This window comes from Sorex fumeus, unplaced genomic scaffold (assembly GCF_029834395.1).
Source record: "Sorex fumeus unplaced genomic scaffold, SorFum_2.1 ptg000197l, whole genome shotgun sequence".
Classification (NCBI taxonomy): domain Eukaryota; kingdom Metazoa; phylum Chordata; class Mammalia; order Eulipotyphla; family Soricidae; genus Sorex; species Sorex fumeus.
Window position 1 is genome coordinate 533277 of NW_026606254.1, and position 72089 is coordinate 605365.

At 41.7% G+C, this 72089-nt stretch overlaps 1 protein-coding gene, 1 non-coding gene and 1 pseudogene across 2 annotated transcripts; 2 read left to right on the plus strand and 1 right to left on the minus strand.

The window, feature by feature from the left end:
- The window catches only part of LOC130017459 (COX assembly mitochondrial protein 2 homolog), a 218-nt pseudogene extending 199 nt beyond the window's left edge, over positions 1-19 (minus strand).
- Positions 20-7988: 7969 nt separating this feature from the next.
- On the plus strand, positions 7989-9206 carry LOC130017468 (transmembrane protein 184C-like). The gene has a single exon (XM_056108171.1). The coding sequence runs from the start codon at positions 7989-7991 to the stop codon at positions 9204-9206; it is 1218 nt and encodes a 405-aa protein (XP_055964146.1).
- Positions 9207-29550: 20344 nt separating this feature from the next.
- Positions 29551-29677, plus strand: LOC130017482 (small nucleolar RNA SNORA9). The gene has a single exon (XR_008791419.1). It is a non-coding gene; the product is annotated as a small nucleolar RNA SNORA9 (small nucleolar RNA).
- The last annotated feature ends 42412 nt before the right edge of the window (positions 29678-72089 follow it).

The following is a 72089-nucleotide window of genomic DNA, read 5'->3' on the forward strand; positions in this document are numbered from 1 at the left end:
GAGATAAGTCGGGATGCATCCTTAGGAGGAGGTGACGGACCCCAGCAGAACAACCCGGACGGCGGCCCAGTTGGGTGCCTGCTGCAGAGCTGGTGCTGCGCGCTCGGTGCTGACCCGCCTAGCCTGGCCGAGACGCGGCTCAGGGCGCATGCGCGGGCGCGCCCAAGTACGGCGGCCACGAGGGCCCGCGGCGGCCCCTCTGGAACTTAGTTTTGAGAAAATTAAATGTGGGGAACACTAGCCAATTAAAAATTATTATGATAATTCAGGTGATATGCTTATAATAGTGTAAATACCATTTATGGTTTTAATGGATAGTTAGAACAGTTCCCTGGAAGCCACTGCCCAGTCCCCACCTCAAATGATACTTCTAGTCTGTCGCTTCATTCCCCCCACCCTACATCCCTTGCTTGGTGAGTGCAGTATAAAACATGTAAACGAGTATATGTATATGTATATGTATATGTATATGTATATGTATATGTATATGTATATTCCACAATTGTTAAGCAGATTGAGTAGATGATAGAACTTTGTAGACCAGCATTACTCAACAAGAGATCAAATAACTCCTAGGGGCCCTCCAGGATGTTACAAGGGGAACACAGGTTTAAATCTATAAATGGGTGATTTTTGCCTCTAGTCTTGTGACAAGGTTAGAATACCAACGGGGTGCCACAAGAAGAAACAAGGCCCGAAGGGAGTTGTAGTCAGTGAAAAGGTGAGAAACAACGATTTGGGCCACTAGTTTTGTTCACTGGTTCTGGAGATTACTAAGATGGTTCAAGTGTCAGCTCTGGATATTAAAGTATTTTTCTCTTCCATCAAATTTTACTCATATTGAGATAATATATTTGTGGTTATATATATATATATACATATGCATACATATGTTGCATTTTGGTGATCAGTTCTTTGTGATTATTAATGGTTTTCTCTCTCCTTGGTGATTCTTCTTATTCTGAAGTTCATCCTAGTAGCATTCTAGCTAATTTAGATTTCATTTTTGGGGGGTCACACATGGCGATGCACAGGGGTTATTCCTGTCTCTGCACTCAGGAATCTTGGAAAATGTTCCCTGTGCATTGGAGAAGAATGTGTATTCTGCTTTTGGGGGATTAAAAGCCCTGTGAATATCTACTAGCCCTCTCTCTTCCATTTCTTCCTTCAGCACCAGTAGTTCCTTTTTAGTTTTAGTCTCATTGATCTATCAAGAGGTGATAAAGCAGTGCTGAATTTTCTGACTACTATTGTGTTGCTAACAATGTCCTCCTTGAAGTTTTAAGCATTTTGCTGACCCCTCTTGGGCATGTATAAACTTAGGAGTGTAATTTCTTCCTGATGTACATATTTCTTGATTATTGTGAAATTAAATAAATAAATAAATAAATAAAATAAAACCCAGCTCCCGGAAGTGTGCGGCCACATTTGTGGCCTTGCAACCTCTTATTCTCAAGCTCTTGCTCTCAGAGAACCCAGCAGGCTACTGAGAGTATCATTCTCGCATATATTACTGACTGGAAACACCTGTAAAGGTGATTAGAGGCTGTCCCAAAAGCATCCATTGCTCTCGGAGAGCCTGGCAAGCTACTGAGAGTATCCCGTATGGCAGAGCCTGGCAAGCCACCTGTGGCATAGTCAATATGCCAAAAACAATAACAATGATGGTTCTCATTCCTCTGACCCTGAAAGAGCCCCCAATATGTCATCGGGCTACACTAGCATGTGACAGGGATGAATGGAGATGTTACTGGGACCGCTCGAGCAAATTGATGAACAATGGGGTGATAGCGACTGTGAAATGGCCTTTATTGTCACTTCTTATCTTTTTCATCCTAAAATTTATGTTGTCAGATGCTAGTATGGCTACCCTGGCTTTTTTGAAGAAATTGGTTGCTTGAAAGTTCGTTTTCCTTCCTTGACCTTGAGTCTATTTTTACTATGACTGTTTGTGTTTTTCTTATAGACAGCAGAATGATAGATTTAGATTTTTAATCCATTTTTCAACTCTGTGACTCTTTATTGGTGCACTTAAACCATTGACGATAAGAGAGAATATTTTCATTGGGTTTTGTGCCAACATTCTGTAGAAGATTGTTTTATTTTGGGGTTTTATTTTGTGTTACACTAGCCCCTTCAGTTTTTCATTTAAGGTTTAAATCTACAAAATTCCTGAGCTGTTATTAATTCATGAAGTAGTATATCATTCAAATCTGAATGAGAGTCTAGCTGGATACAGTATTCTGAGGAAATCATTTCATTGAGTTTTTTTTTAAACTATATTCCAATATCTTTGGACCCAGAGCGTTTCGTCTGATAAGTCTGCTGAAAATCTAAAAAGTTCTCCTTTGTATGTGATTTCTTCTTTGATCTTGCTGCTTTCAGTATTGTGTCTCTATCTTTGCTATTTGTCGATCTCATTATGTATCTTTGATTCGTTTTATTAGGGTCTTTTTTAGCTGGTACCCTTCGGGCTTCTTGGATCTGGAAGCCTGCATTCTCCAGCTCTGGGAACTTCTCAGTAGTGATGTATTTAACAGTTACTACCAATATTGGTAGTAATTGGGCTTGCCTCCCTGTTCTGGTACTCAGATGATTTTATGTTATGCCTCATGAACTCATTCCGTATATCTCTTACTCACCATTGAGCTATTTTGAAGTCTTTTACCATATTCTGTTGTTGCCTTTATGTTTTCCGGAGCACATCTTCAAGCTCACCGATTCTGTCTTTAGCCGTTGTCATTCTACTGTTGAGGGCATCCCCTGAGTTTTTTATTTCATCTACCAAATTTTTTATTAGTGACAATTCTGTTTGTAGCTTTTTAAAAAATTTATGCTCTCATTTCTTTCTGTATTGTATTGACTGCCCCTTCCACCATTTCTTTCATATCCTCTCTATTTTTTTGGATGTCCATTCCACTGTTTCTTTGAGCTCAATAACATCCTCTTAGCTTCACCTCAGAATTCTTTATCAGAGAGATTCTTAATGTGGGTATTCCCTGTTGAGGCTTCAGCTTGATCAATAGTGTTCTCTTCTTCCCCCTTCAAGTATAGTATCTTCCTCTTTCAAGTATAGTACGTTGGTGCTCCTGTGCGAATTCTGTGGGACCTCTAACACTGATCCAGGCAATATTTTCTTTTAAATTAGGTTTGTACAGATTCTTGTGTTCACAGTTATTTTGTTGAATTTTGCTTGGAATAGAACGGCAGACTACTGGCTTAATGCCGCTGGGGTAGCCAGGCTTTAGTCATAAGAGTTCTGTAAAGGAGGCTGAGATATGGGTCCAGTGCAGCATGAAAGGGAAATTAATTGTCATATGCATGATCTGCAGCAACCCAAGAGGCCATGACCCCTGCCACGGGTATACCTGGGGGGAAGGGTTCCTGCGTTGGTGCAGATCCTGGTTTACAATTCAAGTCTCACTTCTAGAACACTTGTAAAACCGCAGGTGTCCGCTGTCAGGTAGTTGCTCATTTGGGCCATGACGTGCTTTTTAAAACTATTTTTGACAAGAAACTCATGTGGAAATTTGAGTCAGATTAGGAGAGTTGAATGGGTTCTGAGATACTGTTTTCATTAGCACAATGCTGCTGCACATTCCTTCAGAGCAACCTGGTTATTAGGATGGAGCTTTGTTGCTGGAATTCTGCTTGGAGCTGTACTTCTCACTGTTTCCCTACTCACTGCTGTACCTGAGAAATTTTTAGTGTTCTGCCTTCCATCTTCCTCTCCCCTTGCCTCTTCAAGGTGGAGACTGCTCTGTAAATAAGCACACGCTCCTCCCTCTTCTCACCAGGAACCTGCAACTCTTCATTCTGTCTTCAAGATTCCAACTCATTAGAGTACCTGTCTAGGCTGAATCAACATCGCATTTCTGTTTCTTGCTGGTTTATTCACTTGGTAGCATATGTTTAGGATTTACCATGTGTCAAAATTTCCTGAAAAACACAGTTTTTTGGGTCTTTTTAATTTGTATTAGTGAAACACCATGAGGTGCAGTTGTAGACTTACACATTTTTGTGCTTGGGTTTCAGTTATACAATGATCAAATACCCATCCTTCCACCAGTGCCCATTCTTCACCACCACTTATTCCAGTATCCCTCCCACTCACCTACCCCCCATCCCATCCTGCCTCTGTGGCAGGGCATTCCCTTTTGTTCTCCCTCTCCTTTTGGGTGCTGTGGTTTGGAAAAGAGGCATTGAGTGGCAATCATGTTCAGTCTATAGTCTACTCTTAGCACGCATCTTCCATCCTGGGAGGATCCTCCCAACACCCTTTATTTGGTGCTCCCTTCTCTATCTGAGCTGACTTTTACCCACAACATGTGTGACTGGCCTCCAAGCCATGGAGTAAACCTCCTGGTCCTTATCTCAGCAATTCTTGGGTGTTAGTCTCTTATTTTGTTACTTTATGTTCCCCAGATGAATGCAGTTTTTCTATGTCTGTCCCTCTCTTTCTGACTTATTTCACTTAACATGATACTTAACATGTAGTACCACTTGTATGTAAATTTCATGACTTCATCTTTTCTAATAGCTACACAGTACTCCATTGTGTAGATGTACCAAAGTTTCTTTAACCAGTCATCTGTTTTCGGGCACTGAGGTTTTTTCCAGATTCTAGCTATTGTAAACAGCGCTGCAATGAACAAACAAGTGCAGATGTCACTTTGATATACGTTTTTGCCTCTCTGGGATGTATTCCCAGGAGTGGTATTGCTGGGTCCAATGGGAGTTCAATTTCTAATTTTTGGAGAATCGTCCATACTGTTTTTGAAAAGAGTTGAACCAGTTGACATTCCCACCAGAAGTGAAGGAGGGTCCCTTTCTCTCCACATCTGCGCCAACACCGGTTGCTTTTGTTCTTTTGGATGTGGGCCAGTCTCTGTGGTGTGAAATGATATCTCATTGTTATTTTGATCTGCATCTTCCTGATGATTAATGGTGTAGAGCATTTTCTCATGTGCCTTTTAGCCATTCAAATTTTTTCTTTGAGAAAGTTTCTATTCATTTCCTTGCCCCATTTTTGATGGGGTCGGATGTTTTCTTCTTGTGGAAGTGTTAAAGGGGACAGTGCGTAATGATGTGCCCAGAGGAGGGAGGTGTCTGCAAGTCTCTGGCCATGCCATGACCTGGGGTTACTGTGTCACCTGCTCCGGGCTGCTGTCCTTCCTGCTTTCTCAAGGTCCAGCTCTGTCTCCAGGCTTTTTGTTCCCATTTGACTTGCTTGTGCTTTATTGACTTCTCCATCCAGGAGCCCTTGGGACTAATATTTTCCCCTCTCTCTTTGTTTATGAGCACTGAGACTAGTCATGTGTATGGATTTGGCTTTTTACATAATGAGGTGTTGGTGGTAGGAGTGGGGAGCGGGGGTTGGGTCACACCTGGTGGTGCTTAGGGCTAATTGCTGGCTCTGTGCTCAGGGATCACTCCAGGCAGTGCTCAGGGGGACCATATATGGAGCTGGAGATAAAACTGTGTTCAGCTACACAGTTTTACTCTTGTTATATCTCTCTGAACTTACAAAATTGGGTTTAAGATAAACTGCTCCTTTGTAATTGTAATAGCAAATGAACTTTCCCTGTGTCTGTTTCTGTAAAAATGAAAACTAAGTATTTATTAAGAGGTAAGTAAAGTGGTTATTGCTGGAGCATAGTTTTGAGAAAATTAAAAGTGGGGAACACTAGTGAAATTTTAAAAAAATATGACATTTTAGGTGATGTGCTTATAATAGTTTTAATACCAGCTATGGGTTTGACAAACAGTTAGAACAGTTCCCTGGCCAACAATTGCCATGTTCCCACCTGCAGAACCATGTTATACTTTTAGTCCATCCCTTCACTATGCCACCACAACCCTTGCTAGGTAATTGCAGTATTATGCATAGAAGCATACATATTTAATAACTTTTTGTATCTTGAAATGCTGTAAACTTGTGCCTGTTTCTTATTTTCACAAAGAGTTTGAAATCAGGTTGAATATGGAAGCTATTTTTTGAAAGTAATTTATTCATATGATGCTTACTTGTATAGCCTTTATGTCTATTACATAGAGTAGGTAGGGATTGAAGGAGATTTTGTTACTGGGTTTAGGTTTGTAACATTCTTTAACTGTTATGGAATTGGAGAGTTACAGTTAAACCAGAGCCCTTAGGTAAGATTTTCAGTTGTAACTGTAGTCTGACAGTGTATGAGATGAGTTTCTAGTTCTCATCTGACAGGGTAGGAGATAAGTTTCTGTTGTTCTCGGTGAGTCTGTCTTGAGATTTCTCAGTTGTGTTAATATTTCAACATTATATATTCTGTGTCAGCTGAATCATGTCTTTATTTCTTATTTCCTTCATCTACTTTTGATATGGTAGTTCTTCATGGCCTACTTTCTTACTTTTGCTGGGTTCTCCTCAGAAATTCTCCAGAGTCACTCCTGTAGTACTCAGGGCCTCTGGATAGTGCTGGGCACCCTGTGGTTGTTAAGGATTAAGCCCAGGCCGTGCCCATACAAGTCATGCCTTCCATCTTGTGTAGCTCACGCCCAGCCCTTTCTCTAGCTTTTAAGGGTAGAAACTTTGGGGATCTATTTGAAGACTTGCCCTTTGGGCTCAGAGAGTCCACAAGTCCCTGGTGGTACTTATTGACTACTCCTGCCTCAGTCTGTGCGTGTTGCTGCTGGCATTTCTGGGGGCCATATGTGATGCTGGGGGTCAAACTAGGGTTGGACATGTGCAAGGCCAGTCTCTTAACCCCTGTGATATATCTCTACACCTCACTAGAAGTGCATTTATAAGTTTTTTTTTCCTGGAGAGACTGCATTAATCACACTAATTTGTTTCACATGATTATGCAACTAAAAATGCTGATTTGAATTTTGTATTCCACATGCCTATGCTTCTTTGGAAGTTTACTGTTTAACTTACAAGGGTATTGATGCTTTTCCAACATCTGTCTTTTCCTAATTTCTATTTTAAGCCAGGTTTTTCAGAGGATAAATTTTTGAAATCTTTTCAATCTTGTTACATTTTATCAGCATTCATTATGAGCTTTGGAGAACAAAATCAGTGTTTTTTTTTTTTTTGTCCCATCTGAAAGTGCTCTGGGTGTACTGCAATCCATATGATCAGGCCTCATTCCTGGTGGAGGTCAGAGCAGCCATACTGTGTATCGGGGATCTAAGCCAGGTCAGCTATCTACAAGGCAAGAACACTTTTGCTGTTCTATCAATCCAGCCCTTGAAATCAGTATTTATATTGGATTGTTGCTGGGTTTTATGTTCCAAACTAGGCTTCTGCAGCGATCACACATTCAGGACATACCACGATCATTAAGAATGCCAGGATGATCAGCATTAGGGGAAGGATTAACTCCCTCCACTTATTTAATTGCTTAATGTGCTTAATGAGACAGGAACACTGTATGTAGTAGATGATTCCACAAAAACCTAAGGCCGGGAAAGCAGATCTGCCCGGGAATGAGGCAACCAGGGCGCTCTGCTCTGATGAACTGGACTCGGGGTTTGCGGCTACAGGCAGATTTCCTTAGAGCCCTGCAGAAGCAGCTCCAGAGTCTACAAACAGTCCGGGGAGTTCCCAGGGAGTGAAGGACCCTCTTGGGCCTCACCCCTGTACATCATCAGCAAGATTGGACCAGGAGAGCCAGGGTGGAAGGTTGGCCCCGAGAGAAGGGGCCGGGACCATCTCAATGTAGGCCACTGCTCTCCTTTAGAGGCCAAACAGAGTGCAGGGGTTCAGGGGGAAGGGGTCGCGCCAGGGGTCCCAGGACTTTGTAAGGGGCCAGATGCAGGCAAGCAGCGAGGATGCTGCCCGCAGCGCCCCCGGCGGCCGTCAGTGGTACAGCGGGGGCGGCGCCCAGCGGTACCCCTGATGTCACATTGCTGCTTTGTTACATGGAATGCGCATCCACCTATAACCTTGGACCTCAGCGCAGGCGCCTCAGAGACTTTCTGCGCTCTTTGCCTTCAGCCTTTGAGAAATGCTCGACACGTGCGTGCCTAAACTTAAGAACTGGAGGCGTTGGATCCGACCCTTAGTGCTGACCCTCTATCTGCTGGCCGTGGTCGTGACCATCCCCCTGGGTGTGTGGCACCTGCAGAAGCTGGAAGTCAGTATCCACACCAAGGCGTGGTTTATCGCCGGGATCTTCGTGCTGTTCACCATCCCCGTGACCTTCTGGGAGATTTTGCAGCACTTGGTGCACTACACGAGGCCCGAGCTTCAGAAACCCATCATGAGGATCCTCTGGATGGTGCCCGTGTACAGCATAGACAGCTGGGTGGCTCTTAAGTATCCGTCCATCGCCATCTACGTGGACACCATGCGGGAGTGTTACGAAGCGTATGTCCTCTACAACTTTATGAACTTTCTATTCAACTACTTGAAGAGCCAGTACCCCAACCTGGAAGCTATGATGCAAGGCAAAGAGAAGACGCAGCCCCCCATACCCTTCTGCTGCTGCCCACCCTGCCCCGTGGGAGAGGTGTTGCTGTACCGGTGCAAGCTGGGAGTGCTGCAGTACATCGTCATCAGACTGATCACCACCTACGCCGCCGTGATCTGTGAGATATTCAAGGTGTACAGTGAAGGAACCTTCAGCTTGCACAGAGCCTGGATGTATTTGGTCATCATCAACAACGTGTCCCAGTTCTTTGCCATGTATAGCCTCCTGATATTTCATAAAGCCCTGAAAGAGGAGCTGAGGCCCATCCAGGCAATAGGAAAGTTCCTTTGTGTGAAGCTTGTCGTTTTTGTCACATTCTGGCAAGCAGTGTTGATTGCTTTGCTGGTGAAATTTGGTGTAATTTCCCAGAACTCCACCTGGGAGTGGCAGACAGAAGAGACAGTGGCCACGGGGCTGCAGGACTTTATCATCTGCATAGAAATGTTCATTGCCGCCATAGTCCACCACTACACCTTCTCTTATGCCCCTTATATGGGAGACGAAGAACGAGGAACATGTTGCTCTTTGTTCCTAGAAATATGGGATATCTCTGACATCAAAAGTGACATTTCTAAGCAGGCGAAGAACATTAGCAAAACGTTAAGGGGGAAACCAAAAAGTAAAAATGTTCCAATGGACGAAGATGAGCAATTCAACCTGTTGTCTTCATCACCAGACACTTCAGTCACTTCTTCCACATCACTGCCACACATTGGTAGTCACCAAGAGCTTGAAGAAGTCCTGGTAGAATAGAATGTGCCTAGTACAGTTACATATACGTAAGTCATGTAAAATGACACAGAAGAACACATGGAAGAAGCTGAGACTTCAGAATCCATAAGCCATAATCCATAATCCAGTGCTGTACTCCTCAATACTTTTTATTTCTCTGTGTTCCTCTTTCTTCCCTTCTTCATTTCCTCCTACTGTATTCCCCTCTCCCTTTCTCGTTTTTATTTTATTCTTTTTCCTCCCTCCCATCCTAGAGCAATGCAGAGGACCATCGCTTGGACAGCCAATCTATGGAGAAGACATCAGACATAAGGACGGTCGGTCCAGGTACAAGTTCCAGTTCTGCACAGACTCATTAGGCTCACCTTGACCTGCCTCCAGTGAGGCTCCCACACTCCCACAGGCAGACAGGGAGTGTCCCAGTGTCTGCCCACAGGAACTGAGGGGGGGTGTTTTCTTTCATTCTTTTCCTCCTTCCTTCCTTCCCTCCCTCCCTGCCTCCCTCCCTCCCTCCCCTACTTCCCTCCTTCCCTCCCTCCTTCCCTCCCTCCTTCCCTCCCTCCCTCCCTCCCTCCCTCCTTCCCTCCTTCCCTCCCTTCCTCCCTCCCTCCCCTCCTCCTATCCTTCCATTGTTCCTCCCTTCTTCCCTCCTTCCCTCCCTCCCTCCTTCCCTCCTTCCCTCCCTTCCTCCCTCCCTTGGTCCCCTCCTCCTATCCTTCCTTTGTTCCTTCCTTCTTCCCTCCCTCCCTCCCTCCCCTCCTTCACTCCTTCCCTCCGTCCTTCCCTCCCTTCCTCCCTCCCTCCGTCCTTCCCTCCTTCCCTCCCTTCCTCCCTCCCTGCCTCCCTACGTCCCCTCCTACTATCCTTCCTTTGTTCCTTCCTTCCCTCCCTCCTTCCCTCCCTCCTTCCCTCCCTCCTTCCCTCCATCCTTCCCTCCCTCCTTCCCTCCATCCTTGGCTCCCTCCTTCCCTCCCGTCCTCCCTCCCTCCTTCCCTCCCTTCCTCTCTCCCTCCCTCCTTTCCTCCCTCCTTCCCTCCTTCCCTCCCTCCCTCCCTTCCTTCCTTCCTTCCTCCCTCCCTCCCTCCCTGCCTCTTCCCTTCCCTCCCTTCCTTCCTTCCTTCCCTCCCTCCACTTCCTCCTTCCCTTTTCCTTCCTTCCTTCTCCTTCATACCATCTTTCTTTTCTATTTCTTTCTCTTTTGTTTTCTTCCTTTATTTTTTCTAATTCCTCTCTCCCTTTCTCTCCTTCCCTCTTTTCCTACGTCCTTCATCCTTCTCTTTTACTTCCTTCCTCTCTTTTTCCTTTCTCCCTTTCCTTTTTGCTCTCTCTACACCTTCCTACCTCTGTTCTTAACTCTTTCCTTCTTTCTCTTCCATTTCTTTCTTTCCTTACTTCCTTCATTCCTTCCTTCCATCCTCGTTTCTTTTTCTTCCTTTTATTTTTCTTCCTTTCTTTCTACACTCATTTATTCCCTCCTCCCTCACTTCCTCCCCATTTCTTTTTCTTTCTTTTGTTTCTTTTATTCTATTTTATTTCTTCCTTTATTTCTCTACCTTCCTTTTTCTTCCATTCTTCATTCCCTCCTACCATACTCCCCTCTCCATTTACCCCCTTTTTTTAATACGTTCGTTCTTTTTTCTTCCTTCCATCCGATTTCTTTCTTTCCCTCCCTTCCTTCAGTCCTGGAATCCTCCAGTTTTCTTCTTCTTTCCTTCCTTCTGGATTTCCTTCCTTCCTTCCTTCCTTCCTTCCTTCCTTCCTTTTTCTCCTCTTCCTTCCATTCTTTCCTTTCTTACTTTTGATACTTGCTTCTTTTGGTTTTTCTTTCCCTTATTTCTAACTTTCTTTCTTTGATTTCTTTCTTCATTCTTGCTTATTCCCTTCTCCTTCAATTCTGTCTTCTTTTAGCCTTTCCTCCCACCATTCTTTTCCTTCTTCTTTTTCACCAATTTTATCCTTTATTTATCTTCTTTTCTCAGGGCTTACTCCACAGTCCCCGCTTAGGGAACACTCCTATTGGTGATTAGGGGACCACATAAATTGCCAGGGATCCAATCTGGGTTGGCTGTGTAGAAAACAAATGCCCTACTGTAATAATAGTACAGGCCCTCCCGTTGATCATCAATTTGCTCGAGCGGGTCCAGTAACGTCTCCATTGGAGACTTTGTTGTTACTGTGTCTGGCATATTGAATACTCTCGGTAGCTTGCCGGGCTCTCCGACAGGGGCGGAGGAATCGAACTCGGGTCGGCCATGTTGGCTGCATGCAAGGCAAACGCCCTACCCACTGTGCTATCGCTCCAGCGTAATAATAGTAATAATAGTACAGCAGGTGGGAAATTTTCCCTGAACAAGACCGCCCTGGCTTAGATCTGCAGTATCCTGTATGGTGCCCCGAGAACTGCCAAGAGTAATTAGAGTGCCAGCAGTAACCCATGAGCATTGCCAGTGTGACCCAAAGAGCTAAAGAATGGCAAATGCCATACCTGCTGCACTCTCATTAGCAAGAAAGCGGTGGTGGGTTTGGGAGAATTGTATGAAATATTTGCACCTAAAACTCAGAAGATTGAAAGTTAGTTTCTTGTACAGAAAAATAAATGGTTCCAGGTCCTTCCCTAGATGTCCAGGCCTCACCTTTACTTGTGAATGATAACCATGTCCTGTCCCTGACACTTTCTGGACCCGTGGACGACTTCCCGGTCCTGTCCCAAGCTGTCTACTTGCCCCCCCCCCACGAACAATGCCTGGGTCCTGTCCCTGCGTTGCTCTCTATCTCATCTAAGCTTTCCTCTGTCTCCAGCACAGCTGCCCAGGCAGATTAGATCCTATGTTCTGTACCATCAAATGGGCTTCACAGCTCTATCCCAGCAGTTCCTGTCATGCAGTCCTTGCTTTCCTACTCTCTGGCCATGTTCATGTGTGTGTGGGTGAGAGTCCTGTGCTCAGTGCCTTGTCACTACAGGGCATCTTGAGCCCTGCCTGGGTCTGAGCCCCATGTCTAGGAAAGACCTGATCCATGGAGAGAGGAGAGAGTCCAGAGAATGTGTGCTCAGAGACAGAGGGAGGGGGGCTTCCTTTTATCTACTGCCGAGTCCCACCCCAAGCCATCCTATTCTACGTTCTGATTGCCTGGTCCATAGGCAGAGATTGAAAGTGACCTAGCACTCTACACCTCAGCTTCTGCTGAAGAATTCCCCTAAATTATTAATTTATCCCCTAAAGCATTAACTCCTAATGTCAGGAGTGATTACCCTAAATTTATTTTAGGGATTGGGCCAAAGGCCCATCTTCTGAAATGACTTCTTGTTGACATGTGGGTGCTGGTCTTTCTTTGGACCCCTAGGATACAACTCCTGTTCCCTAACTGGAGCTCTGGTGAAGCTGTGGTTAGTTTCTATGATGGTGGTCGAATGATCATTGGGGTTTCAAGACTCTAGTGTGACAGACATGGTTAGACATGTGGCAACTAAATCCCATTTCACTAAAACCAAAGAACATTAGAGCAAATATTCTCATATGAAGACATAGAAAGTATAAAGTACTCCCTTGCCCCTATAGAAAGACATAGAACCATTTCCAAGAGAAGAAAACAATTATTAACCTTGAAAATATATATCTATTTTGTAGATGCTGTGCTTCAAACTTCTTGTCCCTGTGGTTTGCAGTGTTGGATTCTAGAGCAACTATTTCTGGGACCTAGGACTTGGTGGGTAGTCCTGTAACCAGTGCTTGTTATTATCATGGACGGGGTCTCTGCAGAAGTTTCTCCTATTTGGACATTCACTTTTCCAGTGCCCGTCCTGATGGCAGAAGTGGCATATCCCTTTTGAGTTTCTGTTGAAGTCCTCAAATGCAAAACCACTCTTGGGCTCTATTTCTTCCTGTGCCCTCTTGTTCTCTGTTGCAATAGATTGCCAAAGCCCCTTTCAATAGTTCTCCAAGGACAACCTCCAGACCCACACCTATCTTCTGAAACTTTCTCCGTATATCTGGGGCAGCCTGCATAAACATTTTTTTCCATAAGATTAGTTCACCTTGCATAGGATCAGGATTTAGGTAGTGTATTTTCTAATTGCTTCCCTGACACTCTAAAGATATTGTGGGTGTTTTCTCTGGTTCCTGCTCAATAATGATCAACAAAGCATAATTAAGGGGTCAGTCTCTGCTTCTTGATATTTTCCCTACTCTGTAACTCACAGTGTCTAGGCACCAAGCAGCAGTTGGCTGGTTGTAATTCCATCCTGAGTCTACAGGAGAGACTGCCACTGCGCTGTGGAATATATTTTATTTATCAAAGGATTCTGAATTCTCCAGAAATGATTATATGACTCAGCTAAGTACATAATCAAGTTATGTACTTTTGTACAGTACTCTTTTGTTTGTTTTTAAGTTTTGATTTAAGATGAGTATTATAACTTTCCATGCCATTTCACACATTTGCAGAAAGCCCTGGAACTTCATTATGTACTTCTCAGGGTCATTCGAGAATCTCCCTAGATCTGGCTTTATCTGGCCTATAACTTTCAAGGAGAAAGGCACATGGATCCTGGATATTTCCTGCATCCCTGGGGAGCCTCCTGAAGTGGGCACAAAGCCATAAATCCTAAGTCTCCTGCTTTCCCGATAGTCAACAGGTCCATTTGTGGGTATGGATAAGGGAGAAACAACTCTGGGGCTATGAGCACTGCAGGAAGAGGGCTCTTAGGGGTTGTCCATTGTTCTAGTCTCATGGTATTTGGCAAGAAAAGAGGGTACCAATTTACAATTCCAACAAAGTCCAGGTTTTTCTCATAAAGCATAAAGCAGGTGAACATAAGGTGAACAATGTGCTTACCCATATTTTTACAAAACTAATAGAGTTCCCAGACAGCACTATGGTTTATACTTCCTTGTGCTGGCCATACTTGACCTCCCAAATTGTGTTGTGGCCAGACTTGGTACAGAAGTGGCTGAGTCCTTCTTTATGGAGAAACTTCAAATCAAACTTTCCTCAGTTGTTCATTGGACAGCCCGATGGTGTGTCATCTGGAACCATTTGGTGGTTTCTCCATCTGAAAACATACAAGTAGAAGAAATATTTCGGTGGCTGCTGTGTCACCATTCAGTGAATTACACAAGCCTGAGGATATAGCCTTCCTGAGTTCCTCAAGTCAGTTTAGGAGACATTTTCTTGTACCACCTTAAGTCTCTTTGCTCATTTTTCAGTGCTCTCTGGTTTCATATTGGCTAGGCCTGGAACTCACAGCTTGCATTAGAAGCTTTTTCCTTATATCAAAGGTTAGCTGTCTGATAACTGTACAGGAGCAAATTATCCAAATGACAATACCTTCCTTCCCTCACCAGACTCAGCATCCTTAATGTCTGATGGTGAGCACCCATGAATGAGGCGTGTCTGTGCCTACTGGCAGCATAGACTGCCCTGGACATACAGAGAAAGTTTCAAATAGTAGGCTTGGTTTCAAGGGTTAGCCTTGGAGAACTACTGAAAGTGAGAAAGAAAGTCGATTGAAATAGGGAACAGAGGACACAGGAATCGAGCCCGAACTGCTGTTGCATTTGAGAACTTCAAAACCAGCTCCAAAGGGAGATGTTATTACTGCCATCAGGAAGGGCATTGGAAAAGTAAATGTGCAATTAGAGAAAACTTCTGCAGAAACCCATTTCCATGATAATAGTCACTGATTAGAAGACTACCCACTAAAACCCAGGTCACAGAAATAATTATTTTAGATTCCAACACAAACTACAAGGACAAGAACTATGAAGCCCAAAATCTAGAAGATGCAAAATATCTCCTCAAGGCTAACAGTTAAATGTGTTCTTCACTTGTAAATGGTTCTATATGTTTCTATGGGTGTTAAGGGATGTTTTTATATTTTCTGTTTCTTCATATGGGAATATTCTCTCCAAAGTTCCCCGGACTTAGTGAAATAGATTTTAGTTGTCACAGGTCTGAGCGTGTCTGTCTCTCAAGTCTTGGAGCCCCACTAATTATCTGACCAGCCATCAGGGACACTGACTCCTACCCCACTGTTCCAGTTAGGGAACAAGTGTGGCATCTAGGAGTCCCAAGCAAAACGAGCGTCCACATGCCAACAGGAAGGAGTTTTAGAAGATAGGCCTTTGCCACAATCCCTAAAAGAATTTAAGGTAACCACTACTCAGGGCGGGGGGAGGGAGACACAGCAGGAGCTGAGGGGTAGAGTCCCAGGAACAGGGAGCCAGTCTCAGCCCATGGAACAGGGAGTCAATCTGAACACAGAATTGGAATGCTGAGGGGAGGATTTGGCAGCAGATTAAAGGAAGTCCCGAGTTGGGGTGCTCTCTCTATCTGTCTGTCTCTATCTCTCTTTCTCTCTCTTTCTCTGTCTGTATCTCTGTCTCTGTCTCTGTCTCTCTCTCTGTCTCTGACTCTCTCTCTCTGACTCTCTGTCTCTCTCTCTGAGAACATGCATTCTGGATACTGTCCTCCCAATAGATTAGGTAGTATGGTGTACCCTGACACGAGGCACAGTATCACTCATGCCCAGATTCTGGCAGTTAGAGGCAAGGCTCTAACTCAGGATAGCTCAGGTACAGACAGGGCTCAGACATCCAGATAGTTACAAGGTACTGAGCACAGGACTCTCACCAGCAGACACATGGCCCTGGCCAGAGAGTAGAAAAACCAGGACTAAAAGACAAACTGCTGGGGCACAGCTGACAGGTCCAGTGATGGTGCGAAACCTAGGCATCTTGTCCCCATGGGTGGCGGTGGCCCCATGTGAGGATAGAGAACAGCTCCTGCTGCTCAACTATCAATTGGTTCCTTTGCCAAATGCAGCATCTCTTAGGCCCATCTCAGTTTTGAGGGGATACCTCAGTGCTCAGTGGTTACTCCTGGATCTGCCCTCATTACTTACTTCTGGCGATGATCAGGGAACCTTACTGGATGCTGAGGATTAAACCCGGGTTGGCTGTGGGAAAGTAAATGCCCTACCTCCTATACTATCGCTCAGTCCTTTCCTCCACCCACTTCTTGATAAGGTCTTTGGATATTTTTCTTTGATCTTTTTAAGTAGTTTAAATATCCTGGAGATCAACCCTTTATGATGTGTTGAATGCAAGTTTTTTCACATTTCGTTGGCTGTCTTTTAGTTTCAGCCTTTCATTTTTCCATGCAGAAACATTTTAATATAGTCCCATTTGTTTATTTTTCATTCTGTTTCCTTTGCCAATCATATTATTGAAGACATCTTTGAGGTTGAAATCTCAGACTATTCTGCCTATATCTTCCTAAATGTACTTTAGTTTCCAGTCAGATCTCAAGATCTTTTATTCACTTTGATTTGACTTTTGGATGTGGATCCAGCTTTAATGTTTTACCTGTGGTTATCCAATTTTCTCAGCAACATTTCTTGAAGAGGCTATCTTTACTCCTTTTCATGTTCTCACCTCCTTTTATCAAAGTTATGTCTATAAATATTTTTTTACCTTGAGTATTCAATTCTTAACATTGATCATAAAACCAAACGTTATTCCAGTATCTTGCAGTACCTTTATTCCAGTAACTTGAATAAAGCCTAATTTTAGGCCAGTACCTTGCAGTTTTGATCCGTATAGTTTTATAAATGTAGTTTCAAATTATAGGTAATGAGATACCTACAAATCTCTTCTTTTTCAGTATGGATTTGACTTTTTGTGGTTTCTTGTGATTCCGTACAAACTATATTGCTGACTTTTCTAGGTCTTTGCAGAATGTCATCTGAATTTGGATGGGCATTATGTTGAATATATGAGCTAAGGTAGATTAATAATTTTAATAAATTTAGTCTTTCTGTCTGTAATTGTGCATGGAATTGTTTTTTATTTCCTAAGGTCTTCTCTGTCTTTATTAAGTGGTTGAAAGTTTTCATGATGTAGATCTACATCTTTTGTTAGGTTTAATCAGAGATTCTTGATATTTTGGAAACTGATATATTTATTTTGGACACTAATATAAATGGGATAGACTCCTTGGTGGCTTACTCCTCTCATTCACTGATTTGTATATAAGAATGACTCCAATGTTTGTGCATTGGGTTTTTTACAGCGAGTTTTACTGTATTGATTTATTAATTTTAGTAGCATTTCGTTGACTCTTTAGGGTCTTCGAAATATACTATCATGTCATGGTCAAATAGTAATGATTGGACTTCTTTCACAATTTGGGTCCCTTGATTCATTTTTCTTGCCTTGTTGCTGTAGCCAGGACTTTTAATACAATATTGAATAAAAGTGGAGGATGAAAGGATAGTGGACATCCTTGTACCTTATCTGAGAAGAAATATTTTGCATATTTTATTATTAAGAATGATACTGGCTGTTGGGCTGGATGGATAACACAGTGATTAAGGTGCTTGCCTTGCATGTGGCTGACCCGGGTTTAATCCCTAGCATCCAATATGGTCCCTGAATCAGTCAGGAGAGTGACTCCTGAGTTTGGTAAGAAAACTGAAGGGTGTTACCAAAAATCATGAAAATAAAATAAAAACAATTAAAAAAAACAAAGATCTTGGCCTTGGGCTTGTTACAGATGGTCATTACTGCCTTGAAGAGGGTTTCTTCCACCCCTATTTTAATAAAGTTCTTTTTTTCAACATGAATGGATTCTGAAACTTGTCAGAAGTTATCTCTGCATTCACCAATATGATCTATGATTTTTTTCTTCCATTTTAGTAAAAACCTTCTTTGAAAGTCAGATAGAACTTTCCAGTAACCCCATTGGACCTGGAATGTTGTTCTTGATGAGACTACTTAGTCATGATCGGTCTATTAATAAACACTACATCCTTCTCATTCAGATTTTTTAAATGATATAATTCTAAGAGGGCTGGAGCGATAGCCCAGCGGGTAGGGTGTTTGCCTTGCACGCAGTCAACCAGGCCGACCTGGGTTCAATTCTTCCGCCCCTCTTGGAGAACCTGGCAAACTACCAAGAGTATCTCACCTGCATGGCAAAGCCTGGCAAGCTACCCATGATGCATTCGATATGCCAAACACAGTAACAATAAGTCTCACAATGGAGACGTTACTGGGCCCGCTCGAGCAAATCAATTTACAATAGGAGGACAGACAGTGCTGATTCTAAGAATCTGTTCATTTCTTCCAGATTCTTCAACTTAATATCATAAAGTTTTTCATAGTGACCTCTTACATACTGAAATTCCAAGGGATCTGTAATGATCTACACTTTTGGTCTCTGATTTATTTTATTTGAACATTTTTTTCTTTTCTCTTGATTGTGAGTCTAGTGAAAGGTTTGTCTCTCTTGCTTATCATTTGAGGAAGCAGCTGCTAGTTTTATTGATTCTTTGAATTTCTTTTGTGCTTTCTATATTATTGATTTCCTCTCTTGACTTCAATTTTATCCTTTCAGTCTTTGTATTTTATTTGTGGGCTGGAGCGATAGTACAGCGGGCAGGCTGTTTGCCTTGCACGTGGCTGACCTGGAATCACTTCCTCCGTCCCTCTTTGAGAGCCAGACAAGCTACCGAGAGTATCCCGCCCACACGGCAGAGCCTGGAAAGCTCCCTGTGGCGTATTCGGTATGCCAAACACAGTAACAACATGTCTCACAATGGAGATGTTACTGGTGCCCGCTGGAGCAAATAGATGAACGATGGTAGGACAGTGCTACAGTGCTATTTTATTTGTCGTTCCTTCTCCAGATTTTGAGACATGTATTTAGGTTGTTGATTTGGAGTTTTGGGTGTGTAGGGACACCTGGTCCTCTTCCCCAAACTACAAATTGGCTTCAGGCCAATTTGTTTTCATTTTCCCAACCCCTTAGTTTCCTTGTCAGTTGCTTCCTTAAGCCTTTTCCAAAGAAGAGCCATTTTATCCAGTTATAATTCATGTGGGTCCAGACACACTCCGGTGTAGAAGTCAGGCTAGTATAGAGCTTGTCTCAGGGCCATCCAAGGAGGTATTAGGATTTAAGACCAATGTAAGGCAACTCAAGCTTAAAATAAGTGAATGTGATGAGTGCCCATGTTCTTTAATCAGAGTCCACCTGCATTGCTAGTATTTTAGAATTAATCCACTCACACATTAATTTATAGAAAAAGCATAGCTTTATAAGTATTCCTTGTCCAACACAACAAGAAATTGACATGAGCAAAACACACAAAAGGCATTAAGGAAAGATACAAGCAAATATCTCACTAACATCCTGATGTGTAATACTCAGGTAATTAACTGAAAGAACACAATGTTTCTAAATTCATTTCAAACAAACATTTGGTATGATCATGCACGAAATTATTTAATTTTATGCTCATCTTCAACATTTTGTTACACGCATGACAACTCTATTTTTCCTTTTCTTTGACTTTCTCTTTTTCTCTTCTTTACTTCAGTGAAAGGTTGGGAGTGAGGAAGCTGAGGTCTTGTGCCTGGCTCTGTGCTCAGGGATCCTGGCAGGACTCAGGGGACCATATAGGGATCAAACTGGCCTGTCACATGCAAGGCAAACACTCTACTTGCTGTAATATCGCTTGGGCCTCCTCTATTTCTTTTAAACTTTAAAATTGTGTAAAAACATTCTATTTGATGTAAAATTTAGCTTAACCACATTTTCCCCATCTGCAGTACACAGTTTAGATAATGTTAGACACTGTTCATATTTATATCTTTAAAACAGTGCTTGAAAATTAACACAATTTTATGAAAGGGGACAATATTTAAAATCAGTTATGTCTACCTTAGTTTGAAGTCAAATATTTCTTCTAGCTTTCTATTTTTCCTCCTTTTTTAAAAGGCCATTTTCCCACGAGACAATAACTTCTACTACAGTATTTAAAATCCTAAGTTCCCTTTACCCTAAGACATATTTTGTTTTCCTAAAATTCCCTATTCATAAAGCACTCAGAACTGTTCTTAAAAATATCATACTATCCAACCATCGCCATCCTGAGATGGTGATGTCTTCATAATCCCAGCTCTCAGTTTTGCAAAGAGGGACGGGGAGCTAACTGTCATCAGGTTGTGCTCCTTTTTCTTTCTTCATTTTACTTCATCAGGGGAACCTTTCTATGAAGAGCCCAAGTTGTGGTCTCACGTAGTAACAGAAAAGCATGGACACGTGGGTTCTCATCCTATCACAGTTCTGAGTTAAAATACTGGAGACATTCGCAAACTTGGTTTAAGAGCCACCGTTTCACAGCACCGTTTCACATGCATAGACCAGACAATATTGGTACACTGAAAATTACAAAACTTTCAAGTGTAACAAAAACCAAACACAAACACATTATTCTATAAATAGCCAAAATCTTTAGAATACTTAAGAGTTAACTATTACATACTACACTTTTGCTCCAGCAAAACTTTGCTACGTGGCTGGAGCAATAGCACAGCGGGTAGGGCCTTTGCCTTGCACGCGGCCGACCCGTGTTCGATTCCCAGCATCCCATATGGTCCCCTGAGCACCGCCGGGAGTAACACCTGAGTGCAGAGCGAGGAGTAAGCCCTGTGCATCGCCAGGTGTGACCCAAAAAGCAAAAAAAACCCAAAAAACACAAAAAAAGCTTTGCTCCTGTTGTAAATTAACCTAGGTTTATTTTGCATCCTTAAAACCACAATTTCTAGGAAAACATATTAAAGAGTTTTAAAAACTCACATATATTATCATATATCAAGAATTATTTAATTTAATCACATATTAAGCACTATAAAAATTTCATATTTATACTTAAGACTTAGGTCATGACTGTGTTTCAGACCAGGTGTCAAAACTACCATATAAGATGATTTGTGTTAATGAAATGCATTTTCATGTTCTAGGCAAAATAATTAGCAGTATAGCCTAAAAATTCTTATTAGGGCTCTCTGGCTTTGCAGAATCCAATAAAAAATTCAGAAACAAACAAAAAATTCTTCTTATAACTGTGTCCCGTTTTTTAAAACTTAATCCTTTATTTTAGAAATCACCCAAAGTCACAGGGTAACCTAGCAGTTTGAAGTTTAAAACGCCCCCATTTCTCTTCCCTTTCATCTGTAATCCATAGTGAAGAAACAATAAATTCCTGAGCTGGAGACTTCCTCCAGTCTCTTCAGGAGCATCGAGGAATGGAGCTATTGCTAAGGTTACCAAATCAGCCTAACAATTTAAACTTACCAAAAATCTCAGAGATCAAATATTGCTAGGTATGTTAAATTATTGGCTTTTTTGAAGTTTTTAATTGAATCACTATGAGATACAGAGTTACAAAGCTTTCATGACCAGGTTTTCAGGCATACAATGTTCCAAAACCCATCCCTCCACCAGTGTCCATTTCCCACCACAAATGACCCGGGGGAAACTCCTGTCACTGCCCCTCCCCTAGCCTGCCTTTATGGCAGGCGCTTTCCTTCTCTCTCTCTTAATTTTGTAGTCAAATACTTAATTTAAATTATGTAGCACATAATAATTATTTGAACTAGAGTGAGAGCATAGCCGGTAGGGTGTTTGCCTGTACATGGCCAACCTGAGTTTGATTCTTCCACCCCTCTCGGAGAGCCCGGCAAACTACCAAGAGTATTCTGCCCGCACGGCAAAGCCTAGCAAGCTACCCATGATGTATTCGATATGCAAAAAAAAAAAACAACCCAGTAACAACAAGTCTCACAATGGAGATGTTACTGGTGCCCGCTCAAGAAAATTGATGAACACGATGAACAACGGGAGGACAGAGTTATAGTGACAGTGCTATAATAATTATTTAATAATATAACATAAATTATTGTATTATATAACTAACTACAAGTTATATACTTAACTTTATAGTCATATAATTAAAATAGTAAAGATTTTTTTAAAACGACAATGTCTTCCAAATGGATCTTAATTTATATAAAAGCAAATATCATGCAATGTTTTATTATTCCATTCTTTTCATGGAATGATTATTCCTGAGCACTTCCCTTGCTTCCTATCCAAAATTTTCCTTAGAGTCTAGTTCTGGGAAGCCTTGTTCCACCAAAGTTCTCACAAAACAATAGCTACTTATTAATTTCAACATCATAATTGTAAAACTTTCAAGACAAATTTAAATCAATTACTTTAACATACATACTAACAATTTAATTTAAAATGGTGATTACAATTAATTATCTTGATTTATTTGATTTGTTCTTTAATGAAACTGCAAGGAAAGACAGCTTCCAGGCTGCTCCCATATTAAAGTGGCCTCTTCCAGTTAGTATCAGGGCTAACTCTTCACAAGTAAACCGTAACTTCTCCAGGGTATGGCTGGCTTGCTCTCCTTTCAACTTCACTAAGTAGCTGGGTGGAGTCCTCAGTCTAGTCATCCTAGAATCATTAAAAATATATCAAAAACCAGATAGTTCTAAATATTGGTACATGACACTTCACAACTGAACTCCAGCTTGTCCTAAGGGCCTTTAATTTTTATTTTAACCTGGCTTTAACGTTCCAGTATTTCAAATATACACAGATACAGTGACTAAAAAGATAGTCTCTCTCTCTCGCTTGCTCGCTCTCTCTCTCTCTCGCTCTCTTGCTCTCTCTCACACTCACGCACACACACACAGATTTGAGGGGCACTTCAAATATTTTTTATTGCATTGAATCACCATGAGATACACAGTTACAAAGTTTCTCATGATTGGGTTTCAGTCATACAATGTTCCAACACCCATTTCTTCAGCAGTATGCCAGTATGCATGTTCTCCATATGTCTTCCTTCCCCCCATCTGCCTGCCTCTATGGCAGACCACTCTCTCTCTCTCTCTCTCTCTCTCTTTCTTTCTTTCTTTCTTGAACACCCCCCCCTCAGTTCCTGTGGGCAGACACTGGGACACTCCCTCTCTGCCTGTGGGAGTGTGGGAGCCTCACTGGAGGCAGGTCAAGGTGAGCCTAATGAGTCTGTGCAGAACTGGAACTTGTACCTGGACCGACCGTCCTTATGTCTGATGTCTTCTCCATAGATTGGCTGTCCAACCCATGGTCCTCTGCATTGCTCTAGGATGGGAAGAAGGAAAAAGGAAAGAATAAAAGAAAAAGAGGAGAAAGGGAGAGGGGAGCACGGTAGGAGGAAATGAAGGAGGGAAGAAAGGAAGATAGAGAAATAAAGGAAGAAAGAAAAAGCATAAAGAAGTGCAGCACTGGATTATGGATTCCGAAGTTTCGGCTTTTATGTGATGTTCTTTGTCATTTTAAAGGTCTTCAGGTACCTCTAACTGTACTGAGCACATTCTGTGCCATCAGTGTGTCTCCAAGCTCGTGGTAATTACCAGTGTGTGGTTGTGAAGTGGAAAAAGTGACGTTTCGAGGAACAAAGAGTTGCACACTCGTAATTCTTGATCTCCCATATAAGGTGTAGTGGTGGACTATGGCAGCAATGAACATTTCTATGCAGAATGTTTCTGTCTCTGCTGTCTGAAATCACATGAAATTTTACCAACAAAGCAATCACAACTGTTTTCCAGAAGATAATGAGCTTCACATGAAAGAACATCCCCATTTGCTAGATGGGCTCAGATCCTCCTTTGGTGTTTAATAAAATATCAGGAGGCTATACATGGCAAAGAACGGGGGCACGTTGATGATGACCAAATGCACGCAAGCTCTCTGCAAGCTGAATGTTCCTTCACATAGATGTTGCACGTCTCACAGATCTCAGAGGTGGTTGTGGTGGCCAGTCTGATCGTGACATACTGTAGCACAACCCCCTTGCACCAGGGCAGCAGAATTTCTCCCATGGAGCACGGAAGGAAGCAGAAGAAGGGAAGTGAGGACTTGTGCTTCTCTTTGCCTTTCCCCATGACTTTAGGTTGAAAACAGCTCTTCAGGAAGTTGACTAGGAAGCTCGTGAATTTGTAGAGGACATAGGCCTCCTATCACTACCATAAGGTGTCCACATATTTGGTGATACTTCAGAGACACCCAGCTGTGTGACATGTGGGTGTGACATGGGCAACATCCTGATGATGGGCCTCTGGAACTTAGGCTTCGTGTAGGGCACCAAGTGCTGCAAGTTCCCCCAAGGGACATGAGGATGGTGACCATACAAGGATCCCCAAAATGAACCACACTTTGGTGTGGAAACTGACTTCCAGAGTCTGTAGCTGCCACACACAGGGACATGGCCACGACTATGGGCCATGAGAGGGTCAGCACTGCAGCTTTAGGCTGCATTCAATTGCCTCCAGTTGTTTTTTTTTTTTCATTTGTTTTGCGGCCACACCCTACAGTGCCCTGGGTTGACCCTGGCTCTGCATTTTAGAGGTCTCTCCTGGAGGCCTCAGGGACACCTGGGGTCTCAAGGATTGAGCTCGGGTTGGTCTTGTGCAGGAATCTGGCCTTTGCCCGTACTTCTTGCACATGCACACACGCGCTAAGCATCCTTTTGCTATTATGCACCTCTTTGGAGCGAGGGGAGAGCGCAGACAGCAATATCGGTCAGGCAAGACCATTGATTGAATATGATGTGGTCAATTTCATTGTGGAATCATCCACTGGGAGACTCCCATATCCAACGTTTAGATTTAGCCTTCTGCAATTGTGAGATACCATAGATGGTCTTGGTCGACATGATGAACTCGGACAATCTCTCACCCTGTTCGTTCCATTCTAGGCCATGGGTCCTGATGTGGAGTTCTTCGGCTGATCTTCTCGGTCCTATCTTGGTATTAAAATCACTGACAATGATCTTGTAGAAGGTGTGGTCTTCTTTATAGAACTTCTCCAGCCACATCTGTTTAAGTGTAATTGTCCAATTCGGGTTGTTAGGCATTCGAATGAATCAATGTTTATGGCCAAGTTTGTGTTGACAAGGACACTGACAAGACCGACGCCTCTTTTGTCACATGTTCTGAGGAACAGCTCTTCCCCAGTGTCAAAAATGGCATGATGTGATTGATGCCTTCTCGTCTCGGTCAGACCAATGATGTTCTACTTGATTTTTCGCGCCTGCACCATCAGGTCCACGATGGATGCATCTGATGCCAGCATACGTGCACTGAAAGTACAGTCATTTTTGTCCTTCTTCATTTTGGCAGCCTATTTTGGCCCTGAGATTTTATCAGCCCAGCCTCTTCTTCCTCATCTTTTGATATGTGCCAGTTTTGTAGTGTAAAGTGCTATCTCATTGTTTTGATTTCCATTCCCATAATGATTACTTATGTATAGCATTTTTTCATATGCCTTTTGATCATTTGTATGTCTTTGAAGAAGTTTCGTTTTATCTCTTCTCTCCATTTGTTTATGGGGTTGGATTTTTCCCATGGTTCTATCAGTGCTTATATGCATCTTGGATATTAACAATTTATCAAATGAATGATGGTCAATTATCTTCCAGTTTGGGGGGAATCTTTGTGTTTTTGTAACAGTTTTCATTCAGATAAGTTGTTTTGATATTGTCCTGCTTATCTGTGTTTCTGTTTGCTTGGCCAGTGGCAGTTGGCTCCTTAAAGATGCCTCTAGCTTCAAGTGTCCGTAAGTGTTCTTCTGACTATGTTTTTTTGGGTATTGAGGTACTTAACCATTTTGATTTGACTTTTGTACATGGTATTAGAAAAGGTTCTGATTTCTTTTTTTTTTTTTTTTGCATTGACCAACTAGTTTTCCCAGCACCATTTGTGGAAGAAGTTCTCATGCTCCACCTAAGATGTTTTGCTTATTTACTCAAGATTAGCTGTCCATATACCTGAGGATCTGTTCCTGGGTTTTCAGTTCTATTTCACTGGTCTTAATGTCTGTTTATTATTTTACATACCAAGGTCTGTGGTGTTATTCTAATACCACACTGCTTTAATTACTACAGCTTTGCAGTATAGTTGAGATTGGGCAGAGTGATTCTTCCAGTTTTCTTTTTCCCTAGGATTTCTTTGGCTATTTTTGGTGGGGATTTGTCAGTCCATATAAATGTCAGGAACATTCAAGGGGCATTTTCTATAAAGAAGTGAATCTATAATGATTTATTGAATCATACAATTTCATTGAATCTGTATAATGCTTTGGAGGATTATTGCCATCTTGGCTACATTAATCCTTCTAGTCTATGAACAGATTGTATTCTCACTGGTGTGAGGTGGTATGTGTCCTTGTTGTCTTGATTTGGATTTCTCTGATAAGTGATGCTGAGCATTTTTTTATTTGCCTACTGCTCATCCACCTATCTTCCTCTGAGAGGTGTCTATTCTCTAGCCTACTGCTTTATCATTCAATTATCTTGTTTCTAGGAGGGTTTTTTTTTAGGTAGAGTGTTCAGAGATTTTAAGTACAGTATGATGTAATTTGCAAATCAAGAGAGCTTGACTTTTTATCTGGTTACCTTAATATCTTCTTGCGTGATTACTATGGCATGAACTTCCAGTACATTATTGAATAGAAATTGTGAGAAAGCCCATCCTTTTCTTGTGCCTCATCTGAAAGGGAAGGCTTTAAGTTTTCCTCCATGCAGTACTATGCTTTCTATGGATTTGTGTTAAATGGTTTTAACTATATTGAGGGAAATTTCTCCAACTCCATTTTTTTATTGAGAGTTTTTAATCATTAATGGATGTTGGATTTTGTCAAATGTGTTCCCTGCACCTATTGATAGGTTCATATAATCTTTATTTTTCAGGGCTATTGGTTTGTAGTTTTCCTTTTTTGTGCTGTCTCTGACTGCTTTTGGTATCAGAGTGATTGTTGGTTGCCCTGTGGAAACAAAAGAGCAGGATTTTGCTGCTGGACAGGATGGGAGATCTAAGAGAGCTCCTCACTCCTTTGACCTTTCTAAGCTATTACACAAATTCTGGAGCTTTTTCTACTGGGATCTAAGCAGATAACATCCTCTTCTATGCCTGGTGAAGGCTGTTCGTGGAAACATGAACCCATTTCATTGGGGAGCAAATGCCCTGGTTGCCTCATTTCCTGCTGCAGACCCGTTTTCCAGACCTCACAGTTCCGTGGATTCACTCACTGCTCTAAAGATTCCTACTTCTCCAGCACCAACGCTCAGGTCTCTTGGCCGCATGCGCTCATCCAAACACTCATACAGGCTTTTCTTGGTAAGTGTTTGTCTAATATTACTGTGGTTACATTTGTGGCTCCTTTTTGGCTATTATTTGCATGGGAATTTTTTTTTTAATTTTTATTAGTGAAACACCATGAGGTACAGTTGTAGACTTACAAATTTTTGTGCTTGGATTTCAATTATACAATGATCAAATACCCATCCCTCCACCAGTGCCCATTTTCCACCACCATGGGTCCTGGTATCCTTCCCACCCCCATCCCCCCATAGCCCCATCCCCCGCCCCCCCCCCCTTTTTTCTGGCAGAGCATTCCCTTTTGTTCTCTCTCTCTCCTTTTGGGTGCTGTGGTTTGCAAAAGAGGCATTGAGTGGCAATCATGTTTGGTCTATAGTCTACTTTCAGCATAATTCTCCCATCATGGGAAATCTTTTTCCATTTTTTTGACCTTTGTGTGTCGCTAGAGCTGGAGAATTTCTTGTAGACAATATAAAGTAGGTTACTGGCTTTTGTGTGTTTTTAAAAATTTAGCACAGCGGTAGGGCATTTGCCTTGCACGCAGCCAACATGGCCAACCCAAGTTCGATTCTTCTGCCCCTCTCGGAGAGCCCGGCAAGCTGCAGAGAGTATCTCGCCTGCACGGCAGAGCCTGGCAAGCCACCCGTGATGTATTCGATATACCAAACACAGTAACAACAAAATCTCCAATGGAGACGTTACTGGGCCCGCTCGAGCAAATCGACGAACAACGGGAGGGCCTTTTTTTTTTAATGTATTTGGCCATTTATGTTTTTTTATGGGGAAGAGTAAACTTATATTAAAAGTAATTGCCACTGGGGACAGAGTCAGTATTGCCCTTAAAAAATAATCCTCTGTCCAGAGCAATGACTCAAATGGCTTGAGAGCATGTTTTGCCATGAATCTCCTGTGCTGGGTCCCTGGCACTGCTTGGCCCCCAAAGGTCCACAGGAAGTCCCCAAGCAAATAACTGGGAGTCACTCTCAGGTATCACTGAGAATGGCCCAAATATCAGAAAGGGAAAAATGTTATTTCTGTCTTACTTTTCTTGGGTTTTGTATTTTTCTTACTGCCTTTGTTCTCTGTAGGTGTATGTTAGCACAGTGTGAATCCCTTATTTTATTCTGTAAATACATTATAGTTTTTTGTTTGTTTGTTTCACAGATAAAGTATTTTCTAGTGTTATGGTGACATGGTTAACCTGAAGTCGGCTTCAATCACAATTTGTTTCTTTAGTGCTTGACTTCCCAACGCTGTTATGGATGTAACAATATATTGAGAGCACTATTATTCAATACAGTTCTGATAGCTGCTGCCACAGAAATTAAGCAAGAAAAAAATTTAAATTTGTGTTCAAATTGGCAAAGAAATCAAATTCACTGTTTACAAATGACATATCAAGAACCCTAAGACTGCATAACCAATCATTCATTAAACACTCCTAGAAGCAATAAATCTTTACAGGAAAGTTGCAGCTTACGAAAGCAAACAGGAAAATCTTTTGTGATTTTATATGTAAACAATGATAAAAGAGTGATTTAATTTAAAAATCCTGCTTATAGTTATGAAAAACATTAGGTAATGTGTAATCAATTTTTAGAAAGGAGGTGAAAGATTTACTTATTAAAACCTACAAAGCACTGTTAGGAATTTCGTATGTAGGAACCCAAAAAGGCTCCTCTGAAAAACTCCTCAAAACAATATATTTATATAGTAAAGTAGCAGGCTACAAAACCAGTGCACAGGATTCTAATTTATTCTTACATGTAAACAAACAAACAACAACAAAAAAAAACCCAAATCCAGAATAGAAATAAACCCGATTGCAATTATGTAAAAAACAGAAACCCCTTAGTTTAACAAAGGAGGTAAAAGACCTATTTAGTGAAAACTGCAAAACTTCTGAAAGGAATTTAAAATGAACTAATGTAATAGAAAAATATTCTTGGTTTAAGGATCATAATAATTGCCATCTTGAAAATGACTATCTTAACTCAAAGTAGTTTACAGAAACAGCAATTCTGAAAAAATTTCCATGGCATTATTCAAGGACATGGAGTAAATTTTTCTAAAATTTGCATTAAGCTACAAAACTCCTGACATAGCCAAAGCAATCTTGAGGAAAAATGGGAGGCATTGTGTCCCCAGACTTTAAATTCTGACACAAAACTTTAGCAATCAAAATTGGTTGGTACCAGAAGAAAAAAAGTCTCTTCTCAATGGCATAGGATTGAGAAGTCAGGGAGAAACCCTCAGATGCATGAGCAATTTATTTATGAAGAAGTGCATGAATTGGAGCAAGGAAACCTCTTTAGCCAATGATTACGGGAAAACTAGATAGTCACAATTAAAAAAAATGAAATTAGGTGCAAGCCTTCATCATACTTGGGTCTGGAGTGACCCTGTGCTTTCCCACAGTGCTTGCAATTATGAAACGTTGTGAGATCTTGACCTGCTCCATTCAGAGTAAGGTGTTAGAAATCTCAGACAATCGTGAAAAATAAGAAAAAGAATAAAACAGAAGCAATAAGGGAAAAATAGACCCCTCTTTCACCCTGTAAACAAAAATCAACTCAAGTAAATTAAAATTTTTATATTGCACTTGAATCTTGAAAAATCCATTGGGGAAACATAGGCAAGACTCTCCAAAATCATGACCACAGTGAAGTCTGAAATGTAAGAACTCAAGTGGCAAAGGTAATAAAAACAGAAACGGAACTATATCAAACTAGAACACTTCTGCATTCTGTGAGCAATGTGCCCTACAATTAAAAGACATTCTGCTGATTGAAAGGATTTTGAGACCATACGCAAGATAAAGGACTAATATCTAAGATACATAAAGTGCTCTTAAAGCTCTCCATCACTACATGCAAAAAAATGGGCTCAGAACTCTGCCTAACACCATGTACAAAAGTAAGATCAAAATGGATTAAAGACCTCAACATCAGACCAGAAACCATAAGGTACATTGAAGACAAAGTTGACAAAACCCTCCATGATATTGAAGCTAATGGTATCTTCAAAGATGCCACGCCACTGACTGAGCAAGTGAAAACAGAGATAGATAAATGGGACTTTCTTAAACTAAGAAGCTTCTGCACCTCCAAAGAAACAGTGACCAAAATACAAAGACAGTCTACAGAATGGGAAAGAATATTCGCCGAATACACATCTGACAAGGGGTTGATATCAAGGATATACAAAGTACTGGTTGAACTCCACAAGAAGAAAACATCCAACCCCATCAAAAAATGGGGCAATGAAATGAACAGAAACTTTCTCAAAGAAGAAATCCAAATGGCAAAAAAGCACATGAGAAAATGCTCTACATCATTAATCATCAGGGAGATGCAGATCAAAACCACAATGAGATACCATCTGACACCTCAGAGACTGGCCCACATTCAAAAGAACAAAAGCAATTGATGCTGCCACAGATGTGGCGAGAAAGGGACACTCCTTCACTGCTGGTGGGAATGCCGACTAGTTCAGCCCTTTTGGAAAACAGTATGGACGCTTCTCAAAAAATTAGAAATTGAGCTCCCATTTGACCCAGCAATACCATTCCTGGGAATATATCTCAGAGAGGCAAAAATGTATAGTTGAAGTGACATCTGCACTTGTTTGTTCATTACAGCACTCTTTACAGTAGCCAGAAACTGAAAGAAATCTGAGTGCTCAAGAAAAGATGACTGGTTAAAGAAACTTTGGTACATCTACACAATGGAGTACTATGTAGCTCTTAGAAAAGATGAAGTCATGAAATTTACATACAAGTGGTACAATATGGAAAGTATCATGCTAAGCAAAATGAGTCAGAAAGAGAGGGATAGACATAGAAAGATTGCATTCATCTGGGGGATATAAAATAACAAAATATGAGATTAATACCCAAGAATAGCTGAGATCAACACCAGGAGGATTACTCCATAGCTTAGAGGTCAGCCGGGTATTCTAGGGGCTAGGGCAGTTCAGATAGAGAAGGGAGCACCAAATGGAGGGTGTTTGGAGGATCCTCCCAGGAGGGGAGATGCATGTTGAAAGTAGACTATGGACTGAACATGTTTGCCACTCAATGCCTCTTCTGCTGACCACAACACCCAAAAGGAGAGAGAGAACAAAAGGGAATGCCCTGCCACAGTGGCACGGGGGGATGGGGGGTTGGGGGGGAGGGATATTATCCATGGTAGTGGAAAATGGGCACTGGTGGAGGGATGGGTATTTGATCATGGTATGATCGAAACCCAAGCACAAAAATTTGTAAATCTACAACTGTACCTCATGATGTTTCACTAAAAAAAAGAAAATAAAAATAAACTCTCCATCAGAAAAACCGATTCAAAAATGTGGAAAGGAAAGGAATGACATGGTCTCAAGATGTGAAATTGACCCAGAGGCAAAGGAAATTCGTCATCATTGATTATAAGGGAAATGCAAATCAAAGTGAAAATAAAACATCACTCACATGGGGACTCACAAATGTGTAACACAAAGCCAGAAATGAGTAAGTGCCAGTGGGGGTGTGCCAGATAGGAACCTCATTTTTCATTGGAGAGACTGGTTTGGCTCAGCCTGAAGGACATCTCCACACCTGTACTCATCACTGCATTGTTGACTGCAGCCAGGATCTGGAAACAACGCAAGTGCCCACAAGAGATGAGTGGATAAGGAGCTTGTACACACACACGTGCAATACCGCTCAGCTGTGAGAAGAGGTGAAAGCTTCACCTGGCTGAAACTTGGATGGAATTGGAAGCTGTTATAATAAGTGAGCTGAGAAGAAAAAGACAAATGCCAGATGATCGTCCTCATGTGGAGGATGAAGAAGCAAAGTAAGTGTATTTGACAGTCAGCAGTGGGAATAAACCCTGAGATGTGATTGTGACAGAACAGGGAATTGAGGGAAAACATTTGTGGGTGGGCTTTGTTTAAGCCACACCTGGGCGTGCTCAGGACTTACTCCTGTCTCTGTGCTCAGGGCTCAGTCCTGATGATGATCAGGGTGCTGAAGATCAAGTCTGGCTACATGCTCAATGAGATCATTCTGCCTGTTGCACTACCTGATATTTTGCCCATTTTGTGCCTAGTATTCATTTGTCCTAGTGAATTTTTAAGCTCAATTCTTTTTATGAAGTAGTTTATTTAAAGAAACTCTTAGAGAAATTAGAAACACATAAAATATGAGAAACTAATCAGTTGCTGAAAATTTGCCTAGTTTGTGCCTACTGTTAATTTGTTCTAGTGAATTTCAAGCTCAGTTCTGTTTTATCAAGTTACTAGTTTATTTAAAGATGCTTTCTTAGAGAAAAATGATAAATATCTGAAATGTAAGAAATTAATCTATTTTTTGTTTTGATAGATTTCCTTTTTTTAAATAATTCCAAGAAATGACTGACATGTGCATCTCAAGAAGATTTTACGTTATATATGACTGGTTAAATCAAATACTGGACACCATGCATGACTAGGTAGTTCGTATTTCTATAAAACTTTTCCCTTAATTATATTGTAAAGATTAATCTCCTTGAATTTTGTAAATTTAATTTTTATGAGTTTAATTTATAATTATATGTTGTAATGATAATATATATATATATATATATATATTAGTGAGATACCATGTACAGCTACATGGTAACTAGTTTGTAAATAGACTTACAAACTGTCGTATTTGGGTTTCAGTTACACAATGATCAAGTACCCATCATCCACTAGTGCCCATCCATTCTCCACCAATGAACCCAGTAGCCTGCCCACTACCCCACCCCCACCCCACCCCACCTCTATGGCAGGGCATTCCCTTTTTCTCTCTCTTTCCTTTAGGGTGTTGGGGTTTGCAATAGAGGTATTGAGTGGTCACCGTGTTCGGTCTATAGTCTACTTTCAGCCTTTCAGCACGCATCTTGCATCCCCAGCGAGTCCTCCAAACACCCTTTACTTGGTGTTTCCTTTTCTGTCTGAACTGCCCTTTCCCCCAGCATGTGCTGCCGGCTTCCAAGACGTGGAGCAGACCTCCTGGTACTTATTACAACTATTCTTACCACTTTGTAGTAGAGTTTGAGGATGGAGAGGGTGATGCCTCCCCACCCTTTTCCCCAAGAATTGCTTAAGCTATTCGTGAGCATTTGTTGCTCCAAATGAATTTTAGGAGTGCTTGATGATCCATTTCTTTGAAGAATTTCATGGCTATCTTCATAGGGATCACATTGAATCTGTATAGTGCCTTGGGGAGTATTGCCATTTTGACAATATTCATTCTTCCTATTCATTATCAGGCGATATGTTTCCATTTCCTCATGTCCTCTTTTATTTTGTGGAGTAGCGTTTTGCAGTTTTCTTTGTAGAGGTCCTTTACTCCTTAGGCTGATTCCGAGGTACTTGATTTTCTGGGGCACAATTTTTGGGTACTGCGACTTTATTGTCCAAGTCTATTGTTTCAAGGAGTTTCTTGGTAGAGGCTTTTAGGATTCTCTAGATATAGTATCATATCATTTGCGAATACTGAGAGCTTGATTTTTTCCTTTCCTATATGGATGATAATATTATTATTACACATAGTTTAAATTCACTAAAGTCAAAGATAAAAGTTAATTTAAACCCTTTACGTAATTTTATAGAAAAGAAGTATCCATTAATTTTGCTGAAGTGTATGTGTTTTAAATGTTTTGCATATTTTTTAGTCAGCAGATATACCATTTAAAATTAAAGTTGGTCGGGGCTGGAGAGATAGCACAGCGGGTAGGGCGTTTGCCTTGCACTTGGCCGACCCGGGTTCGATTCCCAGCATCCCATACGGTCCCCTGAGCACCGCCAGGAGTAACTCCTGAGTGCAGAGCCAGGAATAAGCCCTGTGCATCTCCAGGTGTGCCCCAAAAAGCAAAAAATAAATAAATAAATAAAATTAAAGTTGGTCATATATTCATTGTGTGAATTAACGTTGAAAGCTATGTTTATTCTCGGAATTTCTTTCAAAGCGAATGGCCATAATAATATACCTATCTCTGTAATATACCTTTAATGCTATTGAGCATTATCGGAAACAATTGTTTTTACATAAATCTGAGTTGCATAGCTTAAAAATGTTGTTAGTTCAGTGTATTCTTTGTTAAAAGACTAAGAAATTATATATATTATTAGGTATAAAAGTTACTTGAAAGCCAAAATGTCCCATCTCAGTTTCTTAGGTTTCTGACAGCTCTTTCTGCAGTCTGAGCGTCCATGTGGTATAGAGGAGTAGGGGTTAAGGAGTCCAGGCGAGGCACCATTATTTCTGCTTTTAATACCTGCTCCTGTTTTCTGGGTTTTCAGACAGCATGTACGCTTTCTTGTTTTCTAAAATTTTTCTGTGAAGAATGCAATAATCTATCCACATAACTAATCTGAAGATTGCAATTTGTTATTAAGGATGCAGTTTTATTTATTTTATAATGTCATGACAATACTGAGTAAGTTTCGCATTATAAACTAATGTGTTTGATTTTTAAGGTGGCATTGAACTGTATTGACTTAAACATCCTTTTTAATACATATGTAGGTTAACTTGATCTTATAATCCTATGGATAAACTTTCATACCCAACCATTTGAAGCTGCATTGGAAGACATTTGGTCATAGTGCCTTCTTCTACTAGGTCAGTTATTAAGCACTTTCTCCTTTATGTTGATGAAATAATCCTCTATATTTGGCAGTTTGTTCAGAATTGTGGTTAAATTTTCTGAAATATTTTATATGTAAAATTTGTATTTGGGGGCTGGAGCGATAGCACAGTGGATAGGGCGTTTGTCTTGCACGCAGCCAACCCTGGTTGGATTCCCAGCATCCAATATGATTCCCTGAGCACCGCCAGGAGTGATTCCTGAGTGCATGAGCCAGGAGTAACCCCTTTGCATCGCTGGGTATGACCTAAAAAAAGCAAAATAAATAAATAAATAAAATTTGTATTTGGTAATAATATTTGCTTAAAGTTATTGTACACTTAAAATTTGAAATATTTTCAATATGCTTTGTAAACTATATATTTACACTGATAATAATTGACTTTATTTTAATGTTTAGTATAGAGCTAAACCATAATCCTATAAAAGATGAAAAACCAAGCACGTGGAATTAAAAAAATAGGAAAAGCAAAACAAAAATTAGCAAGTACAAGTGAGAAAACAATAAAGATTAGTAATAAGAAAAATAGGAGAGATTTAAATACTTCAGTAAAATATAATTTTACTTTGGTGACACTGTGACTACAAAACATGTGGTAGAATCTTAATATAGTAATTACTTTTTAAAGCTCTTTTTGTAGGGCTGCTCTATGAAATTTTTATACCATCATATTTAATAGTAAATAATAAATTAGTATTAGTCTACAATCATATTTAATAGTTTGCTTTTATGCATGTATTCACCCATGCTTGTAACTATAGAAAAGATTTCTTTTAGCTTACATGAGATTTACATAGAAACGTTTATCGCAGAGGACCGAGCTCACCCTGCTGGTGAAACAGACCATGTACACATTCAGTCTCCATCACCAGACAACTGAATGGCAGCAGTCATTTGAGAAAATGCTGCTGTTTTCTCCAATATCAGAATACAGTGTGGTGTGCTTTTTCTCTTCAGAATTTCTTACCTGCATGCATTCCTTAAAGCTATACTTTTATTCAAATAATTTATCAGACTATTTGAAGTGTGCTTCCACTTATAAAAGTTATATTTGAGTTTTGAGAGGAGTTCATTTGACCTTTTTTTTGTACTTAAAACAATATTAATTTGAGGCTGGAGCCACAAATTAAGCTGCACAGCGGGTAGGGCATTTGCCTTGCACACGGCCAACCTGGGTTCCGTCGCCAGCATCCCATATGGTCCACTGAGCACCGTCGGGAGTAACTCCTGGGTGCATAGCCAGGAGTAATACCTGTGCATCGCTAGGTATGCCCCCCCCCAAAAAAGAAGTAATATTAATTTTAGGTAGCACTGTAGCAACGTCCACCAGTTGTCCATCGATTTTCTCGAGCGGGCCCAGTAATGTCTCCATTGTGACACTTGTTGTTACTGTGTTTGGCATATCAAATAGGCCACGGGTAGCTTGCCAAACTTTGCCATGTGGGAGAGATGCTTTCGGTAGCTTGCCAGGCTCTCCGAGAACAAAGATAAATAGTATTATTTAGTATTATTTAGGAGTGAACATTTCATTTGAGCAAATCTTTGAGAACCTAGGAATTATTGAAAGTAAATAAAACAATCCTTTACACTTGATCCCCTTAGTACTGTGAATCACTTAAAATATAGCTCAGTTTAAAAAATTAAATTTTTTCCTATTATTTTATATTTTATAGTATATCTGATGATGACAAACTTGATTCAGATTTTTCTGCCCCTAAAATAAACCTGAAAATTGAGTTATATGGCATAGTAATTGAATTTAAAGTTCAAATATTTATTTTTTGACTTGTTTTTTAATTTTTATTAGTGAAACACCATGAGGTACAGTTGTAGAAGTACAAATTTTTGTGCTTGGATTTCAGTTATACAATGATTGAGTACCCATCTCTCCATCAGTGCCCATTCTCCACCTCCAGTGCTCCCAGTATCCCTCCCACCGCCCCATTCCCCCCATTCCATACCACCCCTGTGGCATTCCCTTTTGTTTTCTCTCTCCTTTTGGGTATTGTGGTTTGCAAAAGAGGCATTGAGTGGCAATCTTGTTTGGTCTAGAGTCTACTTTCAGCATGCTTCTCCCATCCTGGGAGGATCCTCCCAACACCCATTATTTGGTGCTCCCTTCTCTATCTGAGCTGCCTTTTCCCTTTCCCCCCAGCATGTGCGGCTGGCCTCCAAGTCATGGAGTGAACCTCCTGGTACTTATCTCGGCTATTCTTGGTTGTTAGTCTCTTATTTTGTTACTTTAGATTCCCAGATAAACGCAGTCTTTCTATGTCTCTCCCTCTCTTTTTGACTCATTTCGCTTAGCCTTGGAGTGTTTTTATTCGGGTCTCTTTTAGCTGGCACTCTTCTGGCTCCTTGGAACTGGATGACTGCATTCTTTAACTTTGGGAACTGTTCAGCAAGATTTCTAAGAGTTTCATTGTATTGGTGGTGCTGTTTCTGTGCTGGTGATAGAGCCCAGGCCCATGTACATGAGGAGCAGATTCTTCATCGTTCAGCTTCTTCACCCCTCCCCCCACAACTCAGTTTAAATGTAAAGGTAAAGGTAAAGGTAAAGGCCCTCCCGTTGATCGTCGATTTGCTCGAGCGGGCCCAGTAACATCTCCACTGGAGACTTTGTTGTTACTGTGTTTGGCATATCGAATACTCTCGGTAGTTTGCCGGGCTCTCTGAGAGGGGCGGAGGAATCGAACTCGAGTCGGCCATGTTGGCCGCTTGTAAGGCAAACGCCCTTATTTTAAGAAATTCATTTATATAGTACTTTTTAGAATTGAGCAAGTAAAAATGTGAACAATTAAAGAGCTTTTTAAAAAAAATTTTATTGTATTTCAGTGCTATGGATCTTCTTGACTCAGTTGATATGATGAAACAAAATCTGCAAGATGGCAAATTCAAACCTGATGGATGTTTTTACAACAACACAAGAAAATAGTAAGCTTCCTTAAGTTTTTTTTTAATTTTTAAGAATACAAATAAATTTATTGGCATTTAATGATTTTTTGAATTAAAGATCTGCTGTAAGTTATTATTTGATTTATAGCTGGAAATAGAGTGACTTTTAAAAAAAAATTTAAATTGACAGGGCCAGAGAGACAGTACAGCAGAAAGGGAGCTTGCCTTGCAGGCTTCTGACATGGGTCCATCTATGGTCCCTTGAACCCTCAGAAGTGATCCCTGAGCACAGAGCCAGGAAGAAGCCCTGAGCACAGCTAGCTGTGGCGCCAAAACAAAACAAGACAAAACCAAAAAAATTGACTTGTGGTAAGTTAATTCTAATTTACAATTAGTATTACTGAAGTATCATTTACTTATATCTTTTTGAATTGCTCAATTCTATATCACAGTTTGTTATATAGCATTATCAATATAACATAATATCAGACACATTAAAACTGCATTATCAAACTTGTTTTTTAAAACCTAAAAATGTCAAGGAAGTCTATATGTTGCAATCCCTTTAGAAAATCCAAGCCTATAGTTACTCCTCTAAATTTTTTCCTTATTTCTAGAGCTCACAGTTGACTTATTAAAACTACTATTTAGGATTTAAATTACTAATTGGATTTAAATTACTATTTGGTCATTGTCATTGTCATTGTCATTGTCCTCCTGTTGTTCATCAATTTGCTCAAGCGGGCCCAGTAACATCTCCATTGTGAGACTTTGTTGTTACTGTGTTTGACATATCAAATACGTCACGGGTAGCTTGCCAGGCTTTGGTGTGCGGGCGAAATACTCTCGGTAGCTTGCAAGGTTCTCTGAGAGGGGCAGAGGAATCGAACTCGGGTCAGCCATGTTGGCTGCGTGCAAGGCAAACGCCCCACCCGCTGTGCTATCACTTCAGCCCTGGGTAATTTAAATATTACCGAAAATGTTACCAAAAATATTTCAATGATTTGATAGAGCTATATTATGTTTATTCTAATAAAACTCATTCCTTTGCTTATTTTCCAAAGAGAATGATAAAATTATTGTATTAATTCAAAAAGGGTTGAATATAAGTAAATGTATAGGTAATGTTCACTTGGCATTGTATATTTAGAGAAAAATAATATAAAAATATTTAATGCTATTGGTTTGAGCATATTAAATGTATGGGTTTTTTTTATTTGAATATGGGAATTCTGCTGGTAGAACAATTCTTGAAGTAAATTTTGCTCTCCAAGTTACAGATGTAATCATGGAAGCATATTGGAAAACATAGGCTAAAAATGAAGCAATGAAAACAACTATCTTAAAAACAAATAATAAACTAACAGTAACGAAGCCATCTTCTCTGCCCATCTTCTCTGAAAACTAAAAAGAAGGCCAGGAAGGCATCCGGGACTCTGGTTTGAATTCAGGGACGCCAATTTGCTCCCCAGGTCAGTATTGAACCCCACCTATGAAGAGCAACGTCGTGGAATGAAGAGGAACAGCCATGTATTTCTTCACCTCTCCATAATTAATCATAGACATACACAGACATTCTAACTACAACAATGCACAAGAAACAACTTCAAATTACAACAGTCACAATAGTAAAGCAACACAGAAACCCACTAAACAGTGCAGATTCTAGCCCAGATGAACCAACCAGTAACAATGAGCTATATAACCTCTCTGATAAAGAATTTAGAATGAGATTGATGAAGATCCATAGGAAACTCAAAGAAACAATGGAGTGCACCGCCAATGAAACACAAGAGGATATGAGAGCAGAAATAAGGAAAATACAAATGAAAATACAAGCATAAATGCCAGATCTAAAACCTGGAAGATGAAATGAAAAACTCACTGGGAAACCTCATTAACAGAGTAACAGCTTATGAACACAGAATCAGTGAACTCCAAGATGAGATGCAGGAAATCTCCAGAAGACACTTGAAGATAGAAAATAGCCTCAAAATAAACCAATAGATGACAGGAGAACTTTGGGATAAATTCAACAACAATGTAAGAATCCTTGAGTTCCCAGAGGAACAGGGGAAAAACCCTATGAAGAAGCAACTGTCAAGGCCATCATTTCTGAGTTCCCATAGCTGAACAGCACATGCACCCAAATCCAGGGGGCCCAACAGGTGCCAGCTAGAAGAAATAAAAATGAAAATACCATGAGATGCATCTTAATCAGAATGCTGAAAATGATAGAGATAGAATACTGAAAGAAAACATCACAAAAGGACATCACTTACAAAGGAGCATCCTTAATATGTACAACCAACTTATCGGATTAAATCTTCCATGCTTGAAGATAGTGGTGAAATACAGTGAATAAAATTCAATGAAACAAATGCCTCACCAAGAATACTTTACCCACCAGATTCTCATTCAGATTTTGAAGGAACAAAACACAACTTCACAGCTAAACTTCATAGACTTAAAGCCATTTAGATGGGTCACTTTAAGATAAGACAACCCCCACAGACATAGCAAATTCTTACAAAAAGATGGCATAAGCCCTCCCCCCCCTTAACGAAAATCTCTCTCAAAGTCAGTGGGCTAAATATACCAATTAAGAGAAACAGAATGGTAGGATGGATTAAAAAATTGAAACCAACACTCTGTTGTCTGCAAGAAACATTTAAACAGCAAACATAGACTCAAAGTCAAAGGCTAGAAAACAATTGTTAAGGATATCACTTGATCACTTGACTTCCTGTTACTCATCGATTTGCTTGAGTGGATGCCAGTCATGTCTCCATTTGTCCCTGTCATGTGCTAGTGTAGCCCAATGGCATCTGTTCGTTCTAGGAACATGAAGAGCCTCAAACAGATTGTTCAGGGTCTTGATGAAGAAGTCTGACCATCTTGTAGGTGGGCGGCCACGCAATCTTTTGACGTCCCGTGGAATCCAGGCGGTAATGGCTCTAGTCCAGTGGCAGTCTCCAAATATCATTACATGTCCAGCCCATCTGATTTTCGATGCCTTGGCAAACAAAACAGCATCCCTGATTCTTGACCATTGAAGGAGGTTGGAACTCCAGATTCTTTCTCTCATTTGAGTGAAAAGTGACACTCCAAGCATAGCCCTTTCGATTCCTCTTTGGAAGACCCGAATAGCATTCTCATCCTGTTTTCATAGGACCCAGGTCTCTGAGGCATATGTTAATGCAGGAAGAACAGTGGAATTGAAGAGATGTGCCCAGAGACAGAGGTTCTTTGTCCTCTTAGTTATTTCTTTGATGTTCTTGAAGGCGTTCTAAGTCGCTCTCTTCCTCCTGCGCAACTCAGGTGCCAGGTCATTCGTCATGTTGAATTCTCGACATAGGTACGCATAACTGTTGCATTTGGAGATGGTCATTCCGTTGAGAGTGATTGGAACATCAGGAACAAGACTGTTTTTCACAACATTGTCTTCGTGAGATTCAGCTGTAGTCCTACCTTTCCACACTCACGGTCAAAGTCGGCCAGCATTTGTGCCACTTGGCTAAAGTTTGGTGTTATTTAGAACGATGTCATCAGCAAAGCGGAGGTGATGTAGTTGCCGACCCTCTATCTTCACTCCCATTCCTTCCCATTCCAGTCATCGCATGACGTTTCCGGGCACTGAAGAGTTTCGGTGAAATGGTATCACCCTGCTGAACCCCTCTCTTGACATCGATGATCACTTCTTTGTAGAATGGTGAGATCCTGGTAGTGAATCCATAATACAGCTCACAGAGGACCCTGATTGATGTATTGAGTTTGAATGCCCTGATAGGCTAGGGCTTCAATGACTGCTTCGGTCTCAACAGAATCAAAGGCCTTCTTTAAATCAATAAACCTTAGGGAGAGCGGCATCTTGAACTCCCAAGAAACCTCAATGAGCTTGGTTATCGTGTGGATGCGGTCAATTGTGCTGAATCCTTTGCGGAACTTGGCTTGCTCGCATGGTTTTCCTTCATCTAGTGTTCTGTCAATCCTATTCGGGATGACTTAAGTGAACAGCTTGTAGATGACAGATAATAAGGCAGAACATGCAACAAAAGAGGCGTCGGAGGTGTCAGTGTCCTTGTCAACATGAACTTGGCCACAGCATTGATTCTTTCGAATGCCTTACAACCTGAATAGGACAATTACACTTGAATAGATGTGGCTCACTACTGGCAGTTTCTATCTTCATTGTAAACGCACCAACATCCAATTATGATGAAGGAGTAATTGAGAAGTCCTACATGCAGTTGGAGAAGTTCTATAAAGAAGACCACACCTTCTATAAGATCATTGTTTGTGATTTTAATGCCAAGATAGGACCGAGAAGTTCAGCTGAAGAACTCCACATTGGGACCCATGGCCTAGAATGGAACGAACAGGGTGAGAGACGGTCTGGCTTTATTGTGTCGACCAAGACAAAGACTATCCAGGGTAACTCACAGTTCCAGAAGGCTGAATCTAAACATTGGACATGAGAATAAAGACCAAGTTCCCAGAAATTGTGGGATGTGTCTAAAACTGTTATAAGAGGAATGTTTAGTAAGAATTCTGTAAGAATTCATCAGGAAGCAAGACCCACATATTCAGCTTAACTTCTCACTTTAAGATCTTGATAAATGACCATCAAAAGGAGCTTAAACCAGGTGGCAAGAAGGTAAAGGCCCTCCCGTTGATCGTCGATTTGCTCGAGCGGGCCCAGTAACGTCTCCATTGGAGACTTTGTTGTTACTGTGTCTGGCATATCGAATACTCTCGGTAGCTTGCCGGGCTCTCCGAGAGGGGCGGAGGAATCGAACTCGGGTCGGCCATGTTGGCCGCTTGTAAGGCGAACACTCTACCCGCTGTGCTATCGCTCCAGAAATAAAAAAAAAAGTAAAAATGAACGAGCTGGAATCACAAAAGATAAGCCAAAAGATCAATGAAACCAAGATCTTGTTCTTGGAAAAAAAAAGAAAGACAATAAACTGCTATCAAGACATACAAAGAAAGAGAGAGAGCCCCAATAAACTGAGAAATGAAGGGCCATCACAACAGAAAACACAGAAATTCAAAGAATCATCAGAGATTGTTTTGAGAATCTTCATGCAACAAAACAAGAGAAACTTGAAGAACCAGATAAATTCTAGTATTCCTATAAACTCCCAAGCCTGTACCAAATTTGGAATGCCTGAACAAACCTATTACTATTGAAGAAATAGAAATGGTAATCAAATTCTTTCCAGAAACAAAAGCCCAGGCCAAGATGCATTCACTGGTGAATACTTTCCAAACTTTAAAGAGGACCTACTGTCAATCTTTATAAAGTTCTTCCAGAAAATTGAAGAAATAGAAACACTCCCAAACAATTTCTATGAGAAAAATATCACCCTCATAACAAAAGCACAGATATTAAAAAAAGTTAGAAAGAGAGAGAGAGAGGGAGAGAGAGAATGAGGGAGAGAGAGAGAGAGAAAATTATAGTCTGATATCCCTGATGAGCATAACTGCAAAGATCCTTAACAAAATACTAACAAAACAAATCTAGCAGGTCATCAAAAAGATCATACACCATGACCAAGTAGGACTCCTCCCAAGGATGCAAAACTGATATAACATTTGTGATTCAATCAACATAATACACTGTATCAATAAAAGAAAAGATGACAATCATATAATCACATCAATCAATGCAGAGAAAGCATTCAACAAGATCCAGTACCCATTCATGATAAAAAACCCTCAACAAAATGGAAGTTGAAAGAAATTTTCTCAATATAATCAGTCATCTCACATAAGCCCACAGCAAGTATTATAGATGGCAAAAAACTAAAAACCTCTAAGATTAGTTACAAGACAAGATTGCCCAATCTCACAACTCCTATTTAATATACTACTGGAAGTACTGCTCATAGCAGTTAGGCAAAAAAAAAAAAAATCAAGGGCATCCAGATATGAAAGAAAAAAGTCAAGATTGAACTATTTGCAGAAAATAGGATACCACATTTTGAAAATTCTAAAGATTCTACAAAAAAATAACCTCCTAGGAGAATCCATCTGCTGAAATCCTCAACTCTTTGGGAGGTAAGCAGTTAAAAAGAGCTTTGAATATTATTTAATTAAATCATTAAATTGTTAGTGATTAATACCCTCTGAATTACTCATTATAATTTTGACATTCTTTTTATTTTTTGCATTCCTAAATAAAATATGTAAACAGTAACAATACCAATGTGTCTGAGTCCTTTTGCCCATGTTACCTCCTATCTGCCTCTTCTTCCTTTCCTTCCCTGTCCTTCTCAGGTTCTTTTCCTTCCCTTCCTTCTCAGGTCTATAATCCAGAGTAATCTAGGTGTTCCTCCTTTGATACCTTGCATTATCTCTCTTCTGGAGCTTCCCTTCAGAGACTGGGGAAGTTCTGAGCTCTCTTCTACAAGCTACTTTTCTCCTTCCTCTTCATCCTCTTATCTAATATATTCTTGGCATCTATTGATATGATTTTTAATTTTTTTGTGTTGATGTAGTGCATTGCATTGATTGACTTGAGAATGTTAAATAATTTTTGGAGTTATGTTTTCTGATTATACTTGTGTTCTATCATGGAGAATGCCCTATGTGCATTGGAGAAGAATGTGTATATACACATACGTATATATATATGTGTATATATTTATATAATATATGTATATATACTAAGTTCCTCTCTTCTGTTTCTCTCTTCAATTCCAGTCAATTCCAGTATTTCCGCTTTTAGTTTTAGCCTCGCTGATTTATCAAGTGGAGACAGAGTGGTGTTGAAATCTCTAACTATTATTGTGCTGTCATCAATGTTCTTCAAGTCTATTGGTCATTTTATGAATTTTAAATGTGTTTAGGAATATGTGAGTTCTTTCTGATGTTCATATCCCTTCATCACTGAGAAATGGCCTTCTCGGTCTCTTAAAACCTTTTAATACTATAGTCAATGTTGTCTGATATCAGTATGGCCACCCAGCCTTTTTTTGGGCTTGTGTGCTTGAAATATTGTCTTCCAATCTTTGACTTTGAATCTGTTTGCCCTTACTGCTTAAATTTAATTCTTGCAAGCAGTAGAAGGTTGGACTCAATTTTTTAATCCATACTGACATTTGATGTTTCTTAATTGGTACATTTAGGCCTCTGACATTGAGTGTGATTATTGCCTTGGAGTTTGTACAATCTTTTTGTAGATATTTGGTCTATTTGTGAGATTTCTCTCATCTACGGTAGCCCTTTTCATTCTCTTTTTACAGCAGTTTTGAGTCATAAACTTCCTGAACTGTTTCTTATCCGTGAAGTTGTGTATAGTTCCTTCAAATCTGAATGAGAGTCTGGCTGGGTAAAGTTGTTCATTGAGTTTAATTATCTCCCACCATTGTCTTGAGGCCTCATGTAAGAAATCTTCTGTCATTTGTACCAACACTACTTTGCATGTCATTTTTTCTTTAATCTTTAAGTGCTCTATACCTATCTAAGACATTCATCATTCTGACTAGTTTGTATCTTGAGTATTTTTAGTTGGATTTCTTTTACTTGGTACCCTTCAAGTCTCTTGGATCTGGGTGCATGCCCCCTCCAGCTCTGGGAATTTCTCAGCAGTGATGTTTCTGATTGTTGCATCTTCACAAGAGTCGCCTTCCTGTCCCTCTGGGACAATGATTATTTTTATATTGTTCCTCTTGAATTAATTCCAGAGTTATCTTATCAACTGATCCTTCCACCAGTGCCCATTCTCCACCACCAATGTTCCCAGCATCCCCCCCATAATCCCCATCCCACCCCCCACTCCTGCCTCTGTGGCAGGTGGATAGTACCTTTTACTCTCTCTCTCCTTTAGGGTGTTGTGGTCTGCAATCCAGGTATTAAGTAGCCATAATGCTTGGTCTATAGTCTAGGAAGATGTGTGCTTAAAGTGGGTAAAGGATCAAATATGATGGCCTCTCAGTATCTATACTGCAAAACATAATGCTCAAAAGGGGAAGGAGAGAGAGATGGGGGAGGTAAAAGAGAGAGAGAGGGAAAGAGAAAGGGGGCTAGAAGGGAGAGAGAGAGATAGAGAGAGGGAGGGAGGGATGGAGGGAGGACTGGGGACACTGGTGCACTGGTGAGAAATGTACACTGGTGGAGGGACAGGTGTTTGAACATTTTATGACTGAAACCAGATCATGAAAACTTTGTAACTGTGTATCTCAAGGTAATTCAATTTTTAAAAAAAGAGCTGGAATCCCCAAAACAATCCAAATGATCAATGAAATCAAGTGCTAGTTCTTTGAAAAAATAAACTAGATCAATAAACCATTGACAAGACTCTCAAAGAAAGAGAGAGAGGGAGAACCCTAATAAACTGAATCAGAAATGAAAGAGGTAACATCACAACAGAAACTATGAAAATTCAAATCAGAGATTACTTTGAGAATCTTTATGCCGTGAAATAAGAGAACTTTAAAGAAATGGATAAATTCCTGGACTCCTATATTCTCCCAAGGCTGAACCAAGATTTGGAAGAGGGAGGGAGTGAGAGAAATGGAGACAGACAGACAGACAGGATGGATTTGCATATGGAGAGCTGTAACTCTTTCCCACTTTCATCCTTTCTCTTCATTTAACCAACCTTGGTTGACTTCTCAGGATTTTTTTTTGAGAATTACTAGGGCCTTTTTCAGTTAGAAAAACAAGATCTTCTAAGCCACAGATTCCCCTCACTCTGGACCTTTTTGCAAGATACTTGCTGTTTTTTACCTCTATAAAATGGAGGTTAATGTAGAATTCATTGAGCTGCTTTGGGATAGAGATTTTAAAAAATGAGTAAGTTCCATTTTAAACAATACTATTTGGCTAATATAACAATTTAAACTTTGAATTTATTAAAAACAAACCTTGATTCACAAGTACACTGAGCTTTAACTCCACTAACCATGAATAGGAAATGCATTCAAAGTACCATATCAGAGACAGCTCAATGAGACTGAGCACATGCTTTGTTATGTAGAAGACTCTGGATTGGGTTGGATCCTTGACACAGTAAGATCCCTCAAGCACCCCCAGAAGCAACTCCAAGCACAGAGCCTGGAGCTGCCAGCCCCTGCACACTACCACACAAGCAAAAAGCACCATATCAAGTACTGGGGAAATCATAATGGATGGCGACATCCCTGTCTTCCAAGGGTTTACAACCTAATGGAAGATATATGTGCAATTAAATTACTCAAGGGCAGAAATGAGGGCTGTAAAAGAACTATGACAAAGTGGTGGAGAGGACATTCTGATCAAACCCTCCGAAGGCTAAATGCTGAGGACTTACTCTGAAAGGATTTCAATTTAAGGCCTGCCAAAGAGAGCAAAAGGCAGATTCCAAGAGCAGAGGATACATATGTTATCAAGATGCTTGAGTAAGTGGATGAGGGATATATTGAGCAATGGTGAATCAGAGATGTGGGAGGGAGTCCAAAGGAAACTAAGCCTGAAGAGTAATCCTAGAGAGTCTGGACTTATCTGGAAGGGCAGTAGGAGGGACTTGGGTCTGTGAGCTCCAGGTACACTTGCAGTGCTTGTGAAAGGAGGGAGTGATTGCGATATCCTCTAGAGAGGCAAACACTGGGGCAAGAAAGACAACCTCTTAGAATACCGTGAATGCTATGAGGGGATGGCGAGATTTCAATGTGAAAACACAGGATTAAGGGAGAGAGGAAGACATGCATCTCTGTCCGCTGGATCAATGCAAGTCAAACAAGCACCTCTGTCCCACACTTAAGAATAGGTACTTAAGTGTGGATGCTGGTGGTGGGAAATGTGCATTGGTGGAGGATGGGTTGTTCGATCATTGTATGACTGAAGCTCAATCATGAAAGTTTTGTAACAGTATCTCACAGTGATTCAATTAAAAAAAAAGTTAAATTTAAAAAAATAGGAAATGAGAGCATGGCAGGTAGGACCCGTGTCCTGACCTGGGTTCGATCCCTGAGCACTACCAGGAGTGATTCCTAAGTGAAGTACCAGAAGTAACCCCAAAACAAAACAGGACTGGAGATGTGGACCATCAGGGACACCCACGTCCATTCCCACCTGGTGCATAAGCACTCAGAGCAAAGTCAGAATGCACAGCACAGAGAAAACTTCCTGGGCCTCCCCTTGCAGTGCTGTGAAGGGAACATCTTCACATCTAAGGTCTTCTAGAAGTAGCTAAAGGGTTCACTCTCCAGCACTGTAAAAATTAACAATGATAAATACTTTTTGCATACCTCAAGGAACTTAGTAGAAGAACAAATTAAAGCCAAAGTCAGTAGATGAAGGGAAAAAATAAAAATTACAGTGGAAGTAAGGAAAATAGAAATGAAAACAGATCATGTAAAAGATCAGTGAAATCACTACTCACAATGAGAAAGACAAATACAGGATGATCTCACTTATATATGGTATTCAAAGAAATACACCACAAGGAGAGAAATGTCAAAGACAAACCCATAGACTCTAACTCCCAAATTGAGCACACCAAGAGGCAGGGCAGGGTTGAAAAGTCCAGGGGACTATGGCTGAGGGATACTGTCACTTTGATGGACACAGGGTGGTGACATTATACTCCTAAAACATTTTAAAATGGAGGGCTTGACGCATAGCACAGTGGCTAAGATGCTTGCCTTATAGGTATATGGTCAAATGAGTTCCAATTCCATGTTGCCACATGTGCCAGGAATGTTCTTGGCACCCAAACCACTGTCACATGTTGTGACTAATAACCAAAAACCCAAGCACCACAGTCAGATAGTGTGAGCCCTGGGAACTCCAAACAGAGCACCACAGTGACCCCTCACCCTGTGAGCACTGCAGCTAGAGCCTGCATGCCTCAACCAGAGGTACATGCCGGCAAGCAGAGATGCATGCACCACAGCCACAGAAGCACAAACCCAAGAGCCTGCAGCCTAACACTCGACCTGCTAGGAGCACCCCAGCAGAGTGAGTGATTTATCTTGACATATGATGCCCCATCAGCACCCCAGCAGACTATGTGAGCCCTGCACCCTGCCCGCAACCCCTGCCAGCATCACAGTGAGAACTGCGAGTGCCACAATAAGGCTGCATGTGGACCCCATATGGCAGATCAACAGCAACAAGGGGGAAAGTCGGGGGAGGGAATAGGAGTGCGTTTATAGAACCTCGGTGCCTGAGAACAGATGGCTGGATAAAGAAACTCTGGCACATCTACACCATGGAATACTATGCAGCTGTTAGGAAAAATGAAGCACGGAATTTTCTTGTAAATGGATGGACATGGAGAGTATCATGCTGCGTGAAAAGAGTCAGAAGGAGAGGGACTGACATAGAATGACTGCACTCATTTGTGGAATTAAAAGAAAAACAATATGAGACTAACACCTGATGACAGTAGAAACAAGGGCCAGGAGGACAGGTCATGGTTGCAAGTTGGCTTCAAGTGCTGGGGAGAAGGAAGTTTGGATAAAAAAGGAACCACTATGACAAAGACAGTTGGAAGTGATCACTCTGAATAAGAACTGAATAAGAACTGCTGAAAGTAAGTAAAGGAACAAGCATGATGACCTCTCAGTATCTGTACTGCAAACCATAGTGCCCAAAGGAGAGAAAAAAGGAAAGTGCTTGCCATAGAGAGAGGCTGGGCATGGTTTGAGGGAAACTGGGGATACTAGTAGTGGGAAATATGCACTGGTGAAGGAATGGGTGTTGGAACATTGCATGACTGAAACCCAGTCATGAACAATTTTGTAACTATCTCCTGATGATTCAATTAAAATAAAAATTATTTAACACACATGCACACACACACACGTTTGAGGCCACATCCAATGGTGCTCCAGGCTTACTCCCGGTTCCATGCCCAGGGATCACTCCTGGTTTGCGCAGGGGACCATATGGAGTGTCAGGGATCAAACCCAGGTAGGCCACAGGCAAGACAGGCACCATACCTGATGCACTCTGTCTTCTGCCTTCTCTAAAACAAAGACAAGTGTGCCAGGGGTTGGAGTGAGCTCGATGGATTGAGTGCATGCTGTGCATGCAGGCCAAAGCTTCACGGTTCCCTGAGCAATACCACCAGCAACTCCAGAGTACAGAGCCTGTGGTAACTGAGTATCTCTAGGTGTGGGACAAAAATCAGTGGGAGAAAGAGAAAAAGTCAGAGAGAGGAGAGAGAGAAGAGGGGGGAGAGAGAGAAGAGAGAAAGGGAGAAGAGAGGAGGGGGAGAGAGGAGGAGGAGAGAGAAGAGGAGGGAGAAAGAGGAGAGAGAAGACAGGGAGAGAGAAAGAAAGAGAAGGGAGGAGAGAAAGAGAATGAGGGGGAGAGAGAGAAAGAGGAGAGAGAAGACAGGAGAGAGAAGACGGGAGAGTGAGAGGGGGGAGAGAGAAGAGAGAGGGGTGAGAGAAAGAAATGGAGAGGGAGAAAGAGGACAGACAAGAGAGAAAGAGAAAGAGAAGAGGGGAGGGAGAGAAAGAGAGAGAGAATGTGAGAAGAGAGAGCAGAGAGACATCGCAGTGTACCCAAACTGCTCTAGAATTAGAACTATTAATGGTTTAATGACAGGCCGTCCGAAGAAGGTCAATGGGCCATAGGGGCACAGGCCGGTCTCTGGAAGTGCAGACACCAGTGCTGACCTCTGTCCGGTCAGTTCCATTCACATTCTTTAACCAGTCATCTGTTAATGGGCACTCAGGTTTCTTCCCAGTTTCTGGCTGTTATAAAGAGGAGCAGGGGATATTTTTCCATTTCCTCATGCCCTCTTTTATTTCCTGAAGAAGCATTTTGTAGTTTTCTTTGTATAGGTCCTTTACTTCCCTAGTTAACCTGATTCCTAGGTACTTGATTTCCTGGGGTACAATTGTGAATGGGATTGTTTTCTTTATGTCACTTTCTTCTCTCACTATTTGAGTATAGGAAAGCCATGAATTTTTGTGTATTGATTTTATAGCCGCCAACTTAACTATACAAGTCTGTTGTTTCAAGGAGTTTCTTGGTAGAGGTTTTAGGATTCTCTAAGTATTGTATCATATCACCTGCGAATAGTGAGAGCTTGATTTCTTCCTTCCCTACCTGGATGCCCTTAATATCTTTTTGTTGATTAATTGATATTGCAAGTAGTTCCAGTACTATATTGAACAATAGTGGAGAGAGTGGGCATCTTTGTCTCGTCCCTGATCTTAGGGGGAATGTTCTCAGTTTTTCCCCATTGAGGATGATGTTTCCTGTAGGTTTGTGGTAGATGGCCTTAACTATATTGACGAAAGTTCCCTCTATCCCCATTTTGGTGAGGGTTTTCATCATAAACGGTGCTGGATCTTGTCAAATGCTTTCTCTGCATCTATTGATATGATCATATGATTTTCATCTTTTCTTTTATTGATATGATGGATTATGTTGACGGATTTCTGAATGTTGAACCATCCTTGTATCACCGGGAAGAATCCCACTAGGTCATGGTGTATGATATTTTTGATGAGTTGTTGAATTCTATTTGCTACTATTTTGTTGAGAATCTTCGTATCCAGGTTCATCAGGAATATCGACCTGAGTTTTCTTTTTCTTGTGGTGTCTTTGTTTCCTTTTGGTATTAGAGAGATATGGGCTTCATTGAAACTGTTTGGGAGAGTTTCTGTTTTTTCAATTTCCTGGAAAATCTTGAGAAGAACCTACAATAGGTCCTCTTTAAATGTTTGGAAAAATTGGCTAGTGAATCCATCTGGACCTGGGCTTTCGTTATTGGGAAGACTTTTGATTACAGTTTCAATTTCCTTGATGTGAGTAGGTCTATTCTGGTACACTGTATTTCTTGACTCAGCCGTTGGGGATAATAGGAATCCAGGAATTTATCCATTTCTTCTAGGTTCTCTTGTTTCGTGGCATACAGTCTTTCTAAGTAGTCTCTGATGATCTTTTGAATTTCTTTGGTTTCTGTTGTGATATCCCCATTCTTATTTCTGATTCGATTTATTAGCGTTCTCTCTCTGTTTCTTTGTGAGTGTTGCTAGTGGTTTATCTATCTTATTTATTTTCTTGAATAACCAGCTCTTGGTTTCATTGATTTTTCGAATTGGTTTTTTTTTTTTTTTTTGGTTTCCACATCGTTGATTTCTGCTCCAAGTTTTATAGTCTCTTTCCTTCTGCACAATTTGCGCTCCTTCTGTTGATCCTTTTCTAAGATCTTGAGCTGTGAAGTCAGGTTGTTTAAGTGCATCCTTTCTTCTGTCCTGAAATATGCTTGCAGAGCTATAAATTTTCCCCTTCAAACGGTTTTAGCTGCATCCCATAAGTTTTGGTAGCTCGTGTCTTCATTCTCATTTGTTTTCAAGTATCTTTTGATTTCATCCTTGACTTCCCTCCTGATCCACTCGTTTTGAAGCATTGAGTTTTTTTATTTCCAGTTGTTTGATTTGGTTCTCCGTATCTGTGTGTGATTCACTCCTATTCTCAGTGCATCTTGGTCTGAAAAGATTGTTGATACTATTTCTATCTTCCTGATTCTCTTTAGGTATGTTTTGTGGCCTAGCACATGGTCTATTTTGGAAAATGTTCCATGCGTAATGGAGAAGAATGTGTATTCTTTCTTTTATGGATGCAAAGCCCTGTGTAGGTCTATATGCCCTCCCTCTTCTATTTCTTCTTTCAAAGCCAACGTTTCCTGGCTGAGTTTTGTTCTCATTGATCTATCCAGAGGTGATAAGATGATGTTGAAATCTCCAGCTACTATTGTGTTGCTAGAAATGTCCTCCTTAAAATCTGTTAGCATTTGTTTTAAATATTTAGCTGTTCCTTCATTAGGTGCATATACATTTGAGAGTGTGATTTCTTCCTGTTGTCCGTGACCCTTATGAAGAGAAAGTTGCCTTCGTTGTCTCTTCTAATCTTTTTCAATGCAAAATAAATGCTATCAGATACTAGTATGGCCACGCCAGCTTTTTTGAGGGAGCTGTTTGCTTGCAGGATTGTTTTCCATCCTTTGACATTGAGTCTGTGTTTGCTCTGGCTGTTGAGATGAGTTTCTTGTAAAGGTAAAAGGTAAAGGTAAAGGCCCTCCCTTGATCGTCGATTTGCTCGAGTGGGCCCAGTAACGTCTCTATTGGAGACTTTGTTGTTACTGTGTCTGGCATATCGAATACTCTCAGTAGCTTGCCGGGCTCTCCGAGAGGGGCGGAGGAATCGAACTCTGGTCGGCCATGTTGGCCGAATGTAAGGCGGACGCCCTACCTGCTGTGCTATCGCTCCAGCGGTTTCTTGTAGGCAGCAGAATGTTGGGTTCTGTCTCTGAATCCATTTTGCCATTCTCTGTCTCTTAATTGGTGAATTTAGACCGTTGACATTGAGAGAGATTATTGTTATGGAGTTTTGTGTCATCTTTCTGTAAGGGTGTGTTGTTATTGTAGGGTTTGTCTTGTCTTATAGTAGCCCCTTTAGCCCTTACTTTAGGTTTGGTTTTGAGTCTATAAAGTTCCTGAGCTGCTGTTTGTCTAGAAAATACTGTACCACTCCTTGAATTTTGAGTGAGAGTTTAACTGGATAGAGAATTCTTGGTGAAGCATTCATTTCAGTGAGTTTTTTTTTTTTCACTATATCTTGCCACTGCCTTCAGGCTTGGAGGGTTTCCCCTGATGGATCTGCTGTGAATCTAAGGGGTACTCCATTGTATGTGATTTTCTTCTTTTACCTTGCTGTTTGCAGTATTGTATCTCTATCAGGAGCATCAATCATTCTAACCATGATGTGTCTTGGAGTGTTTTTGTTAGGGTCTCTTTTAGCTGGTATCCTTCGGGCTCCTTGAACCTGAATGGCTGCATTGTGGAGCTATAGGAATACTTCAGCAATGATTTGTTTCACCGTGGTTTTTTCATTGGGATTGTTCCCTGGGCTTCTGGTAGTCCAATGATTCTAATGGTGTTCCTCTTGGAATCATCTCCTAGGACTCTGATTCTCTGTAGAGCTAATTTGAGGTGCCTTGCCACTGTGTGTTTGTTGCCTGTTGGCTTGGTGCAGCTGATCTTCCAGCTCACTGATTCTCTCTTCAGCTGCGGTCATTCTATTTTTGAGAGAAGAGACTGAATTTTTCATTTCATCTACAGAATCTTTTATTCATGACATTTCTGCTCTCATTTCCTAGCGCAATTTGTCAATTTTTTCTGTCATGTTACTGGATATCTGTCTAACTGTCTGATTGAGTTCATTGAACATTTTCATGACTTCGTATCTGAATTCCTTTTCTGAGAGGTCCCTTAGGTGAACAGTATCGACAGATTCTTCTGCATTCTTTTTGTTGTCCTCCCCATGTGGTGGGGATTTGCATTGTTTCTTCATGTTGCTGGGTTTGGGACGAGATCAGTGCAGTGTGAGCGGTGAAGAGGGAAAGACTGAGTCTCAGAGCTGCTTTTCTGCAGGCGTCTCTCTTTAAACACTTTAAAGATACAAAGTGCAAAAATATGGAAGACTAGTTAGAAATAAAAGTTCAATTAACAGCAATTATTTAGGTGATTTATAGATATTTTTGTCTTTCATATAATTTTCAGTATGTTCTAGCTTTTCCAATCAGTATATAAGAGTTTCAGAAGTTAAGGGGGGGGAGGGTAAAGGTAAAGGTAAAAGGTAAAGGCCCTCCCGTTGATCATCGATTTGCTCGAGCGGGCCCAGTAACGTCTCCATTGGAGACTTTGTTGTTACTGTGTTTGGCATATCGAATATGTCACGGGGAGCTTGCCAGGCTCCGCCGTGCGGGCGAGATACTCTCGGTAGCTTACCAGGCTCTCCGAGAGGGGCGGAGGAATTGAACTCGGGTCGGCCATGTTGGTTGCATGCAAGGCTAATGCCCTGCCACTGTGCTAGGGGGGAGAGGTTATTTTGAATAATTAAAACTATGATTTAAATCATATAAATAAATATAAGGATTCTTAGAATAGGGTTTAGGGTACAGTACATGGATTAAGGTGCAAGCCTTGCATGAAAGCAAACTTGGTTTGATCCCTGACATCACAAAGTCTCCCAAGCATTTCCAGCTTCATCCCTGGGACCTGTAAATTCTGGTCTCGAGGCCCTTGACAACCAACAGAGTTGCCTGGCCAAACTCAAACTCTAAGGGCCCAAGCAGCATCCTGAAATAAACTTCATGCCCAGATGTCCAGGAAAAGCGAAGAAGGGTCCCAGATCTTCAGAGCACCATTTCGGAGGTAGTAGCAACATACATGCCCCCATATCCCCATGAAATATTCTTAGAATAAGTTCATCAGAGAAACTTGATTTTTTCACAATACTAAGTGAGACTCATTTGAAAACAGTTAAAACAGGATAAAACCATGAACATATCATCCTGAAAGGTAAGTTGTACTCCAACATTTGTTCACTTTAAGTCTGGCCACTGGGAGAAAATGCAGCCAGAAATGAAACACTTCTCTTCTGCTAAAACAATGCCTGGGCATCAGCATACACACACACACACACACACGCACACACACACACACCCCAAATATTGGTATTATTATTTGATTATTGCTTTTTATAATTGTTAATGTTCATGTTTAGCGTGTATAAAGTTACTGTATTTCCTTCCACCACCATCAAACCCCCAAAATGGCTTAGAAATAATTAAATGGTGCCAGATCAAGTTCACCTGACACAAAGCTATATGACTGTAAAGTCAGCCACAAACAGTACTCCAGAGTTCAGAACTATATCTTATGTGGATGCACTGCAAAGGGGTACTTATGGATTACAAGGAGTCAGAGAATTTGAAAAGCCTCTAGAAGGATGAGAGAGTTAACTAACGCTTGATTCCAATGGTGAAGTTACACTTTTTAGAAAATGTTCACGTGGAGGAAAGAACAGGAGCACAGCTGAGATATTGAAACAAAAGCAAGTGTTACCCTAAGATGGAGAAGCTACACAATCACATTAGTAAATACAACTCAAATTAGCCAGGGTAAGAATGGCAAAATACTAAAGACGGAAAAAAAAAATTAGTAACCCAAAACAGTGATTAATGCTCTACTTCAAACCCACTCACCAACCTACCACTGCTAAGGCAGTGAACTTGAAAAGGTGATGGTAAGTTAGACCTTGCTCTGTGTTAAATTTTAAGTATCTGGTCATTTAACTCAGATAAATTAAGCTCCACTCTGAGAAACTGTTCAGAAATATCACTGTTTCACATGTCTACAAAATAATCCTTTGTTTAAGCAAATCTCTACTGACTCTGGCTAGAGCTCTACTATGGTGCAGTGATAACTCCACCCAGTGGAAGATCCCTAGGATGTCATCTAACAAATAGCCTCTCATTCCAGATTAGACAGAACACACATCATAATAAATAATGTTGAGTTTGCTGGAATTTTTTATTTTGTTTTTCAACATTATTCCTGGTAGTGCTTGGGGGGCCTGGGATCTGTTCAGGGATTAAACTTGAGAATCTTGCGTGCACTCAGTCCATTATATTACTGATCCATAAAAATTCTTTTGTTTGGTTTGTTTTGGGGGCCACACCTGGGAGTACTCAGGAATTACTCTCAGTTATGTGCTCACATATCAGTCTTGGCCAGGTTGAAGGGACCATATGTAGTGCCAGGGATCGAACCTGGTTCGGTTGCATATAAGACAAGTGCTCAACCCATTGTACTATTGCTCCAGCCCCCCATAATGTTTCTTTCATTAATTACATTTCAGAGGTTGTATAGATAAATAATAACCAATAAACGAGAAAACTTTAAAGGAAAAACTGATAAAAATTGAGTAGAATAGAAGAGTATTATGTGACTCAATTAAGCTTTCATTCACCAAATACATAGTGACAGTCTGCTTCTCACTCACTGAGTCCAAACTGATATATCCTGTAACTTAGATATAAACAAAGTTGAAAAACTTAATAACGTGTTTCATGTAACCAAGTAACACCTTTATGAATATATCATCATTTGATAGTGAAAGAAGAAGCCTCAGTTTCCCCTTGCCAACAAGAGGTGTGTCCACTGTTTCCCCTCACCAGCAGTTACATTTCCCCCATTGATCTACTCCACCTCATCTGAAAGGCCAAATCTTAAACATTCCTGGAGCTCCCCAGGAACGTATTCTCCTGTCCTAGAATTAGGAGTCACAAGGCTAAGATAAGGAACAATACCTGAGGCAGATGACCCGAAAGATAAACCAGCATGACCACCCTGTAGATTCCCTGCATTCTCTGTTACACAAAGACCTGTTTTTTCTGTAAAATTCTCACAAAAAGAGCCATAGGCCCACACTAAGTTCCCTCCCACTTTGGGAATCTCCTATTCCTTTCTCTTCTACTTATCAATAAACTTTTCTAATTTCTAACTCTGACAATCTTTCACGGTCATGGTCCTCCCGTTGTTCATTGATTTGCTCTAGGGGGCCCAGTAACGTCTCCATCATGAGACTTGTTGTTACTGTGTTTGGCATATTGAATATGCCACGGTTAGCTTGCCAGGCTCTGTCGGGCGGGCGAGATACTCTTAGTAGCTTGCCAGGCTCTGGAGAGGGGTGGAGGAATCGAACTCCGGTGAGCCATGTTAGCTGTGGGTAAAGCAAACGCCCTACCCACTGTGCTATCACTCCAGCCTGAGAATCTTTAGTATTTAATGTTTTCATTCTTGAAAATATTGAAGAACCTGGATTCGTGAATGAACATAGAAACCCACTGCCGCCACTTCTGCTGCACCTGCAATAATAGTATTTGGGTGTGGGGTCAATTTGACCACGTCCAACAGTGCTCCTATTTTTCTGGCTGTCATGGAACACATGTGGTGCTTTGGATCTGAACTGGATCTGCAGCATGAAGGCAAGCACCCTACCTCCTGCTCTTTATAATTTGGATTTTGGTTCACACCTGGCTTTGCTCAGGGTTTACTCTTGGTGGACTCAGCGACCATATGGGATTCCAGGCATGGATCTCGGGTCCACATGGATCTCAGGTCCGCATGTTCAAGGGAAGATCCCTACCCATTGAACTATTTGTCCAGTCCTGAACCCTGTTGCTTTAGATGATAGTGGCAAAAGTCATTAAAATACATTCTGACTTTAGAATGTAGTGCTGGAGGGGAAATTCGGCCCCCCAACCGCCGCCCCCCAATACAGGCAATTTAATATGAGTGGAAATATGTGACATTTGGGAAATCTCTGGTGGAGGTCTGGATTATCCTGGCTCCGCATCGCCCCCTGGTGGTGGTTGGGGGATCATGTGTTGGGCTTGACACGATGAGCGCTGTTTCGAGTGCGCAGGCGCAGTGCACTTACCGCACCCTCAGCGCCAAGTCCAGTCCCGCTGCTGGTGCAGGGCTAGCCGGGCTGTGTCGCTCTGACTCCGCTGGCTCCCGTCTGCTTGTGACCGGCCTCCGGTGTCCTCACATCCTGCGGGGGTCTCTGCAAGACCCCAGGCACGCGGGCGGTCGCAAGAGGGGAGCCGAGGGTGCGTCCCTGAGTGAGGAGGCTGTACAGGGTCGAACTCAGGGGTCCCAACGCGGCTCCCTCTGTCCGGCTCCAGCCGCGGATCTCCCGGTGCAGACCCCTGTCGCCCAGTGTAAACTCCAGTCAAGGTGCAGATCCCGGTCACCGTGCAGACGCCGGTTACTGGTGCAGACCCCGCTGCCCGTCCTCAGGCAGGCAGTGAGCAGTGGGTTGCTTCCCAGGCTACCCCGCACCTGGTGGGCGGCCTGCCCTGCTGTCACTCAGGGCTCCAATGTGCTCTCCTGCCCTGGACTCCTCCCTGTGCTCTCCTCTCCTGGGCTCCTCCCTAAGCTCCTTTCCCTGATTGTTGCAACTCCTTTTACCCTGGTGTCTCTAGGAATGATCACAGATTAGGGGATGTTCATGGGCTCTCCTGGTGGCTCTCTCTGGCTGTGCAGTGCTCTTCAACCGCTTCCCCACCTGGGATGACCTTTGACTGAGGCCGACAGAGGAGAAAGGAGGGCCAAGCTGGTTGATAATCAGTTGCCTTATTCCATCTCTTGTCTCTCCCAAACTCTATCCACCACTCTCAACCCCCTCTGGCCATGACTCTCTGCCCAATTTTCCCCCAACTCTCTCCAACCTCTCTTTAACACACTCCACAATTCTTTCTCCAACCCTTGCTCGCTAACTCTGTCTCTTGCTCTGCCCACATCTCCAACTCTGCCTCTCTCCGACTCTACCTCTCTTTCTTTTTGCACCAACTCTCTGCAACCACAGTTTTTACCACCTCTTCTCCAACCAAGCCTCCCAAACAGTGCCTCTCCCCACCCCAGGTACAATTAACATGTTTTTCACGCCTTTCTGACCACCTGCAGCCCACCAGGGCAAAACAGCAATTAAGGTGTGTTTCTCCTCTGCTTAGACCAGAAAGTTAATTAACATCTTAATTCAACTTCCTAATAATTGCCATTCTGTATGGACAGAGGAATAAACACAATTAGGCTTGTAGGACAACTCTCCTGAGGACATCTCACCACAGACTCAGACTACAGTGCTCAGGCTGGATCAATCATTCGTAACCCCAGCAGGACCCAAATCTAGTTATAACTTTTGGATCATGACAGAATTTGTCCATGACCATGTTCTTAACTTATAGTTTAGATTAGGCAACTTTGGCCATGCCCATTTTGATGCCAGGGTAGCTCAGCGCTTGCCCTGGTTCCATCCAGTCCCTCATTGGAGCCCTGATTTGTGGGATCTAGGCAGTAAGGGCAACTGAGGCTTAAGTTGAGAGAGCAGATGTCTAGGAGGTAATATTATCTGGAGTCAATCAACTCCCAAGTTACAAAAGCATGTCTTTTTAACTGTCTTCCTGTGTCCATACAAAAAGCCATTGCTCTGAGGTAGCTAACTATGCAAAGGACATTAAGAGAGAAAAACAATATTTAGAAGTCAGCAGAGTCTGATCAGGAGGCAAAGGTAATTGACAGGTTAAGGGAGCAATCAACAACCCCAAGCTCCCTGTGGCTGGGAAGGAAAGGCAAACCAATGTTCTCCTACAGGAGAGAAATTGGGGACATTGATTGTCGGAAATGTGCACTGATGAAGGGATGGATGTGGAACATTGTATGACTAAAACCAGATCATGAACAGCTTTGTACCTAGATCTAATGGTGATCCAATAAAAAAAGAATAAAATAATGTGAATTGGATAGGGTAGGGTTCTGTAAAGTAAGTATTGGTTTGACTATGTTTAAAGTTGAAAAGAGAAAATAATACATAGGGCAATTGTTCATCTGAGGACAACAGGAAAGTTTAGGCCAAGTATTTGATATGGGATATTATAACAATGTGAATTAGGACGTGGCTGGGGTTATTAGAGAAAGAGTGTTGGTTCATTTGAGGCTAATTAAGCAGAGCATTTGGTGTGGGTCACTAAAAGAATATGGATTGCATTCAGGTTTGGGTTTGGATTAAAGTTTTGTTTGATAAGGGTTTGACTGCTTTTAAAACTGAAAATGAAGTAAAGTCTAGGGAGATTGTTCGGTTGAGGCTAATAGGTAAGTTTATGCCCAGAATTTAGGTTGGGTATTATAAGAATGTGGCTTTGCTGGTTTTGGTTTACTGTTATTAGTGTTTGGGTTCTGTTAAAGTAAGGATATAGACTGGGTTACTTGTACAAGTACAATGACTGTAGCACTATCCTCCAGTTGTTCATTGCTTGAGAGGGCACAAGTAACATCTCCATTGTGAGACTTGTTACCATTTTGGGAAAATAGAATATGCCATGGGTAGCTTGCCAAGCTCTGTCATGCGGGTAGGATACTCTCAGTAGCTTGCTGGGATCTTTGAGAGGGACGGAGGAATCGAACCTGGGTCAGCCACATGCAAGTCAAACGCCCTATCTACTGTGCTATCACTTCACCCACAAGTACTTAATGAGAGTAAAGTATAGGGAGATTGTTCGCTTAAGGCTAATAGATAAGGTTAGGTCAAGCCTTTGGTTAGGCTTATGACTAGTGTTCTGTTATAGTGAAGGTATAGGTTTGGCTATGTTTTATTTTGAAAATTGAAGTTAATTAGGTGGCAATTATTCAGTTGAGCCTATTAGGTAAGATTAGATTCAAACGTTGGTATGGGTTGTTAAAAGGATTTTCTAAAAGAATTGGACGAAACAGCTTTGATTATGGAACTTCTCAAAAATTTTCAAAGATATGACAGTAGAGAAACAAAAACTTGCCAATATGTCTTGGAGTTTCTGGAGAGATGGTAGAGCAGTAAGACTGATCTGGGTTCAGTCACCCGAACCCCATCTGGTCTCACCAGGAGTAAGCCCTGAACATCAACCAGTGTGGCCCCTCCAAAATGAAAGAGCAAAAGCAAAATATGTCTTGGACTGAAGGTGAATTTCATGGCAGGGATTCTGAAGATAGAATGTAGTTTACAGTTGAAGGGATATTTTCCTCACCAGATCAATTAATTCTGTTCACACTTCTTTCATTGTGATCATCTTCAGCATGAAATAGCCAGATCTGAGTTAGCCCCTTAATTTATATCTGACAATGGAGGATAAAAACATGTATAAAAAAGGAACATTAAACCCCCTCAGCAAAACCCCTTTGGATACATACTGTTAAATAAGCATAGATCACCTGACTGTAATCAATGCAGAATTACTGGTGTGGATAAGATACCTTGAAACTAGGATTTTTATGGACGCTCTCTTCCTGAGTCTCTAGCCCTGCGACGTCTCCTGTCCTGTGTGCACACAGATCTCTCTTCGAGAGTCAACAGTCATTAGGATGCTGTCTGGAGTATAAAACAGCAGAAGGAACTGTTTATTTTAAATACTTAAGTGGGGGCCTGAAGAAATAGTATAGCACGTAGGGCACTTACCGTGCACATGGTGAACCCAGGCTCCACTTCAGGTATCCTATGTGGCTCCCTGAGCACTGTCAGGAGTGATCTCTGAGCCAGGACTAAGCTCTGAGCACAACTGAGTGTGACTCCAAAAGAAAACAAACAGAAAGAAATTTCCATTTGTGTGAGAAGTTGAAACTGCACTCAAGACAAGGCTTTCATTCTTGGTGGGTCCTGGCTTGAGCCACTTCTTCTGGGGTCTCCTGAGAAACTGTGCTCTAAATGAGGCAGGTGATGGGGCTGCTTCCAGGGGGAAGTTCCCTCACAGCCCTGAGTAGGCATGCTCCAGCAGGCTGAATCATCAGTGTTTAAAGGTGTGTGCTTGGGGAGGAAGGGCTCTCTGCAAGGAGGCAGCAAAGACCTTCTGAGGAAATAAAGAATCCTAATATAATCATGTATGAAAAAACATCAACGGCTAAGACCCAGAGACTATAAAAACCCAGCTCCCGGAAGCGCGCGGCCACTAATCTTATTATCTCATTCTTACCTGGGAGAACTGGGCAGGCTACTGAGGGTGTCCTGCTCGCATGGTAGAGTCTGGCAAACTTCCCGTGTCCTACTCAATATGCCAAATACCAGAAAAAAAATGATAGGTCTCATTCTCCTACCCCTGAAAGAGCATTGAATATGGATGGCTCTTTTAAAATCTCAGGGCTAGAAAGGAGACATTACTGGTGCCTGCTCGAGGCAATCGACGAACAACAGGCTGATCATGATCGTGATAATGATGGTCCTGGTAGCTGTAGAACCCGTGTCTGAAAGCCATTCTTTATTTTCAGTGACAAGATATTTGAAACTCAGGATATTATAGATTCTCAGGGAATTAGACTACTATATAGTTTTTCAAAACTACTTACAACTCTAATAATTGAGAAACAGTAGGAAAACAACTCTTCAGTGTTCAACATTTTAATTATTTGCACTTATTACTACTAATGATGGCTGGAGCAATAGCACAGCGGGTACGGTGTTTGCCTTGCATGCGGGCCACTTAGGTTTGATTCCTCTGCCCCTCTAGGAGAGCCTGGCAAGCTACCGAGAGTATCTCGCCTGCACAGCATAGCCTGGAAACCTACCCGTGATGTATTCAATATGCCAAAAACAGTTACAACAAGCCTCACAATTTATTGTGAGACATTACTAGTGCCCGCTCGAGCAAATCAATGAACAACAGGAGGACAGTGCTATAGTGCTACTATTTACGAAAAGCTAAGCATAAAATGTGTTTCTTAAAATATTTAGTGAATTTAAATTTATATAAAATTACATTGTAGAGAGGGAAGGGACAGATTAGACATGACAAAAATCAATGGCGGAGGTGTTTGGACACATTAGTGGAGATGGAAGTGAATAACATATACCCCCAAAGCAGAAATATTAAAACAATTTGGGGTCAGTTGAGTCACACCCAGAAGTGCTTGGGCTCCTCTTGGCTCTGTACTGAGGAGTCACTCTTGAATGCTCCAGTGAACGTACACTGTGCCCGGGACCAAGCCTGTGAGTTTACCCTACACTGCTGCTAAACCCTGGGAGACATCTGGGGCCTCCTGAGGCCTTATTGCCTCAGAGGTGCCTGTCTGCTGCCCCATACAGGACTGCCCCTCTGCGGGTGCTGCGCCTGGGCAGAGGCCCGGGGCACCTTGGCTATGTTCCCCAGGAAGGCTATGTTTGCTGCTGGGCCTGCAAGAGGACAGGACACCCCCTGGCAGTGGTGCTGGGCTGGGCGTGTGTCTGGCAGCACATGGCCTTTGTGCCCCTCAGTATGCATGTGCAACCACTGGACTGATTCCTCTCTTGGGGTTGGGGAGACTACCCATATGATGCTCAGGAGATCTGGGGGGTGCCATGAGTAATTCTTTATATTTCTAAAACATTTGGTACCATGATTTCTAATGCTATTGCGATAGGGTTCCATCGACAAAGTGTCCCTCTAGCACACCAGCACCAGAGCACCCACTGCCCACTGCTCACTGTCCACTGCTACAGTGATAGGGGACCATGGACACAGTGTCCTACACGCCAGACCAGAGCGCCTGTCTGTCTGTCTGTCTGTCTGTCTCCCCCCACCCCCTCTCATTTCCCTTTTAGGCAGTATGGTTTGCAATACTGTTACTGAAACGGTATCATGCGTATCCCTTTACCTCCTTTCAGCATTGCCCACTGCTACAGTGGTAGCAGTCCATGAACACAGTGTCCCTCCACCACACCAGCAAAAGGGGGCCCACTGCCCACCCCAGCCATGGCTCCAGTCCCCTCTCCACAGCCAGTTCTTCTCCCCCAGATTCTCTTCCCCTGCCACTCAGGAAACTCCACTCTGTAAGTCAGTTCTTAGTTTTTATAGTGTCTGGCATTTATTATTTCCTTAATATGTCTCTTTATATGCCACATATGAGGGATATATCTATACACATCTATGTAAACTTCATCAGTGGCAAGATTACAGTTGTCGAGGAACTGACCACAGGGTGATGGGGGCAGAATGGAGACACAACTGGGTGTGGGGATTGAAGAAACAAAGGGTGAGGAGGAGTAGACCCAAAAAAGGTAGACAGAGGGAAGGCGGTAGCAGACCAGACACTGTTCCTGCGCATCTGTTCTTGGCAAGGAAAGAGTGTTGTGAAGACTAAGGTGGAGAGCCTTTGTTCACCCAGAGCAGACCACAGCAGTGGGGCACTGTGGGGGCGTGGAGAGATGAAGATGCAGGGGTGAGGGGAGCGGAGATGAGGACATGAACATCAGTGACTGCAATCCCACTGCTCTGTGTTCTCAAGAAGAGGCAGCAAGCTCTCCAGATGAAAGGGAGAGGAGGAAGTGGATGTGCCTCTTTTCTAAATGGAATCACCATGAGATACTGTTACAAAACTTTCATGTTTGAGTTTCAGTCATACAATGATCGAACACCCATCCCTCCAGCAGTGCACATTTTGCACTACCAATTTCCCCATTATTCCCCAAGCCCAGCCTCCCCCTGCCTCTTTGGCAAACAATTTCCCCCATACTCTCTCTCTAGTTCTGGGCATTATGGTTTAAAATATAAATACTGAGAGGCTATCGCATTCGGTCCTTTATCTACTTTCAGCATCCCGGTAGACCTCTCCAACCATCATTGACCAGCTGATCACTCCTCTATTCCAATTGCCTTCTCCCGCAGCTCACAAGGCAGGTTTCCAACTTTGGAGCAATCCTTCCTGGCCCTTGTGTCTACTCTCCTTGGGTGTCAGTCTTGATGGAGCACAGAACCTGAATAACATGGTGCAAACAATGTGACAATGTAAGCATCCCCATCCCTGCAACAAGGGACAATTAACTATCATGGCAAAGGGACTCCATGATGGAATTGAGGATCGGGAAATTGGAGATGTTCCTGGATCATGTCAGTGGGTCCTATATCATCACAGGGTCCTTCAGCTGAAGGAGGCAGGAGACTTAGGTGAGAGAATAGATGCGGTGACAGAGGAAGACTCAGATTTGTTCCCTAAGTATGCCAGAAGGGGTACTGGGCCAGGAATGGGGGCAGTATCTGGAAGCTGAAATAGTCAAAGCGAACATGTGCCATACACCATCCAAAGGAACCAGAGGCTGCACCTCGTTTTCAGACTTTTACTCCCAGAGACATCATAATGCATTTCCAGGGGCTGGAGCGATAGTAAAGCGGGTAGGGCATTTGCCTGGCATGTTGCCAATCCGGGTTTGATTCCCACATCCCATATGGTCCCCTGAACACTGCCAGGAGTAATTCCTGAGTGCATGAGCCAAGAGTAACCCCTGTACATCGCTGGGTGTGACCCGAAAATCATAACACAGTTCCTCTATGTTAGTCACCTACTTTGAGGTGAGCTGTCACAGCTTCCCTGGTGCTTGAGAGCTGGGCTAATCTTGGACAGTGGGAATGTGCCAATCATCCTTTTCCCTAAAAATCCCACCAGGAGTCCTTGTAGCCTCCAACTCACTACCAGTCTCCGGCTCTCAAAGGACAGAGGAGGTTTTTGGCATTTCAGTTACCCCCACCTCACTCTGCCACTCTCTACCACTCCCAAAGAACAAGACTTCTCAGCCCAGCTGAGCCTCAGCACTGCCTCAGCCCCCTACCCACCAGCAAGAAAAGCCTCCTCCTGTTTCCCTATGCCTCCTAACTTATCTTATTTTGTTCATCTCCCTCCCATAAATAAATACCCAACCCTGTTATTAAACACAAAAAATGTCAAATTCCCCCACCAATGCATGCAACACACAAGCATAACCAATCAGTAGCACAACTACCCTTTCAAGATCTATTCATTCTCCATGAGTCAGTTTTCTCTCGTCCTTCCAGATCAGCAGTCAACCTTCCGTTGGTCTCTCTCTCCTCGTGTCCGTTCACTCACACACCCTCCTATCCCTTGGATATCCATTCACCTTTGTCCATCTATCCATCCATTCTCCCATCATTCTCATAGAAATCCCCAATCAGCCAATATATCTCACCTTTCCATTGATCTGCCACCATCCAATGACAGACCCCCCATCTTTCCTATTACCCTCCCACCTGGCTTCCAGTACTCATCTGCTATCGCATATATACCTTTAGACAGCAAAAATACAGGAGAATATATTTAGTTCAGAGATAAAAAGGTAAGTAAAATAAAAAGAATTATTTTAGAGCTAAACCTAGAAAGTAATGTGAAGAAAATTCAGTAGGGAGATGAAATTATAGGGAGAATATATTTAGCTGACACCAAAATTCAAGCCCCTCTGGAAAGGAGGAAAATGATAAACTCAAAGGAAAAATACACTATTTCATGAATAAACAACAACTCAGGAACTTCGTAGACTCAAAACCAATCTTAAAAGAAGGACTAAAGGGGCTACTGTAAGACAAGACAAATCCCTACAAGCACAACAAACCTCTACAGAAAGATGGCAAAAAACCCCATGCAATAATCTCTCTCAATGTCAACTAAGAGACACAGAGTGGCAAAATGAATTAAAAACCTGAACCAAACATTCTGCTACCTACAGGAAACATATCTGAACAGCCAAAGCAAACACAGACTCAAAGACGAAAGATAGAAAACAATCCTTCAAGCAAACAACTCCATCAAAGAATCCAGGGTGGCCATACTAATATCCAACAACAAAGATTTTAGGCTGAAAAAGATTATAGGGGACAACAAAGGCCATTTTTTTAATAATCAATGAATATGTACAGCAGGAAGAAAATCATGCTCCTAAACATATACGCATCCAATGAGAGACCACCAAAACACTTAAAACAACTTCTAAGAAACTTTAAGGAGGATATTGGTAGCAAAACAATAGTAGTTAGAGAATTGAACACCATCTTATCACCGCTGGATATATCAACAAGATTAAAACTCAGAAGGAAGACATGGAAGAACGCCTTTGGAGGAAGGATGGCTTTGAAGAACGGCTTTGAAGGAAGAAATGGAAGAGAGAGAGCTAATAGATGTATACAGGCCTTTCCATCCCCCAAAATGTGAATACACATTCTTTTCTGCAAATGTGCACATGGAACATTTTTCAACATAGGCTATGTACTGGGTCACAAAACATACCTCAATAGAATCAGGAAGATAGAAATTGTATCCACTAACTTTTCAGGCCATGATGCATTGAAGTCTTACAGCAAACCCTCATAAAGTTGTGTGGACCCTAAATCATATACAGCATGGGTCTGGGAGAACTGTCTGAAGATATTGCCTGTTCATAAGGATCTTGGGTCAGAGAGATTGTTGATTCAAAGAGCTGAGCATATGTTCTGCATGCGGGAGTAAAGGTCACTATCCGACAGTGCAGGTCCCCTTAAAGCTAAAGGAGTGACACCCTCACCCCCAGAGTCAGAAATTTCCCTGAAGTTTCTGAGAAATGGCCCAAACACACAGAGAAACACATACAGAGAAATCATAAAACACACAGAAGAAAAGTTAGGTGTTATATTCTGGAATTTCAACATTAGGGATACATTCAGACACATCTCCAATGGGGAGGGAAAAGCAATCACGAATACATGAATGGTGTGAGTTTCCAAATAAAGGAGTGGGCACACATGTGGGACTCAAGTGTTTGGTGGTCGAGAGCCACCTTTCAGGCTAGATGACAGCAAGAGATGGACAAAGGATTGCGGGAACAGGGGAACTGGGCCCAAGACTTGTCAGTAGCCAGTTTATTTCTCTCTCCTCCCCAATGTAGTCTGATCTCTCTACTTACTGCAAAACCATCGTTGTACTTTTGCTCATAGTCTCAGTCATCATAGTTCTGTCATCATAGTCTCCTCATAGATCTCAAAGTCCTCTACTTCCAGTCATCATCCTTGGATTCCTTGTCATCCTCCTAGTCCACTCTTTCCCCTTACAGTATAGTAATATAGAAATCATGAAGGGTGGGGGTACACATAGATGGGATTGAACAATATCAGAACATCAAACAGAGATAAAGCTAGTCATTCAAGGGAAGTTCTAGGAGATTAACTCAAGGACAAAATCTCTTATGTGGAGGTTTCAGCACTCCACATAACTAGGAGCACTCCAGATTACTAGGAGATCTGTACAAGGGCGGGATTGAATTTAGTGTGTATTGCTTTCTCCTTTCCTCAGCTAGTAAGTAATTCATTTAAACAACCATAGTAACTGAGCCGAGGGCTGTGGGGCTGGGACTTCCTGCCAGGGGCTTCCAGTCTCCATGCCCATGGCCAGAGTGGCTTCAGCCCTGGCTGCACCACTCTGACCTCTGACCCCTAAAATATGACCTCTCTAATCCCATCCTCCCCATTGGACAGAGCTCTCTCATGAGCCCTCCTTGACTTTGGACCTGCCACTGTGCTATCCCTGTCCTGACCCCTCCCTGACCCTGCCCTAACCCCCTCTGACCCCAGCTCTCACACCCTACCTTGGCTGCACTCTGTCCTGGTCAGGCCTTGGAGAGTTGGAGCAGGGTCCACAGAACAGCTGAGTGCTTCGACTCCCTCAAGAGAGGGACTAGGAACTCCACTTGGCTTTTGGAAGAGATATGGGCTGGAGAGGTCTACATCAGAGTTGAGTAAGGGCCGAAGGCGCAGCTGGAGCTGGGGGAGTGAATTCGTCCTTAGATGAGAACGTTGGAGCAGAACGGAAGACCCAAGGAGCCAGCAGAGAGGAGGGTCTCAGGAAGGCAGGATTGTAAGGGGCATGCTTAAACACAGGAAGGGCAAGCCACGCCACTAGATAAGGGATACACTTCTTAGCTTGTTACAGAGATATAATTCATGTCATGAAATTCACCCATTAGAAGGGACAATTCCAAAATTTTCAGTATAATTTGGAATTTTTCAGTAATGGCTTTCATTGGAAATAACCTGAAAGATCCTCAGGGAGTAAATCATCAGGGAAAGTAGTATAATCCATTGTACCAAATACTAAAGTCCAATATAAGAAACATTGATTCTATAACTGCATGTCAAGTGGATTTTGCTTAGTCATTTAGTGAGTAGTCATTTCTATAACATTTCATTTTCATAGCATGTATAGTCCCGTTCGGATAATATCATTCTCAATAAGACGAAGTTGTAAAGATGGAAAACTGTGGTGTGGTGATCACTTGCCATGAAAACCATCTTCCTCCAAATATGAGTTTTAAATGTTGATGAAGTTCAGTTTATTCATTTTTAAGCGATTAATTTTGTGTTTTCTATCATAGCTAAGAATTTTACTTTTGCACCTTTGTCAAAAACAATTTTGTATTTCTCTTTATGTGTCTGGAATTGGTGGAAATTTCTTATGAATTGCTAAGTCTGGAAATTAGATTCTTTCTCCCGCTTTTCTTGGCTTACTGTAGTAATTTTTTCCTCCCCTTTTGAAATCTACAATAATATATATGCTGATTTGGAGAGTTTTCCAATTTGTTCTTGATTTTCTGTCGCAAAGCTTCTTCCTTGTCGTGAGTGGTCAGTGATGTTTCAGTTCTTTACTTCATGTCCTCCCTGTGTCCATCTGAGCGCTCAGATCTCTGAGACCCATTATCACACTAGTGAACAACACGCAAGAAAATGAAATTCACATTTCCCTCTACTGTGAAATGTCTCTTCTGTCAGACGAATCTACAGGTGAGATCAGAGGCAGCTGAAGACCCCTTCTTTCATCTTCTGTGCCGAAACCTATGTTAAAATGCAAAGAAGTGGGGCTGGAGCAAGAGCACTGTGGCAAGGGCATTTGCATTACACCTGGCTGACCCGGATTCTATTCCCAGAATCCCATATGGTTCCCTGAGCACCACCAGGAGTAATTCCTCAGTGTAGAAACCAGGAGTAAACCCTGTGCATCGCTGGGTATGACCCCAAAAGAAAAAAAAGAAAAAAGGAAAGAAAGGCCAGAGCTAGGTACTGGGGTAAAGGCACTTGCTTGCATGTGACTGAATACTGCTTTGATGCAGTAAACATTGATGGTCCTCTGAGCAATGCCAGGAATGACTTCTGAACCCAGAGTAGGCCCTGAGCACCTTTGGTTATGTTCCAAAAACAAAACGGGACAAGACAAAAAATTAAAAAAATAAAGAGAGAATATCTCAGAAATCTACAATCAAAGGCCCTTACTTTGTCATTTATGAGTTTCTAGAAAAAGAAGCATGCATGAGATAATAATTTCTTTCTGCCATCACATCCACCAGGCTCTGTAGGAAGGAGATTCAAATAATATGGGCTCCTATGACATTTAAATTTTTGTTTATTTATGATCACGTTTTTATCATTTCCTTCTGCTAATTTTTTGAGCTATCCATCTCCGTAGTCTTCACATGTGAGCTCAAATTGATTATTTGAGACTTTCTTACTTGTTCTTTTCTTTTTTGAAAAGTAGGCCTGTATTTCTTTGATCTTCCCTCATTCCCATCACTTTCTTTGCCTCATACCCTAGATTATTTTTTTTGCGGTGTCTCGTGTTAATATTCATATATCTTATTTATTTCCTCATTGTTTTAAGAGTTTTTCTGAAGAATCTTGTTCTGCGTCTTTATAGTGTGATTCTTACTGTTTGCTTTGGGTTGATTTTTTTCCTTCGTCACTATGTAGTGGGAAAAGATGCTTAATTTCATTTAACTATTTTTGATACTTTTGTAGAGGTCTATGATTTATTTGAACTGGACAGCGTTCCACATGCACTGAGAAGAATGTGAGTGCTTCCTCACAGGTTCATTCTCTTGAAGCCTGTGAGCTTGTGATTTCTCAATAGCCTCTTCTTCCAATACCAGCAGTTGATGCTGAGACCTTACTTCTGAGTTTCTTTGGGGTCCTTTTTGGATGAGGGAAAGGCAGGCCAGAGACAACTTCCTTAGCCAACCACAGCCCTGGGCAGGGAGGGCAAACCTGAGCACAGAGTTCACAGTTCTCCCCATCTCAGCCCCTCTCTATGGTGTCGGAGGACAGTATCTGGGTTTCCCTCTGACCTCAGACTCTGAATCCCCAGGAAAGATGGGAGGTCAGTGGGGGAAAGAACACACCTGTCACAGCCAAGTGTCCAGAGCCATGTGGCTGTGGCTGTGTCCAATGTCCAGTTTGGATAGTTGGCACAAACCTACCCTTTCTCTGTGGAGTTTACTAGGGGTGAGGGGTGAAGCTCTACCTCTCCAGTCAGGTCAGCTGACACCTATGGCTCCACTCACGGGGCTCCATCAACTCCATGTGCCTCTCCCTGCTCCCCTTCAGAAAAACAGGTATGTGGTCCTCAGGCGTCCTCAGATGATGAACCACTGAGTATGGTGAGAGAATTATGGACCCTTCTGGCACTACTTTAAGGGTGATGTTTGGCGGTAGCTGCTCATTCCCCAGGATGATGAAATCGTATTTGTTCTTTGATCCTCTCAGTGTTACAGTTATTCTTTCCTTTTTAAATGTAGAAAAAGTTTGTTAAGCATTAAGGAGTTCTTACTTACATAGTTATTCATAGCTGACTTTGAGGTATACAATGTTCCAATACAATCTCACCCCTTGTACTGACCTCTCTCCACCAGTTTCCCAAAGCTTCCTCCCACCCCCCAGCCTGTCTCCTTGACAGGTATATTTTATTACCATTATATTTAATGTAGGAGTACTGCTATTTATTCAGCCATTGATTAAGCAGATTGAATTGGCATGAACACCACATTATTTTTAAAATTTTTTTAATTGAATGTCCATGAGATGGACCAATACAAAGCTGTTCATAATTGGGTTTTAGTCAAGGCAAACACCCTACCCCTTGTGCTATTGCTCCAGCCCAGTGAAGATCAGCAACATGTGATAATGAACACTTTTTCATGTGTTATTTCATGGCCATCAGTCTACTTTGAAGATGCGTCTCTTTCTTTCCTCTCACAATTTTTAAATAGGGTTTGTGAATTTTGGAGGGAGGTGAGTCCTCTTGAGTACTTTATAGATCTTGGATATTCATATTTACCTGATGTGTTGCACATGAATATTATCTCCAATTCAGTCTGGTGTCCTTTCGTTATAGACCATGTTGTTAGCTAGGCAGAAGCTTTTTAATTTTATGAAGTCCCATTTGTGTATTTTTGTTTGAGCTCTCCCTGTCAA

Bases quoted from the DNA above. Each gene is read 5' to 3' on its own strand.
- LOC130017468 (XM_056108171.1), top strand. From the start codon at position 7,989: ATGCTCGACACGTGCGTGCCTAAACTTAAGAACTGGAGGCGTTGGATC.